The 72089-nt window shown below is 42.2% G+C and overlaps 1 protein-coding gene, 1 long non-coding RNA gene and 1 other non-coding gene across 3 annotated transcripts; all 3 read right to left on the minus strand.

The window, feature by feature from the left end:
* Positions 1 to 13415: 13415 nt before the first annotated feature.
* On the minus strand, positions 13416 to 45528 carry LOC120852986 (aromatase). The gene is made up of 9 exons (XM_040226513.1): positions 45384 to 45528; positions 42060 to 42210; positions 27285 to 27439; positions 24428 to 24604; positions 21881 to 21995; positions 18704 to 18818; positions 17880 to 18042; positions 14830 to 15071; positions 13416 to 13664 (listed from the first exon to the last, which is right to left on the minus strand). The coding sequence occupies exons 1-9, from the start codon at positions 45526 to 45528 to the stop codon at positions 13416 to 13418; spliced, it is 1512 nt and encodes a 503-aa protein (XP_040082447.1).
* Positions 33247 to 38052, minus strand: LOC120852987. Its single transcript, XR_005718694.1, has 3 exons — positions 38040 to 38052; positions 35342 to 35343; positions 33247 to 33375 (listed from the first exon to the last, which is right to left on the minus strand). It is a non-coding gene; the product is annotated as an uncharacterized LOC120852987 (long non-coding RNA).
* A 6161-nt stretch (positions 45529 to 51689) lies between the features above and the next one.
* Positions 51690 to 51761, minus strand: TRNAW-CCA. The gene has a single exon. It is a non-coding gene; the product is annotated as a tRNA-Trp (tRNA).
* Between the last annotated feature and the right edge of the window lie 20328 nt (positions 51762 to 72089).

Below are 72089 nucleotides of genomic sequence, written 5' to 3' on the forward strand. Positions count from 1 at the left end.
TCTGCCTAGCCTTCCCCCACGTCCAGCTGTAACCTCCTCATCTTTCAGGGTCCAGTGTGAATGTCACCTTCTCCTGGAAGACAATGCCCCACCCCCCCGCCCCCCACAGTCCAGCTCTTTCCAGTGCCTAGCAGAACTCCTTATGCCCTCTCTAGGCCCCTAGAGCACCTGTTACCCCTGTCTCAGGCAGCTCCATACTTGTGGGTCTGTTGGTCTTTCTCCTTCTGAATTCCTTAAGGCCAGAGACTGGATTTCACCCCATCTGTATCTCTGAGCACAGAGCGAGAAAGAGTCGGTGGATGAGCTGCCTGGCTGAAGGAGGGAACTTGAAAGCTTTGACTCAAGAATGAAAGAGAGCAGTCAGGCTGAAGAGAAGTTATGGTAGATTGAATTAGAAAGAGTTCGTGTCAAGAAGCCCAGCAGGGAAGCTCCTCATCCTTCTTGATTTGCAAGTTTCACCTGAAACCCTCTGTGATTAAGCCCTCTCCCCAGCCCGCAGGTGGTGCTGCCTCCTGTCCCTACCCCCTGCCCAGTGTGTGGCTGAATATGCCAGCAGTCAGTGCCCGGCCAAAATGTGTTGAATAAATGAGAATCCAGAATTCAGGGATAAAGGCCAGGACTGGGATGTTGCAGTAGGAAGGAAATGTTAATTTAAAAATAGTTTGAATGTAGAAATGATAGCCTTGGATGACAGGCTGTAGCATCTGGAGAACAGAGCAGAAGGCAGTTTTGAAGGTGGAAGAGTCAAGTAAGTCAGGTTTGAACATTGAGTTATGGTCAGCTCACATGGTCCATCCACTGAATATGAATACTTAAGTCAACAAAGCAGGACTCTGGGTAAGAGAAAACGTGAAAATTATATTGTATAGCAGAAGAGAAGCATGGTACATAGGTCAGGTCAGAGCTCCTGTTCTATTTGTGATGCTTCACTTTAAATACTTTGAGCAGTTTTTCAAGATTTTTCCATTCAGAAATGAAAACTATGGGTTTCCTGTCTAGACTTCTCTATCCTCTCAGTGGCTGTCAAATGGAACCTTCCTTTGCTGTTTCCCATTCAGAAATGTTCCCTAAGTCACGAGAGAGACTCACTTGCCTCCCTGCAGTTGTTCTTGAGTCCCTCAGTCACGTCCAGCTCTTTGCAACCCCGTGGACTGCAGCACACCAGGCTTTCCTGTTCTTCACCATCTTCTGGAGTTTGCTCAGATTCACGTCCATTGAGTCAGCGATGCCATCCAGCCATCTCACCCTCTGATGTTCCCTTTTCCCCCTGCCCTCAATCTTCCCCAGCATCAGGGTCTTTTCCAGTGAGTTAGCTCTTCGCATCAGGTGGCCAAAGTATTGGAGCTTCAGCTTCAGCATCAGTCCTTCCAATGAATATTCAGGGTTGATTTCCTTTAGGAGTGATCCTGATCTCCTTGCTGTCCAAGGGACTCCCTGCAGAACACTTGCTTTTTGATAAACTACAAAATTAGCCTCGTTGTATTTCAGCTCCATAAAAACAAATTTCTCTTTGTAAAATACCACTCAAAGCTTCATTATATACAACAGTGGAAAATTTATCAAAGATGTATTTAAGGATTGTAAAACCATTCAGAATAAACCTACAAACAAATGTAATGAACATTTTTCTCTAACCAGGCATTATCCACTATCCTGCCTGACTTTCCTGAGGAACTCATTCATATAGGAGTTCTAGGTGGCTCTTTTCCTGAGTTCTGCCCATCTATCTCAGCCTCTTTTCTAGGATTTTATGAAGTTTATCTCTGCCTCTTCTAAGGCTTGAAAGAAACTACTTTTTTTCCTTTTCTTCCTATATAGGTTTCCACACATAGTAGGGACCAAGCCTTGTGATAGTGGTTACTTGATGAACAAGCTGGAGACAGACAGAGAAAGTTGTTGAAGCTGGCTGAGCAGAAGCATTGACTTTGTAGAGGTCAAGGAAGCCATACAACTGTGCTGATTTTATATTTCTTGAAAAGTTAGAGTTATCATAATATCTCCCTCATGAGGTCGTTTGAAGAATGGATAAGAAGAGGACAAAAAGTGGTCTTCTGCTTTTGTGTGGAGCCCTAGATTCATTTCCTACTTAGTGTGTTGGTGACTGATGTTGAAAGAAATAATATGCTCTTCCATTAAGCGATATAAACTTATGGAATGTATAAACTCTTGAAGTACTTATAAATACTTAACTATATAGAAGCTGCAATTAGAAGATAGGGTGGGAAAAAATAATTCACTTATAAAAGTGAGAAGCAGATAAAATATTCCCCAAATAAATGTTATCACAAAAGTAATATATTTCTGGATTAATTTAGGGAGACTTTACATCTTTTCACACAGATGTATTAGTATCAAAGTCTTTTCAAATCCATAGAAGTTCAAACATATCAGACCTTTCTACTGCTCAAGACTTTTATGGTATCCTCTTGGGTGTGGCTTAACATAGCATTCTAAACATGTTTTTGATGTATATCTGTTTATATGATTAAACTCACATTTTTCTGCATATAACCTGAATCTAAGTTCACATGGAAAAAAAAGCATATTCTTAGAAAAATTATAATGAAAAGATACTGGAGAGACCAAATATTAAAATATTATAAATCTATGATAATTAAAACATGACTATATCACTAATATAGACTAAAAAGTAAGGCAGACATATGCTGGAATTTATTACATTGTAAGTTGTATCAGGTAGGGAAAAGGTAAATTATTCATTTAATGATGTTCAGACAACTATTAAATACATCATTATATGAAAAGAAAAGTTGGATCTCTAAATTACTTTTAACAACAAATTCCAGATAGACCAAAAAAAAATTCATAAAGAATAAATAATAAATGTAATATGTGAAAATATGAGTAATTTGACTAATAATAGCAGAATGTGAAGTAATCTTTTAATAAAGTACATACACATAAATTAGTAAGTTCTACTACATAGAAATAACAAAAACAAGTGTGCATGAGAAAGAATTTTCAAGCAAAATTAAAAGAGAAAGGGCAAACACAAAGCTGAGAAAAATACTTGCCACCTCTGTAACTGATAAAGAGCTATCTTTCATAATATAATTTTATATAATAATTACTTCTGCATATATAAAAGTGAGTGAAAGTCACTCAGTCGTGACTGACTCTTTGCAACCCCATGGACTGTATAGTTCATGGAACTCTCCAGGCCAGAATACTGGAGTGGGTAGGCTTTCCCTTCTCCAGGGGATCTTCGGAACCCAGGGATCAAACCCAGGTCTCCCGCACTGCAGGCAGATTCTTTATTAGCTGAGCCACAACAGAAGCCCAAGAGTACTAGAGCGGGTAGCCTGTCCCTTCTCCGGCAGATCTTCCTGATCCAGCTATCGAACCGGGGTCTCCTGCATTGCAGGTGGCTTCTTTACCAACTGAGCTATCAGGGAAGCCCATATATAAAAACCATCCTGCAAGCTCACATGAAATGAAAAAATGATATGAACAGTTATCAAAAGGGAAATATAAATGGTTCAAATATGAAAAGATGCTCAAATTTAGTGTACAATAGAAGTGTAACTAAATGTATAATGAGATATCATTTTTGGTAGCCTATTGGATGAACAAAGATTGTCAAACTAGAAAAACAAGAGGCTTTATCAATGATGAAGTTTTGTGAACAAGAAGGATTCTATGTCTCCGAGATTTAACCTGTAATCTGATTGGATTTTGAACTTCTTGAAGAAATGTAGTTGTCTGTGAAGTAATCTGGCATTTAAAAATAGAGTTTGCAACAATAGTACATGAATTGCTGTAGGCAAATATCATCAGGAGATGCTAAAAGTAGTGAAAAAGTTATGATTGAGATACAGAGTTTTTGTTCAGTCTCATACTATCTCCCTATAAGCTACTTAGTAATAACAAAGTGAGAAGTAACTGTGTAGTAGTTAACCCAGGCAGCCACCATCCTGTGAGGAAGCCCACTGGCCACACGTATGGGATCTGAGGCTCCCAGGGGCAGATGTATGTGACGTATGTGAGTAAAGGAGCCTTCAGAAGATTCGAGCCTTTGGGTTTCAAGTTTTCCAGCTACCTCCAACAACATCATGGAGCAGAGACAAGCCATTCTTGATGTACCTTGTCTAAATTCCTAAACCCCAGAATCCATGAGCATAATACATGACTGATTAATGGTGGCGAGTTTGGGGATAATTTGCACAATAAAGGACAGAGATGGTATGGACCTACAGAAGTAGAAGAGATTAGGAAGAGATGGCAAGAATACACAGAAAAGCTGTTAAAAAAAAAAGTATTTATGAGCCAGATTACCACAATAATGTGGTTACTCACCTGGAGCCAGACATCCTGGAGTGTGAAGTCAAGTGGGCCATATGGAAGCATTGCTATGAACAAAGTTAATGAAGGTGATAGAATTCCAGCTGACCTATTTAATATCCTAAAAGATAATGCTGTTAAAGTGCTGTGCTCAATATGCTAGCAAATTCAGAAAACTCATCAGTGGCCACAGGACTGGAAAGGGTTAGTTTTCATTCCATTCCCAAAGAAAGACATTGCCAAAGAATGTTCCAACTACCATACAATTGCACTCATTTCACATGGTAGCAAGATTATGCTCAAAATCCTTCAAGCTAGGCTTGCACAGTACACGAACTGAGAACTTCCATATGTACAAGCTGGATTTAGAAAAGTCAGAGGAACCAGAGATCAAACTACCAAAATCCACTGGATCATAGAAAACACAAGAGAATTTCAGAAAAAGATCAACTTCTGTTTCACTGATTTCACTAAAGTCTTTGACTGTGTGGATCACAGCAAACTGTGAGGATCACAGCAAACTGTGAAAAATTCTTAAAGATATAGAAATAACAGACCAATGTCAAGGCTGTATTTTGTCACCCTGCTTATTTAACTTATATGCAGAGTACATAATGAGAAATGCCGGGCTAAATCACATCCTGATTCCAGGATGAATCACAAACTGGAATCAAGGTTGCCAGGACAAATATCAACAAACTCAGGTAATACCACCCTAGTGGCAGGAAGTGAAGAGAAACTAAAGAGCCTCTTCAGGAAGGTGAAAGAGGAGAGTGAAAAAGCTGGCTTAAAACTCAGCATTCAGAAAACTAAGATCATGGCATCTGGTCCCATCATGGCAAATAGATGGGGGAAAATGGAAACCATGAGAGACTTTATTTTCTTGGGCTCCAAAATCACTGTGGATGGTGACCACAGCCAGGTAATTAAAAAATGCTTGCTCCTTGGAAGGAAAGCTATGACAAACCTAGACAGCATGTAAAAAGCAGAGGCATAACTTTGCAACAATGGTCCATATAGTCAAAGCTATGATTTTTTCAGTAGTCATGTATGGATGTGAGAGTTGGACCATAAAGAAAGCTGAGCACTGAAGTATTGGTGGTTTTGAACTGTGGTGTTGGAGAAGACTCTTGAGAGTCCCTTGGACTGTAAGGAGATCAAATGAGTCAATCCTAAAGGAAATCAACCCTGAATATTCATTGGAAGGACTGATACTGATGTTGAAACTCCAATACTTTGGCCACCTGATGCAAAAAGCCAAATCATTGGAAAAGACCATGATGATGGGAAAGATTGAGAGAAGGAAGAGACAGGGACAACAGAGGATGAGATGATTGGGTGGCATCACCGACTCAATGGACATGAATTTGAGCAAACTCCAGGAATAGTGAAGGTCAGGGAAACCTGGTGTGCTACAGTCCATGGAGTTGCAAAGAGTCGGATATATCTTAACTGACTGAACACCAACAACGAGTAGTAAACGCATGCAGCTATGTTTGTGGAAGGTGGTAAACTTGCCTGAGGGAAAGTGTTGATGGTCAGGGAAAGTGTTAATTTCCCATGGGAAGGGAGGTACTAGTGAGCCAGTCCAGCTCATGGATGACTTGGTTTGGTTGACACTGTATTTCAGAATGTTGAACCTGTGTTCAGTTCCTACAGGTGAGACATGCTCCTTTTTCCCCACAAGCTCTACTTACAGATCATAAGTGCCTTGCTCCTCTAGACATTCTGACTGGGGAACCCTTGTAACCTAGACACCACTGTACAGGTAGGACCAGCCTCATCTTTAGGTAAAGGAAATGCTGTTGTTTTAGGGTTATCTGGAAGGCAGACCCTCCTTTCCTTCCACAAGTCCTGCTTGCTGATGCTTATAATTTTCTTAAGCAATTCTTTGGGGAAATAGCTATGTTTGAAGGGAGGAAAAGATTTTGGATTTATGTATGTTTTATAACTGAGGTAGATAAGTTCAGCAGATCAAGAAAAACTGGAGGGGGCAGGTGTTGGTAAGAGAACCTGAGACACTGAGAATGTATGCTGAAGTTTGTATGGGGAGGTTTGAGAAACTCTATGAAGCAAGCATTTCAACTGGTAAAGAATCTGCCTGCAGTGCAAAGACCCCATTTCAATTCCTGGGTCAGGAAGTTCCCCTGGAGAAGAGATAGGCTACCCACTCCAGTATTCTTGGGCTTCCCTCGTGGCACAGACAGTGAAGAATCTGCCTGCAATGCAGGAGACCTGGGTTCGATCCCTGGTTTGGGAAGATGCCCTGTAGAAGGCCAAGGCAATCCATTCCAATATTCTTGCCTGGATAATCCCCATGGACAGAGGAGCCTGGCAGGGTCCTGTCTATGGCATCACAAAGAGTCAGACACAACTGAGTGACTAAGCACAGCGAACAGCTAACAAAGCTAGTAGCAAGATTTTAGTGGCTGAAAGGGCAGAATTAATCTGTAAAATGGGGGAGATATCTGCTTTATAGTATTGTTAGAAGAATTAAATGAAATAATTTTGTAAAGGGCTGAATACAATAAGAAAGTGCCTACAGTTATGATTGCTTTCTTGGTGTGAAAGAATGAACACACTTCACAATAAATTGAAATAAGAAAGGCTGAAGAATGAAGTGTTCTCAGCTCCTAATCTATCCAAGCTGAACTAGGCTCGAAGAGGAAACCCCCATGCCTATGTCTGGCTGGGTTTAATATCTGGATATTTGGAAATAACCAGATGAGGAACTATTTCATTCATATCTGACATCTTTGCCAAAAGAAGAGTTTTCCTAATATCTGTCTCCATCATAATGGGATTCTTCATTTCAGTTCAGTTCAGTTGCTCAGTTGTGTCCAACTCTTTATGACCCCATGAATCACAGCACGCCAGGCCTCCCTGTCCATCACCAAATCCCAGAGTCCACCCAAACTCATGTGCATCAGGTTGGTGATGCCATCTAGCTATCTCATTCTCTGTCGTCCCCTTCTCCTCCTGCCCCCAATCCCTCCCACCATCAGGGTCTTTTCCAATGAGTCAACTCTTCACATGAGGTGGCCAAAGTATTGGAGTTTCAGCCTCAGCATCAGTCCTTCCAATGAACACCCAGGACTGATCTCCTTTAGGACGGACTGGTTGGATCTCCTTGCAGTCCAGGGGACTCTCAAGAGTCTTCTCCAACACCACAGTTCAAAAGCATCAATTCTTCAGCGCTCAGCTTTCTTCACAGTCCAACTCTCACATCCATACATGACCACAGGAAAAACATAGCCTTGACTAGATGGACCTTTGTTGGCAAAGTAATGTCTCTGCTTTTCAATATGCTATCTAGGTTGATCATAACTTTCCTTCCAAGGAGTAAGCATCTTCTAATTTCATGGCTGCAATCACCACCTGCAGTGATTTTGGAGCCCCCCAAAATAAAGTCTGACACTGTTTCCACTGTTTCCCCATCTATTTCTCATGAAGTGATGGGACCAGATGCCATGATATTCGTTTTCTGAATGTTGAGCTTTAAGCCAACTTTTTCACTCTCCTCTTTCACTTTCATCAAGAGGCTTTTGAGTCCCTCTTCACTTTCTGCCATAAGGGTGGTGTCATCTGCATATCTGAGGTTACTGATATTTCTCCCAGCAATCTTGATTCCAGCTTGTGCTTCTTCCAGCCCAGCATTTCTCATGATGTACTCTGCATATAAGTTAAATAAGCAAGGTGACAATATACAGCCTTGACGTACTCTTTTCCTATTTGGAACCAGTCTGTTGTTCCATGTCCAGTTCTAACTGTTGCTTCCTGACCTGCATACAGATTTCTCAAGAGGCAGGTCAGGTGGTTTGGCATTCCCATCTCTTTCAGAATTTTCCACAGTTTCTTGTGATCCACACAGTCAAAGGCTTTGGCATAGTCAATAAAGCAGAAATAGATGTTTTTCTGGAACTCTCTTGGTTTTTCCATGATCCAGTGGATGTTGGCAATTTGATCTCTGGTTCCTCTGCCTTTTCTAAAACCAGCTTGAACATCAGGGAGTTCACGGTTCATGTATTGCTGAAGCCTGGTTTGGAGAATTTTGAGCATTACTTTACTAGCATGTGAGATGAGTGCAATTGTGTGGTAATTTGAGCATTCTTTGGCATTGCCTTCCTTTGGGATTGGAATGAAAACTGACCTTTTCCAGTCCTGTGGCCACTGCTGAGTTTTGCAAATTTGCTGGCATATTGAGTGCAGCACTTTCACAGCATCATCTTTCACAATTTGAAATAGCTCAACTGGAATTCCATCACCTCCACTAGCTTTGTTTGTAGTGATGCTTTCTAAGGCCCACTTGATTTCACATGGGTTTCTTAGCATTTCTCAATTTGGCCAAAATAGAGAGGATTTTATGGCCATCTTGAGGTCTGGTTTGCCCTCTGATAATAGTAAATTACTACTTTTTTCCTCTACTCTCTTTTTCTTGCAATACCACATGAATTGAGATTATGCAAAACTAAGAATGTTCCTGATGGTTAGGTAATAGCTTAATGGAATCTGATAATTTCCAGCTGAGGCAGCTGGTGCAATCCACATGTTAATACCATCACCTTATACTAAGTGAAGTTTTACAGCACTTTCCCATGAAATACCTATCTTGAGCATGAGCCTCCAAGCATTCATGGGAAGTGGGTAAGGCAGGTAGAATCATCCAAATTTTATGGATGAAGAAACCAAGATATTTCCTGACTTATTTTCTTTGGGTAATGAGATGAACATGAGGCGAGATGAGACTTGAAAAGGGTTTACCCAGCACCACATGGGTGAGAGCCCAGAACCTGGGACTAGACTCCTCAGCCTTCCAGCAGTGAGTCCTGCTGCAGAGAGGCAGCATGATGGAGGGGCTAAGGGTTTGGAATGAGAAATGGGCAAGAATCTAACTCCTTTACTGGCTGAGTCCTTATGGGCACGTCTCCCTTGTCTTGTCATCAGTACAATGTGGGCCTGCCCAGGCGATCATACTAACGTGAGAGTTGTCAGGAAATTTAAAGTGAGATCATGAATGCATAAGCACCTGGCACACCTTCTGCCCGCCCCCCCCTGCATGAAAAGGGGTTTCAGAGTGTCATCATCAGCCTAATTACTGAGCATCCCCATTATCAGTTGCAAGGCTTACTGGGAGGTTGCCCTATACCAGACACTGTGCTGAGAGCGGCACCTAAATTATCCCTTGTAATTGCCACATCGGCCTTCTGAGGAATTTATTATTTCTATTGGGTTGATGAGAAAACTGAGCTATGAGAAAGTAAATAAACATTTGACCCATGTATACATTTGTCAAAAGGCTGGGCCCAGAGTCAAGACTTTACTGCCTCCTTATTTGTAGATTTGTAAGTGAAAGAAACATTGAAAAACACTTGGACTGCAGGCTCAGCTTCCAGGTCTTGTGACTTACAATTTTTATTACAAGAAATGCTTTATCAATAAGTTAAAATGCTAAAGTCTGTGAAAAATTTGCTTTAGGCTGTAAGTACAGTGCATTTAAGATTATTCTTGCAGTAATCATTCATAAGAACTTTAATTTAACTTTAATTAACTTTAACATAAAAACTCTCATAAGAATTTTAATTTGTTTTGTAGTCTGTAATGTTTTTTTCTTTTTCTTTTTTATTTAAGAATAATTGCTTTTCAGAATTTTTGTTGTTATTTAAGAATAATTGCTTTACAGAATTTTGTTGTTTTCTGTTGTCTGTCTGCTTTCTTCAACATGAATCAGCCATAGGTATACATATATCCCCTCCCTTTTGAACCTCCCTCCCATCTCCCTCCCCATCCCACCCCTCTGGGTTGATACAGAGCCCCTGTTTAGGTTTCCTGTCATGCTTTATGTTCTTGATGGAACATAAAAGAGGCATGTATGCCTGATGGGCTGGGTTTGATGACCAGACTGCCTTATCCATATGCATTCCTTCTGTCTTGTTGGCCTGGTGGAAATGGTGTGGCAGTGACTCCCTAGACATAGGTCAAAAGCTGCTAAAAACTTCAAGAAGAGAATGAGTAACATCTTGAGATAAGCCACGGAGAGTTTGTCTTTGCCCTTAGCTCTTGACTTTGTTTTTGAGCTGAGTTAAACTTAAAGTACCACAAATTCCATTCAACTCCATACTTTGACAAAGTTTAATTTAGCCAGTCTTTTTGCAAATGCAGATGAGAAATTCAGTTCCAGAGACCAACTAATACAGGAGATCGAGGAGGGCCCAGCTAGCACTCTTTCCAGTGGACCAGTGCCCCACACTTCTGTGGAATATTAGCACCATGAATGGTGAGGGGTGCTGCTTAGAAATAAAAAGAGACAGCTTCCAACTGGCATTTCCCATTATGTGGAGTCTTTCTAAATGAGATGATTTTCCATTTGGGGGAGGGAAAAGTAAGAGGTCAATGAAGGCAGAGGCAAGTGTCTGGAACTTCCAAAGATGTGAAACTACAATTTTCCTCACAGGTTGAAAATGATAGAGCCCTCATGTGTGTGCATTTCACTAATAATTTATACATTCCAGTTCTTTGAGAGTTGGTGAAGACAGAATACACAGCACATTCAGAGTCACAATTAAGTACTTAACAATAAGGCAAAATTCTGAAACAAAAACAGGATTTTCAAATATACATTCATCAACCCAGTGTAAAGTCAATGACATTCCATATCCTTAAGCCAAGTCTGTACATACTTATGAGGTTTGTCAATACTGGGAAAAGAGTGACAAGCTGAACAACTACCCAGATAACTTGTTTCTGGGGGAGTTTGCTTAGATAACGCTAACCAATATTTTCCTTCTCCCCTTGCCCCCACCCCACCCCAGATTTCCCCAAGCATATTTTTGTATCTGCATTATCTATATACAACTATATTCACCTTCCATTTCACTTTGTATAGGCAGAGTATGACCTTGGCTGCATATATGTATATTAAATACAGTAGGTGTTCAAGAGAATTAGATGGATGAAGTACAGGGATCCAAAGTCTGTTTTGCTCTACTATGTAGCTCCAACCAGCCAAAGTAAACCATTAATAATCGCCAAGTGAATTAATGAGGATACATTAAGTCTAAAATTCTTTTCTTTCAGGCTTTTGAAGTGTTTGGATACTCATCTAGACCTGGCTTCTTCCCTTGTGGCTCAGCTGGTAAAGAATTAGCCTGCAATGCGGGAGACCTGGGTTCGATCCCTGGGATCCCTGGGAAGATGCCCTGGAGAAGGGAAAGACTACCCACTCCAGTATTCTGGTCTGGAGAATTCCATGGCCTGTATAGTCCATGGGGTCACAAAGAGTTGGACATGACTGAGCAACTTTCACTTTCTAGACCTGACTACACAGATATATCCAGATACACAGATATATTTCTGCATATGTTTATGTCATATAGATGATCTAGATAATTTCAGTTTCAAATACTTGCTTTATTAATGCCCATCTTTTAATTTTTAGGATACCTGCTTCTCCTTTACTTGATTTCTAGGTCAATTAGAATATCTCTGGGCCAGAGTGTCAATTCAGTATTGATCTTGAAAACAAATATGGGGAGTAAGAATAAGGGACAGGCATGGATTCCAAAAGAAAGAAAAGAGCTTCCACTCTCAGGAGCTTACATTCTCATTTTATACTCAGCTGTTGCCCTACTGCCAAACAGCAGGATGAGAATATTCAGGTTGACTCAAAGGCAAACATTTACATGTTTGTAAATGAATTTAGTTTTTTAGTTTTTGTGTGGCATTCAGCAGATACACTTGTAAGGTCATATCAATAATATACAAGGGAAGTACTATTATTACTTGGAAAATTCACTCATCTGTTTGATTTGGCGCTAATTCCAAGATGTGCATTTTTCCACAGTTACATATAGTGGTGATTCAGTAAACCAGGTTAACTGTTAAATCTCATAGGTAACTGTTAAATTGGAGCTAGGATAAAATGTGATTGTAGGGGTTCTACCCTGGCTGTGTTCTCCCCTGATATGATTGTTGCTCTTGGCTTGGGGTCATGGAAAGAAAGAGGAGGGAAGAAATGGTGAGAGACAAGGATAATGGTACAAGGAGCATTCCTTAGAAGTTTGAACCCACTGGGTTGTAGATTTAGCTATACACTCAGAGTCTTACCCTCACTGAAAATCACAGAAGCTTCAGTAAGAATTAATAGGTGGCATTATCTAAATTTATCTCTTGGTTACTGCACTCCTGGAGCTAAGCAACTATGCAGACATGAAAAGAGGAATTTTATTTAATTTAAAATGCATTGTGTGAATTTTTTAGTATGGCAGATGAATGGTACTAATTATATCTTATTCAGGCTATTAATAAGTTACTTTGTATTCATATACCTGAATCTACACCTGTTGTATCAGAGGTAAGAGAGGAATAAATTGAGAAATTGGGAAAGGATAGTCTTCAATTTAACTTTTTCCACAGACAAGTCACATGTAGATAAACAAGAGTTAATTGAATATAGTTTGTAGGAAAAATCAAATGCTGAATTTGTAAGCATTTCTCCAAGGGTATGGATGTTGTAGTCCCCACTCCACCAAAAAGCAAATGAAAACTGTTTTATTCACACTAGGAGATATGTTTGACCCGAGGTACGCAGATGTTGGCCTGGCCTTTGTAATCAAATTGAGTGCTTCTGCCCCAGATGTTAAAAAGCTCCCAGTTCAGTGCAGGACAGTAAGGAGCTGGAGTGAGTTTTGCTGGTGACTTGTCTTTTCCAACGGAGAAGGCAATGGCAACCCACTCCAGTACTCTTGCCTGGAAAATCCCATGGACAGAGGAGCCTGATAGGCTGCAGTCCATGAGGTCGCTAAGAGTCAGACACGACTGAGCGACTTCACTTTCACTTTTCACTTTCATGCAAAGCATGTTTTGTGGAATTGGGTCTTTAGGGCTGCAGTTTCCTGTAAACTCTTGGCCTCTGTTTTCTCTTGCAGTCTGCTGTCTGGTTTGGATCTGGTCAGATGAACCGTGTCTCCTGGCTAGCTGACAACCCACAGGAGGTAAGCCTATAAAATGGCACAGGCCATGGTTGTTCATGTGAGGAGGACCACCTGGCAAAATGGGTGGTTCCCATGTGGAATTCTGTTGAGCAATGCTCTGGGGCAGGGACTGACCAAACTTCTTTAGCGCTCGAGGCACTTGTCTGAATTTCTCGGGATGAAAATCATTTCCAGCCGGTCACTGGTCTCGTCTGGATGCAAGGATAAGTCATTTTTCTTCTGCATCTTCTCAACGCACCGACCTTGCAAAGTCTGCACGTGGAAGCGTCTCAGAAGGGTGACCAGGATGACCTTCATCATCACCATGGCGATGTACTTTCCCGCACAGGCCCGGGGCCCAAAGCCAAATGGCTGAAAGTACCTGTAAGGAACCTGGGAAAGAGATCAGACATTAGCCAGAGTAGTAAAGCCGAGAGTCATGCATCTCCATTTGATTCACCCTGAAACCACAGTCAGTCAGAATGCTCGGCTTTAGTGATTTAGCCATACTGCTTCTTCACAGACAGGAGTGACTATGACTCAGATAAGACTTTCTCCTTCCAGTTTGATTCACGCTTTGTGATACAGACACAACCTCAACAATCCCCAGTTACGTTTTCATGTAAAGTACTCGGCTAGCTCTGTGGGAAGGCCACATCTTTACTGCTGTTCTGCCAGTCACTGAGGCAAAGACTGTTGTTGTGCCAGGCAGTATAACCTGATGACAAGGACAAATTTAGGCAAAAGTGTAGATTCCTGTCCTTTTAATGCCAAGAATCTAAATATTTTTTGATATACAAATATTTAAAGGGACATACCTCTCTGTCTTGTCCCCATTTGGATTCTGGCACCTAATAGATGCTTAGTTATTTTAGACCAATTGGCAACATGGCATGGGTTGCTTATATAGAAGCAGAACGAATTAGAGAACTGGTTTAACTTAGATCATATCTCTTCCCCATATGGCAATGGAAAAGGGGGCACAGAGGGAACTATATGGATAATTCAGATTTTTTAAAAAATTGCCTAGAATTTGATATAACAGAGGCAGAATCTCTAGTACACCTCAATTAAGAACAAGGTGGGAGTTCTTCTAATTACCAAGTCCTGTTTAGAATAGAGACTAGTACTTGTGGGGCCATTTGAAGAACCAAAGGCAGACTGCAAAAAACAAATCACTTCTTCTCATTTATTTCCATCTAATCATCATTGATGATGCTTCAGCTGAATCTACATGGTGGCAATGTGCTAAGTTTAAATGGAAAAGTGGGTTGGTTAAACAAACTTTATCTCATTTTAGGCAAATTAAGGGCCTGAATTGTTCACACTTTGATCTCTTGTGTGCCCTCCATGAAGACATTTCCAAGAGCTGGAGAGCCAGCCTCCTTGGCTTGAGGACAGAACTGGTGGCCATGTTCCGGTCAGGGGAAATGTATATACCTGGTGAGGCTGGAGGGGATGAGTAAATAAAATGAAATGTACAAACACAAATACAGAGGGGATTTAACAGTTGATGCTTTCAAGGGTGGCACACTCAGTTTTAAGGAAGGACTCTTACATTCTTGGCAAAATTTTCAAGAGTAAATTCATTAGGCTTTGGGAAAAACTCGAGTCTGTGCATTCTTCCAAGATTCAGGATAATGTTAGTCCCCTTTTTCACCAGGTAGCCATCGATGACATCATCCTCTAAGGCTTTGCGCATGACCAGGTCCACAACGGGCTGGTACCGCATGCTCTCATTAATAAAGTTTTCCACCACTTTTAGCTTTTGCATATCATCAATCCTTATGTCTCTTTCACCTGTAGAATAAGATTAAAAAGACACAGCTCATGTTAGTTTCAATATACGGTCAGTGTTTAAAACCATACATTTTCCACAGAACAGTTTGCTCTCCAGTACTCTTGCCTAGAAAATCCCATGGATGGAGGAGCCTGGTAGGCTGCAGTCCAGGCAGCCTATAATGTATATCTATAATTCTAAAAAATGTATATCTATAATTCTAATATAAAATGTATGTATAAAATGTATATCTATAATTCTAATGTAAACCAGTAACTGGAGTAAAATATCCTGTGCTTGTTCCATAGAATGTCTTATGCAAATTTTGATTTGAATTTTATTATCTTAACACCTAGAGGTTTCATGCTGCTGCTGCTGTTGCTAAGTCGCTTCAGTTGTGTCCAACTCTGTGTGACCCCATAGACGGCAGCCCACCGGGCTCCCCTGTCCCCGGGATTCTCCAGGCAAGAACACTGGAGTGGGTTTCCATTTCCTTCTCCAATGCATAAAAGTGAAAAGTGAAAGTGAAGTCGCTCAGTCGAGTCCAACTCTTAGCGACCCCAAGGACTGCAGCCTACCAGGCTCCTCCATCCATGGGATTTTTCAGGCAAGAGTACTGGAGTGGGTTTCATAGTTAAGTCTAAATTTCTAGAAAACAAAAACAAAAAAACATTGGATCCACATCCCACTTGGCCGCATGAGGCTGAGTGTCTGAGGAGCCCTATAGAGAAACTCCTTTCTGCAGCATGATGTAGACATACCCAGTCTACTTCAAACATTTATCTGCCACCTCTGTGGTTCTTGAGTTTGGTTCCCTACTCTAAATTCTAGAAGATGTTAATTTCTTCTTTAGTCAAAGTGAGATAGTAAGTTCAATCATGTTCAAGGAAATGTTCTCTTCTGGTGTCCGGTGCAGTCATCTGTCAGAAAATGTCTTTGATCATCCCTCCTCCCCATCTCATCCAGGACAACCTGGTGTGGTAGGGTGCCAAGAACTCCCTATCCCCTCCACACAAAATAAGCCCTAGGTGAGCTGGGGATTGATGGACACCTCTACAGCCTCAGCATGGCCCAACACTGGTCAGACAGGCTCAGATAACTCTCAGAATTGGCAAAACTTTAAAGCATTCTCAAATGGAGTATCACTTCTGTAGAATGAAAATCAACCCAGAGTCCCAAGGCAGGTCTGTCTCTTGTATAACTATGCTATCCAGGAGAGGTCTTACTTGGTCAGAGAACTCTACTGACCCAGCCTTTCATGTAGTGCTCTTTGTGTTTATCTGGGGTGGGGAAGTAGAGGGCAGATGATGGGGAAGGTAATCCAAGTCATTTCCTAGGAATGACCAGGTGTGTGGGTCTAGAGGGAGCACGTGTACACGCACTAGTGTTTATCCCGGTTTTACCTTTTAAGAGGACTGTTTTGTCAGGGAGGCATCATGGAGCATAAGCCCTTTTCACCTCTCAAGGAAATTGTATTAAAGGCTTATGATCTCAAGAGCAATTTCCTCCTTGTTGCCTGCAGTCTGTCATTCTATGGGTCTCCTTCTCACTCCAGTGAGCCTGCTTGTCGAGTTCTCTTTTTCTCATGATACTGAGAGCCCCAGGACTGCAGAGATGGCGCTGGCTTGTTCACCACAGTGCCCCTGCACCTGGCATAACACCCATAACCTGAAATGGGTGCTCGAGAAAACATTCCAGAACTGAAGCCTGGAGCTTATTGTGGTTCCTCGCTATCTACCTTCCCAGGCAGCTTTCCTCCTACAACAACACGTCTGCAGAAACCTTCTTTCGCATATTTAATACTTGTATGAAATTTCACCTTATTGTCAACTATTTCAAGCAGCACTCAATTGTTTTAAAGGTAATAAGATAAAAAATTTTTTTTAATGTATTGCCTTTCATCAACGAAATAGGTTGTTTCACAGGGACTCTTTAAAGTCAACAAAGAAAAGTCTATCATTACAGATATCTTTTCACATGTGTCTGAAATGTACTCCTAAAGAGATTACTTATGTGAAGCATGTTCCAAATAAAGCATTTCATTTTCTCCCAGAAAGCAATTCTGACTTGAATGTGGCAGTATTTCTAGGGGAAGGTGGGGATATCAGAAGCAGTGCAAGAATGATGTGAAGCAGAGGCAGAACAGGAGGAGATGGAGTTGGGAAGAGCTGAGCAGGGGCCTGGGGGCTCCCCTGCAGAGGAGGAGAGGGTAGGGGGAGGAAAGGCCTGGCAGCCCAGGACTGTGGGGGAGGGAAACTGATTACTCCTCTGCCTTTGCTATCACCCTCTCTTCCTCCCTCTGCTCCCAGCTGGAAGAAAGGACTGCTTGAAACCCGGAAACACTGCCTTAAATGATAGCCATTTCCCTAAGTGGACCTTCAAAAGCCTTTGGTACTGACAAGGTAGCAAATCCTTGTGGATGATCTCATGTGTTTTAAACACAGACATATAAATCCACATGCATGTGCTTATGTGGCCCTTTAAAAAGACCTTGAAGAATACACAAAATAACAACAGTGATTCCCTCTGGGAACTGGGATGTGGCTGAGGAGAAGAGTGGTTGGGTTCAGGTGACATTATTTTCTGCTTTATACATTTCTCCATTATTTGGATTTTTTCAATGAGTACGTGCTATTTTAAAATTAGGAAAACACAGGAAGAACTATCATTTTAACCTGTCTGGCATAATGAAAATACAACCCAATGACTTGCCTTATTGTTCTCTGAGCAGATTTTAACAAAGTTTTTGACATAAAAATTTTAGGACATAGAAGCTAATATCAAGAAATTGTTTTCTGAGCTCTACTGTTTGTTTGATAAATTCTTACCAACAACAGTCTGGATTTCCCTCATTATTGCCTCTTCAACCTGGGGATGCTTTGCAATGAGAAATAGCATGAAGAACACAGAAACAGACATGGTGTCTGGCGCTGCGATCAGCATTTCCAATATGCACTGGTTTACATTCTCTCTTGTAAGTTCACCACGTTTCTGAAGAATAGGAAGGGAGAGAAATATTGGGAAAGTGAGTGAGGTTCAGAACAGGAAGGGAGGTGGCACTCAAGGATCAATCACCTCAACAAAATGAAATCGTAGGAATTACAAGTCTCTGGAATTGACAATGGACATTCTTATTAATAATCTTCAGCTCAAAGCTGAACAATTTAGACATTTATCTATGTATTTAATGTCTTTGCACTCCCTGGTTTTCATGTTTTGTATTGTACAGACACAGAGATGTTTAAATCTTAAGGGTCAGTCCAATCAGATTGTCTAATACTGAGCTATTTAGTTTGGGTATTATATAAACACTAAAGCAAACATTTAAAAGCAGAAACATGCACCAGTTAACAAGGGGGAATTTTTAGACACCTATACACAATCATACATGCCTCCCAGGTGGCCCAGCAGTAAGGAACCTGTCTGTAATGCAGGAGACTTGGGTTCAGTCCCTGAGTCAGGAAGATCCTCTGGAGAAGCAAATGGCAACTCACTCCAGTATTCTTGCCTGGAGAATTCCATGGACAGAGGAACCTGGTAGGCTACAGTCCATAACATTACAAAGAGTAGCACATGACTGAACGACTGAGTACGCTTGCATACAGTCATATACATATGTTGTGTGGGAATTATGGTTAGAGTAGGTCTGTACCTCAGCAAAAATCAACTCAGTGGCGAAATCTATGCAGTCTTCCAGCTTCTCTGCTGTTGAAATCCTGTGTCTTTTTTCTTCTATGAGAATTTCCATGGCATCTTTCAAGTCCTTGCTGGAAATAAAAGTGAAAATATAATCTACCTGTACTCAGCTAAGACACCAAAAAATGGATTTATTTGCCATTTAAATAAAATGAAATGCTGTAGATGAAGCTATTAGTACTCACAAAGAACCAAATTTATACTTAATTATTTGCAAATATCCTTAAATTATGTATAAATTACAATTCATATTAAGGAACCAGAGTTATCCACATATCTAGCTACTGGTAGCAAAATCAAGGCTATAACCTATAGTTAAATGTTGAGAACTGTTACCAAAAGGCTAAATCCAATGTATTTTTTCAAGTATTGGCATGATAGAGAAAATACATCCTGGCTTTCTCACTTGTATGTGGAATCTTTCTACTTTAATTCTATTTATTCATTTTGGCTGTGCTAGATCTTCACTGCTGCCTGGGCTTTTCTCAACCTGCAGTGAGTGGGGTTACTTCCTCATTGCGGTGTGGGCTTCTCATTGTGATGAGCACAGCCTTGCGGCAGAGTACAGCCTCTGGGGCATGCAGGCTCCAGTAGTGGCAGCACTTGGACTCAGTAGCTTTGGCTCCCAGGCTCTAGAGCACAGGCTCAGTGGTTGTGGCCCACTGGCTTAGTTGCTTTGGCTCCTGTGGAATCATTCTGGACCAGAATCGAACCTGTGCTCCTGCATTGGCAGGCAGATTCTTTACGACTGAGCCACCAGGGAAGCCTCATGTGAAATCTTTTTAAAAGTGGGATAGCAAAACCAATAGAATATTGTAAAGTAGAATAAATAAATAAATTAATTAAAAAATAATAATAATAAAAGTGGGAGTTCATAGACACATAGAGCAGACTGTTGTTTACCCAGGCATGAAGTTGAGGGTGGGGACAAACTGGTGGTGGTGATTATCAAAAGATACAAACTTTGGGTTATAATAAGTCACTGAGATGTCATGAACGGTATGTGTTCATATTACTGTGTTGTGTATTTGTGAGTTGCTAACAGGGATATTTTGGAGAAGGCGATGGCATCCCACTCCAATACTCTTGCCTGGAAAATCCCATGGACGGAAAAGCCTGGTAGGCTACAGTCCATGGGGTCGCGAAGAGTCGGACATGACTGAGCAACCTCACTTTCACTTTTCACTTTTATGCATTGGAGAAGGAAATGGCAACCCACTCCAGTATTCTTGTCTGGAGAATCCCAGGGATGGGGGAGCCTGGTGGGCTGTCGTCTATGGGGTCGCACAGAGTCGGACACGACTGAGGCGACTTAGCATCAGCAGCAGCAGCAAGAGGGATCTTTAAAGTTCTCATCACAAGAAAAATTTTCTGTGTGTGGTGACAGACACTAGACTTACTATGATGATAATTTTGCCAAATATACAAATATTGAATCATTATGTTGTATAACTGAAACATAACTGTATATGTTATTGATATCTTAACAAAAAACTAATATTGGCCTATTGCAAGGGCATATGGGGAAGAAGACTAAAAAATTTCTCTAGATCTTTACTGCTCCCAATCATAGTAGATGTTACCTAGTTCGCTATCCATTAGCAAATTTTATACATCGAGAGACTGTTGCTGAGCTAATTTTAAAGAAAACAAAGAGGAACTGTTATACAGTCTCATGTGATAAGTTTCTGTGGGCCTGCTGACAACAGTGAAGATAAAATAATGACCAAATATAGCTGCAGACCAGTATGACTCTTTAGACCACCACAAAATCTGACCAGAGTGAAGAGATGAATAATTGACCTTATTGATTCAAGTCACACTAAGCTCTGGTTGAGACAAAGAGAAGTGTTTAAAGGACCACGTGTCCAAATCATCTACCTGATACTCATCGACCAGTTGAGAATGTAAGAGCAACATGAAGCTGACTTCCTCCTTGGAGACTAATATTATTGAATTTCAAAATGTGCAAATGGATGAAGTTAGCTCTTCAACCAAGTTTGGGAACTTTAAGAGTTGGAGAATTTAAGACAGTCTGGACATCTGAGTAAGGTATGAACAGAGGTATGAAGAGAGCTAACATGTTTATTGTCTCCTATGTGTCATGCGCTATGCTGATTGCCCTACATAGAGGATCTCATTAACTCCTATCCCACCCTGGAAAGTAGGTTATATTTTATTTTAAAGAACTTCCCAAGACCATTTGGTTACTAAGTGGTAGAGATAGGATACAAATCAGGTCTGTCTACCTCTAAATCCCCTGGGTTTTCCATTGGTGGTTAGAGGTGGCATGTTTAGTGGCTGGCAGCTTACACACTGGAGCTTCCCTGGTGGCTCAATGGTAAAGAATCTGCCTGCCAAGCAGGAGACACAGGTTTGATCCCTGGGTCAAGAAGATCCCCTGGAGTAGGAAACGGCAACTCACTCCAGTATTCTTACCTGGGAAATCCCATGGACAGAGGATCCTGGTGGGCTATAATCCATGGGGTTGCAAAAGAGTTTGACATGACTTAGTGACTAAACAACAATAACACTTGCACCCTGAAAACCCAATGATTATCCAGTAGGCCATTGGGCATTTGTCCAGTCTTCTGCTAGACTAGTCTGAGACCAAGGCAAAGCCATTTAATGACAATTTTAGGATTCCCCAAGACATAAGATGTATAATTAAACAAACAAACAAACAAAAAACACAGCTTATAAAAGTTCATCATGAAAAAATTCTTCTGTGACTACTGTCAATTCTTACAAATTGCATTAAATTAAATTGTTTCCATGTAATACAGTAAATGATTTCATGTTTCCATTTTTCTAGACATGCAAAGAAGATTTTGACAAATAGCGCTAGGTTCAGCCAACCCTGTTGTCTTCAACTTAAAACATGCTGAAGTGCCCTAGTTCTAGATTTGGGGTTCGTAGCTTTCTAGATGAAATGCATCCCTGGGCAAAAGGCTGCCTTTCCACTGTGGTCTGGCCACATGTGCCCAAAGCACTGTAAGAAATGCTTCACCAGCATCTTAATCAACAGCTCCCTGTGGTTCTGGGAACGAGAAAGCTTGCCAAAGAGGCCAGAAATATCTGAGACACACACAAATCAATCTCATCAAGAATTATTCCAAAATGTGTTACTTACACAGACTTTTCATACTTTCTGCACAGCCAAGAAATCTTAAAGAAGATGTCTGGTTTGAGAAGGAGAGCTTGCCATGCATCAAAATACCCCTGGATTTTAACCACGATGGCACTTTCTGGAAAAACATCAGAGCAGATGAGCAAAAATATGAGTCCAAGAAGAAGATCCCCTGTGACTCTCCTAGCATCCTGGGCTCTAAGTAGGACGAGGTTCTGTCTTCAGTGGGTGTTACAGCCACATGAATGTCACCAAAGAAATCAACACTAATTCATTCTACCTTAGCACCTAAATGGCCAAGTTAACCAGAGATTTGGCCCTTTTCGTGTTTATGGTAGAGATCCAGCTTAGAATCTCACATGCTTCTCCTTGGCTGAGCATCCAACACCTTCTGTTTTCCTGACCATGGAACATAAAAAGTAATTAATGCTATTATGGCCTCAATTTGGTGCCAAAGGCAAAAAGCCTTACCATTCTTCTGTTTATATTTCAGTTCAGAGTGTAGAATTTATCTTGTAGTCTTCAATGCCTTATCCTAAGTCTCCTGAACAGTCAGTTCTTAAATGATTTTCTTGAATTACATTGAATACTAGAGAAAAGAAAAACACTGCTTTTCTCAAATTATACACAAGGGAAGAGACATGTATTTTCAACTGCTAAACACCAGGCGCAGGGTAAGGTGCTTTACAAAGAAACTTCATTTCATCCTTAGAGTCTTGCGAAGGGAGTAAGAGTGTCCTCATTGTGCAGATGCAGAAGCTGCAGTTCATAGAAATGAAGAAGTTTGCCCAACACCATACAGCCAGTGTGGCTGGCAGCCCCTAGGCTGCAGCCCAGTCCTATCTGACCTCAGAGCCATGTCCTTTCGTCTTTGGTGCACCGTGTCCCCCAGGCCCATTGACAGTTTAACAAGGACCCAGTGAGCAGGTAGAAATACACTAACTGTATGGATTATGCAGGTTCTTAGCAACAAAATCTGCACCCATAAGTTAACAGAGAGTTGTACAATGCACTTTTATTTACCCTTCCTAAGATTCAAGGCTGTTTGCGAATCAAGGAGAAGGGACTTCTAAAATAGGCACCTGTCGATCCTTAGGAGTGTGTGTGGAACAGGCAAATAAGACTTTCACAGTGCCTGTCTGAAAGGAGTGCAGACAAGAGGCTGTGACTAAGGTCCTCAGAGTGAATGAGACACCCATCCTGATGTCAATCAGACTGTAATGTCCTCTTGAAAGAAATAATTAAAGAGTGGGGACAGGAGGTGAGGAGAGTGGAGAAAAGGAAGGGAGGGCTTATCACTAGTTTGCTTGTCCAAATGTGGTCCATCAGGGAGCAGGTGTGACAGTTCAGTTGGTGTGGGCAAGAGTGAAAACCATGCCTTGTTCTTATTCCTGTGATGTTCTTCCCTCAGATCTTCAGGGGTCCAGGGCTAAACTTCATCTGGGGCTTTGTTCAGATGTCCATTCCACATCAAATGATCAAAGACCTTCCCTGACCACCCCTTCTATAGTTTTGGCTTCTCTCCAGCTGCCCCCCTTCACTGTCTAGCCCTTTACCCTACTTTTTTTTTTCAAGGCACTTATTATTGCCTAAAATATTACTAGATAGTAACTTGTTTACTGTTTATATGTCCACTGGGATGTAAACTCTTTGAAGGCAAGGACTTTATCTAGTTCATTGCTGTAACCCCAGAACCTAAACCTGCCATAAAATAGGCAATCGATAAATATTAGTTTAATGAATGTATGAATCAGTGAACACTGTTAGAAATCAAATCGGGAGAAATTTCTTTAAGCTGACAACAGCAGAATGGAATGAATCCATGTAATTAATGTTTGTTGGTTTTTTTTTTGTTGGTGGTAGAGTTAAATGGATGTGGTAGAGTTAAATGGATGTTGTTTCTATAATATAATGAGGAAAGCATCTTCTTGAGTGAGAAATCTTGCCAGGATTGTTATAAATGCTAAATCACAAGCTTTATGTGAAGCAATTTCTTATACTACTTGGCACATTGTAGATACTAAATTTATGGTAGTTATCATCATCATTTTCAGCAACATCAGCTTGAAGTTTTCATACTTAGTGGCTTTGAGGGAGAGGTGTATGCATGTATTTATGTGTGTGTGTTTGTATATATACATAGAAAGTTAAATAGATTAAATGTGGCTATGGGTTTGTATGTGTGTATGCATATATCATGTGCAAAAGAATGGTTGGTAATGGTTGAATACATAGGTTTGGTGGTAGGATATATTTATGACCAAATGAAATGATCACATCTATTAAGTTTCAGCTGTGGATAGAATTATCCTATTTCCTAGAGCAATGAGAAGAGATACAAAAGAAATAGAAGATGGCTCTTGCTATGAATATTTAAGAGCTTATAAGTGAAGAATGCAGACATACTAGTAAAACACTTAAGGAAACTTAGAAAGATTTAAAGAAGAACAGTGTACAAAAGAGTGTATCTTTCCATGAGTTCATTATCCTTCTCATACCCTGTTTAGTAAAGGGCTGAATGTCAAGTGATGAGAATGAAAATTTCAGTACCATCCAAGGGGATCCCCAGGAAGAGCATGTTAGAGGTGTCCAGCATGATGCGCCGCATGAGGGTCAACACGTCCACATAGCCCAAGTCATTGCGGACCTCCTCCAACCTGTCCAGATGCTTGATGATGGAATCAGCACAGATGGTCACCATGCGCACCAGGCCAGGGCCGGACAAAGCTGAAGGGGACAACATCAGAGTGAGCTACCTCCAACTCCAGGGCACACAAGCAATCAGGCAATTTTCACAATTTATGTTCAGAGTTTAACTGACCACAGATTTTTATTCTATAAGTGAGTGGAAATTTTCATTTTCTTCTTTATACTTTTTCTGTATCCTCTTAATTTGCTACAGCAGGTCATCACATTTATGGTTTAAAATGAAAAAATAAATATTTTAAAAACAGACTATTCAAAGTTATACTTTTCTTTATATGATAACAAATCATTTGTGAGATTGCAAATGAACTATGTAATACTTATGGTTATAAATCACAAATCTGTGATTTTCCATGTTTATTATATACCCTTCTAAAGAAGATTTGGATTTGGTAGTGGGATATTTTATGTTTCACTGGATGGCAGAATATTGCTACAGAACTATTCAAATTGGATCTTACTGTTTTGATCTAAGGTGCTTACTATTTAATTATAGGTTGGGGTTCCCTAGTGGCTCAGACAGTAAAGCGTCTGTCTACAATGCAGGAGACCCAGGTTTGATCCCTGAGTTGGGAAGATCCCCTGGAGAAGGAAATGGCAGCCCACTCCAGTATTCTTGCCTGGAAAATCCCATGGACTGTGGAGCCTGGTAGGCTACCATCCATGGGGTCGCAGCTAGTTTTCTAAATTACCAAATGTTTTTGTTGTTGTTTAGTCGCTAGGTCATGTCTGACTCTTTGCAACACCATGGACTATTGCCAACCAGGCTCCTCTGTCCCAGGCAAGAATACTGGAGTGAGTTGCCATTTCCTTCTCCAGGGGATCTTCCTGACCGAGGGGTCGAACCTGCGTCTCCTGCTTGGCAGGTGGATTCTTTACCACTGAGTCAATCGGGAAGCCCTTACCAAATATAACCTTCTCTTAATCTTAGTTTCTCTTCAAACTACCATCATTTATTGTACTCAATCAATGTCATAACAACAAAACAGATCCTTGTTTGAGCAGTCTTTCTCATAGAACTGGGCACTCTTTCAGGGCAATGATAACCTATTAGCTTTGCACTTCAAGTCCATAGTACATGATGGCTCTCCAAATGTATTTGTCAAATAGAGGAATGAATGAAAGCTGGTAGAGTTAACTAGCTCTATTCTCTCCCTTTGCCCTGTTCCTGACTGTCTTAGCAGCTAGTGGGTCATGATGGTAGATGGTCTAACTTGAGAGGTTAACTCTTAAAATTATTTCTCTCCTTGTTCTAAGTTTCTCTGAGTTTTCTTTAGGAGTAATTGCTTTTTTATGTCTTTTATTATTCAGATTTGCTGTTAAATTCAGAGTGCTCAAAGAAAGCAAATCAGCTGTGCTGCAGAGCCCCTGAAGACACACTGGACAAATAGGAAAGAGACCTGTGAGTGGTTCTAGATTCTAAGCATTCCCACCCATGTATAAAAAGGAAGCTTGGGTGGGCAGCATACTTTCTGACTTAAGGAAGGAGTTGGATATACGGAAGGTGAGGAGGCTGTTTTCTGGGTGACTGTCACATCCACAAGCAGGACAACTAATTCCTTCATGAATCAATCCTTTGCATGAAAGGACTGGCCTTGAATATCAGTTCCAGGCTGATGTCTGGTTTTCCTCTAAGTTCAAGAGTTTGAAGTTTCAAATGTATAAACAGAATGTAATATCACTGATAGGGCCATGGGCCAAAGAATGTGGGCAGCCTCTAGAAGCTGGAAGGGGCAAAGAAACATTTTCTCCCTAGATCCTCCAGAAAGGAATAGAGTTTTCCCAGTATCTTGATTGGAGAAGGCAATGGCAACCCACTCCAGTGTTCTTGCCTGGAGAATCCCATGGACGGAGGAGCCTGGTGGGCTGCCGTCTATGGAGTCGCACAGAGTCGGACACAACTGAAGTGACTTAGCAGCAGCAGCAGCAGCAGCAGCAGCAGTATCTTGATTATTGCCCTGTGAGACCCACATCAGACTTTTGACCCATAAAACTATAAGAAAGACTTCAATTCCAGTGACAGATGGTAAATAGGGAAATCACTAGATAAAGATGTTTGGAATCTAGTTTTTCCTATTCTATATCTGGCTATGTTGCCTTGGGAAAAAGTCACAAGCTCTCTAAAAATGTATTTACTTACGTAAAGAACTCAGAGCCTGGAAGAAATGACATATATAGCCACTCACAGTTTTAAAATTCTCTAAGTTATCTGCAAATTGTTTTCTGTTAAAACATGTGGGATGTCAACCAGTGGTTCAGCAAACATGTTGGCTATGCTAAATATGGCTGACACACTAAATTCTTAATTGAAGTGACATTAAGTGTATAGAGAGCCAATTCATTTTTAAATCCATGAGATGGATGTAGAAACAGGAAGAACCAGATCAAAGTGGTTAAATACGTAGCCTCTGGGGTTGTCTTCTGTGCTACCATTTACTAATGGTGGAAATTGGGCAAGATAGTTAACCTCTTTATGCCTCAGTTTTCTCATTTGCAAAATGTAGGTGATATTATTACTTACCACATGGGGTTTCTGTGGAATTAAGAGTTAAGTGTTTAAAATAGTGCCTACTATATAATACATGTGTAATGAATGTTAGCTGTAACCATTTTAAGACTATGAAGCAGAAAAAGTTAAAAATGATCTCAAAACAGACATGTTCATAGACAAAGCAGCAGAATGTACCCGGCACCTGAATACCTTTTGTAAAGAAAGGTCGAACAGCTTTCCAGAGTGCTGGATTATTGTTAAATATGATGCCTTTCTCGTGCATGCCGATGAATTGCAGCCCAAGTTTACTGCCAAATCGGGATATGTAGTGACTGTGCTTCATTACGTGGAACATACTTGAGGATCTGCAGCAAAAGCAAAACTTGGTGTTGATTTTTAAGGGTCAAGAACTCGAAATGATGAGTTTGACTACCTGTTGGCTCTTGTAGCAAATGCATTTGGTCTAGACAAAAACGCATGATTTCTAGTGTTCAGATTAAATAAGTATTTGTGTTAGCACAAAAACCTCCTCCTCCAGTTAAAACATTTCTACCTACTAGCTCTCTGTTTGGGCATCCCTAAAGATCAACAAACAACACATATAGAGTTATTTGTTATTTGCCCTTCTTCTCTAACACCAAGTCTCTAAGATATTACCCACTAATGTGGTCAAAGCTGCAAGGCTGTAAGAAACTGCACCCTCCACACCACCATGTTTCCAAGAGCCTCCAGCCCTGAAGCAGCCTCACTCCAGATGGTGCCCTTCTCTCCCCTCCCCACCACCCGCCACAGAAGTGAATCTCAGAATTGGGAAATGCTGGAATATTTGAAGTCTCATCACTTCAGTCTGGAAGCGGCAGTTCTGCCTTGTGCCACCTATTCCCCAGAGTCTCTAATCAGGCCTGGTCCCTCCAGGGGTATCACTCTGGGACTGAAGGATATACCTGGGTACCTCTACCTTGAGCTTGACTGACTTGGGTGGACCTGGAAGGCTCTCTGTGGTGGTGACAGCAGTTCTCTTGGGGCTCTGCTTCCATCATGAATCACCAGGGTCTAGAGGGTCACAGAGTTCTCCCAAGATGTAGGATATGTTGAGCCATTAGATAGCCCTTGATGTGGCATCCCTGGGACTTTGCCAATAGGCTAGGCTTCCTTCAACTTCTCAGTTCTTCTTCCACTACTCTGCCCTCTACCCTTGCTCCTGGACCAGTTCTTACAGCCTAGTCTCAGCCTTCAGAATAAGTAGGTAGGAAGGAGGTAGCCCCCTCCCCACAGATCTCCTCTAGGGCTTGCTTCCTACCTCCAATCTCAGTAGAATTAGGGCATGATAAGACATTGAGTATTATAGAATTTTTTAAAATTCTAGCTGAACGCATCATGGGGCCTCCACATGTGAGGAGAATATTGTCTTCATAAGACAGCGGTACAGAATTCTTCTGCAGAGAGGCTCACTTTGGTGAGAAGCTCTTTTATTAAGGCTGCTTATAAGTTAGGCTATGGCATTGGAAGTATAAATAAATCATTTAAATAATTTAATAATTGAAGGATAGGGTTTTCTATGTAATATCATGTGATCTTCAAAAGTGACAGTTTTACTTCTTTTCCAATTTGAATTTATTTCTTTTTCTTCTCTGATTGCTGTGGCTAGGACTTCCAAAACTATGGCAAATGAAAATGGCAAGTGTGGGCATCCTTGTCTTTTTCTTGATCTTAGAGAAAAAGCTTTCAGCTTTTCACCATTGAGTATGATGTTTGCTGTGGATTTTTCATACATGGCTTTTATTATGTTGACATAGATTCCCTTTATGCCCACTTTCTGGTGAGCTTTTATTATCAATGTTTTTCTGCATCTATTGAGAGGATCACATGGTTTTTACTCTTCAATGTGTTAATGTGGTGTATCACACTGATTGATTTGTGAATATTGCAAAAATACACAAACAATGAAAGATCAGAAAGGGAAATTGAGAAAACACTACCATTTACAATTACATCAATGAAAATAGAATACCTAGGAATAAACTTACTTAAGGAGGCAAAAGACCTGGACTCTGAAAACTAAAGACACTGATGAACTGAATTGAAGACAACACAGATGGAAAGATATACCCATGTACTTGGATTGGAAGATTGAATATTGTTAAAATGATTATACTACCCAAGGCAATCTACAGATTCAGTGTAATCCCTATCAAATTACCAATGACATTTTTCACAGAACTAGAACTAAAAATTTTTTAATTTGGAAACACAAAATACCTTGAGTAATTAAAGCAATATAGAGGAAGAAAAATGGAGCTGGAGGAAGCAGGCTTCCTGACTTCAGAGTATACTACAAAGCTACAGTAGTCAAAATAGTGTGATACTGGGACAAAAGTCATATGGATCAATGGAGCAGGAGAGAAAGCCCAGAAATAAACCCATACACCTATGGTCAATTAGCTTATGACAAAGGCAAGAATATACAGTGGAGGAACTCATGTACACCCGTGGCGGATTCATGTCAATGTATGGCAAAACCAATACAGTATTGTAAAGTAAAATAAAGTAAAAATAAAAATTAGAAAAAAAAAGAAAAGACAGTCTCTTCAATTAAAGTGATGCTGGGACAAGTGAAGAGCTACATGTAGAGGAATGAATTAAAACATTCTCTATACTATATAAGCAACTTCCCTGGTGGCTCAGATGGTAAAAGCATCTGCCTACAATGTGGGAGACCCAGATTTGATCCCTGGGTTGGGAAGATCCCCTGGAGAAGGAATTGGCAACCCACTCCAATACTCTTGGCTGGAAAATCCCATGGATGGAGAAACCTGGTAGGCTACAGTCCATGGGGTCACAAAGAGCTGGACATGACTGAGCAACTTCACTTTCTTTCTATACTATATAAAAAATAAACTAAAAATGGATTAAACACTTAAATGTATGACCAGATGCTGTTGGTATAAAACTCCTAGAGGGAAACATAGGAAGGTCACTTTTTGCCATAAATCATAGTAATATCTTTTTGGATGTATTTGCTAGAGCAATGGAAATAAAAACAATATAAATAGGGCCTAACTGAATTTAAAACTTTTGCACAGCAGAGGAAACCATAAACAAAACAAAAAGACAAACTACCAATGAGAGAGAATATTTGCAAGTGGTGAGATCAACAAGGGATTGATTTCTAAAATACACAAATAGCTTGTACAATTCAATATTTTTAAAAAATCAAAGAACCCAATTAAAAAATGGGCAGAAGAGGTAAATAAACATTTCTCCAAAGAAGACATACAGATGGTCAACAAGCACATGAAGAGGTGTTCAACATTGCTAATTATTAGAGAAATGCAAATCAGAACTACAATGAGGTATCACCTCACTCCAGTCAGAATGGCCATCATGAAAAAGTCTATAAATAATAAATGCTGGAAAGTATGTGGAGAAAAAGGAAACCTTCTACACTGTTGGTGGGAATGTATTAAATAAGTTGGTACAGCCACTATGGAAAACAGTACGGAGGTTCCTTTAAAAACTAAAACTAGAGCTTCATTATGATCGAATGATCCCATTCCTATGCATATGTCTGGAGAAAAACATAATTCAGAAAGATACATGCACCTCAGTTTTCACAGCAGCATTATTTACAATAGCTAAGACATGGAAGCGACCTAAATGCCCACTGTCAGATGGATGGATAAAGAAGATGCGGTACATATACACAATGGAATATTACTCAGAAATAAAAAATAATGAAATAATGCCATTTGCAGCAACATGGAAGGACCTATACTCCAATAGTCCAAAAGAAGCTCCGATACTTTGGCTACTTGATGCAAAGAACTGACTCATTGGAAAAGACCCTGATGCTGGAAAAGATTGAAGGCGGGAGGAGAAGGGGACGGCAGAGGATGAGATGGTTGGATGCCATCACCAACTCGATGGACATGAGTTTGAGCAAGCTCAGGGAGTTGGTGATGGACAGGGACGCCTGGCGTGCTGCAGTCCATGGCGTCACAAAGAGTCGGACACAACCGAGTGACTGAACTGACCTGGAGGGACCTAGAGATTATCATAGTAAGTAAACCAGACAAAGAAAAATATCATGGTATCACTCATATGTGGAATCTAAAGGAAAAAAAAGGATAAAAATGAACTTGTTTACAAAACAGAAAGAGATTCACAGATCTAGAAAACAAACTTAACGTTCCCAAAGGTGAAAGGGGGTTAAGATGAACATATACACAATACTGTATGTGAAATAGATAATCAACAAGGACCTAATGTATAGCATAGAGAATTATCTTCAATATTTTTTAATAATGTATAAGGAAAACAGGGCTTCCCTGGTGGCTCAGTGCTAAAGAATTTGCCTGCTAATGCAGGGGACCCAGATTCAATCCCTGAGTCAGGAAAATCCCCTGGAAAAGGAAATCGCAACCCACTCCAGTATTCTTGTCTGGGAAATCCTGCAGACAGAGGAGCGTCTGGGCTATAGTCCATGGGGTCATAAAGAGTTGGACACAACTTAGTGACTAAACAACAACAAATAAGAAAACAGAATCTTAAAAAGTATATATGTGTGTATATATATATATATATATATATATAACTGAATCATTGTGCTGTATACCTGATACTAACAAAACATTGTAAATCAACTATACTTCAATAAAAAATTTTAGGAGGACAAGATGGCAGAGGAGTAGGTGCACGTGGAGGACATCTCTCTTCACGGATACATCAGGAATACGCCTTCAGAAATGCATGCAGAATACCAGCTGAGAGCAGACAAGAGTACCTGGCCAGCAAAAAATAATGTATAGAACCATGCAAAACTCGCATCCACAGCTGAACAACAAACAGAGAGGCTGGCCCATCAAACACCTGATGTACTTAACTGCAGAGTAGGACCCCACCCAGTGTGCCCCTTTAAGTGCTTGACATGCCGATCTACAGATAGGACCCCAGCCATGTCTATGTGCCTGACGTGTGGAACAACAGAGGAGGACCCCAGGCAAGGGAGCCCTCTAAGTGCCTGAATGGGCAGAGCTATGGAGAAAGACTGGCCAAAGAGGCCTTCCGATTGCCAGTTACAAGAGGCTCAAAAAAGACTCTGATAGGGCCAGAACTCCTGCGGTGGAGGCAGTCTGTGTCCCTGCACATTTGGTGCTGCCAGGGTCCCCACAAGCCAAGCAGCTGCACCACCTTCACTCCCCACCCTTACTGGGGCAGAGCTGCCACAGGCAAAAAGAAGTCTTGCGTCTAAGCATATAGGGTTGCTTCGGTCGTGTCCAGCTCTTTGTGACCCTGTGGACTGTGGCCTGCCAGACTTCTCTTTCAGGGGGGTTCTCCAGGCAAGAATACTGGAGTATATTGGCCAATACTGGTTGCAATACCCTTCTAGAGTTCTTTATTTCCTGTTGTCCTAGCTGCCAACTCTCCTGAGTACCTGGTGCTGCCAGAACCCCTGCAACCCAAGCAGCTGCACCACCTCCACACCTGGCCCTCACAGAGACAGACCCAAGTCCTCAGGAGCAAACCCTAATGGATGACTCACATGCAGAGGTGGAAATAGAACCACAGTTGAAACCCAGGGGCAGTGTGGCTAAGGAAGAAGACCCAAAACCTTCCCAGCAGCTGTACAAGCTGCAGATTAAATCCACACGATCAACTAGGCAGACTCTGTGTCTATGGAATATATAAAAGGACATTGAGAACTCCCACAAAAGAAAACGCACTAGTTCTGATAGCTGTGGACATTGGAGGAAAGAACACACAGGAATAGGACCAAATTAGAATCTGACCTGCCCCACAGCAGGTTCAGAGAACAGCACAGTTTTGGAGGGCATCCTAGGGAGGTGAGGTGGACTGTGACTCCCAGAGAGGGAAAGGACTCTGATAGCAGTGACTCAAGAAAAACATTTATTATTCTTATGTTTTGACTTGTTCTGTAGATTCTTTGGATTTTTTTTTCTTTTTTTTTTCTGCTTCCCACCCCCCTCTGTTGTAGTTGTTGATTTTATTGACACTATGAAATCTAATTAAGCTTTTGAGCTTTTTTTTTCTCAGTCACATTTTTTATTGTTGTTATAAATCTCTGCCTCCCCATTGGGTTTTTGCTGTTCTATGGAGTTTGCCTTTTTTTCCCTCTTTTATTAATTTTAATTTTTTAAACCTATTATTATTTTTTCTACATTTATCCCTTTATTTGCTTTTCCTACTGTTCTTTTCCCCTTGCAGTTAATCTTTAATGTATATAATTCTTCTTTATCTATCTCTATTTAGCTTTGCATACCTATTCTTTCTTTCCTTTCTTCTCAATGTATTTGTTAGTTTTGTTTCCATTGTTTTATTCCCCACCTGGCACCGTGCTTTAGTTTTGTTTTCCAGCTTGTGCTTTAGTTAGTTTTGTTCTTAACTGGTAGATATAATTATTTCCTTTGTTTACCAGATCAATCTACTGTACTTTATTTTTGTTGGACTGTTTTGATTTTGCTTATGGGTGTGTATGTATATGTATATCCCATTATCATAATTATTATTTGCCTGATTTTGTAACTGCCATTTGTCTGGGATTCATCTTTGGTTTCTCATTTTGGGGTATTTATTTTAATCTCACTTAATGCCATAACAAACCACTTGTGGAGTCTTCGTTCCTCACCGGAGATCAAGCCCTAAGCCTTTGGAGTGAGAGCACTGACTTCCAAGACCCTAGACTAAAGAGAACTAACCCTAGGGAATATCAAATAGTGAGAACTCACACAAAGGAAACCACTTGAATACGAGACTCGGCATCACTCAACCATCAGTAGCACCTTGTGCAGGACACCTCATCTAAACAACAAACAAAGCAAAAATACAAACCCAGTCATCAGCAGACAGGACTACCACCTCACTCAGCCTTACCCATCAGAGGAAAAAAATAAAAACTCAGCATAAATCTCACCCTATACAAAGTTTACACAAACCATTGGACCAACCTTAGGTCTCATGTACCACCTTCCACCTCCCTGTGTTAGCACAGCTGTTCCAAGCTTGTTAGCCAGACAACAGGCTCTTCAGATTACAGAGTTTATGTCACAGTATTCAGTATTTATATGTGGACCACGTGGCCAAGTGTAAATCCTTCTTAGTAACACATAAGCATAGCAGAGTGACTTTCCTCCCTATATGTTTCTGAAACTTCAAAAAATTTCCACTTGAGTATCTTCAAATTGACAGCCATTTTATCACAGAGATAATCAGAAAAAAGAAGCAGAGTTTGGGAATTAAAAAGAGGGACAGAGTGGTGAGCAGAGAAGTAGAGGGTTTTTGCAGTGCAGCTGCTGGAGACATGAAGACAGTCAGTGCAGCGTGAACCAGTATTAGTCTCAGCAGTATTTACAAGACAGGAGCCAGAATGTGTATAAAAGATGCCCACTTTGTGTGCTCCAGTGAGGAGCTGCCGTAGGCAGAGCTAAAATGATATAACCCTTAAATTTGGGGCTCAAGAGCCAACCTGCTCAAGTCTGCTGCTGCTGCTGCTAAGTCACTTCAGTCGTGTCCAACTCTGTGCGACCCCATAAATGGAAGCCCACCAGGCTCCCCCGTCCCTGGGATTCTCCAAGCAAGAACACTGGAGTGGGTTGCCATTTCCTTCTCCAGTGCATGAAAGTGAAAAGTGAAAGGGAAGTCGCTCAGTCGTGTCCGACTCTTAGTGCTAGGGAAGTTAAAATAGACCTTCCAAAGCTTTCCTGCTATTCCATGTGTCCAAGGCCAGAGTAGAGTTCAGAAGAGACACAGATCATGACATCAGAAAGGGATCAAACATTTGAGCAGAGGAATAAAGGAAAAAATATGCACATTATAACAGGAAAGTAAATATATTTTTAAACAAAAAAATTTTTTTTGATGTGGACCATTTTTAAAGTCCTTATTGAATTTATTACAATACTGTATCTGTTTTATGTCGTGATTCTTTTGGCTGCAAGGCATGTGGGATCTTAGCTCCCCCGTCAAGGATGGAACCCACACCACAGGCATTGGAAGGTGAAGTCTTAACCACTGGACTGCCAGGGAAATCCCCAGGATATATTTATAAACATCCTTTTGACATTGCAAAAGAGGGAGAATCTGGACTTTTCCTGGTGTGCAGGGGATAGGAGTTGGAAAGAATCACACAGTGCTCAATTGTGCAAATTCTAGATGCATAATGTATTTCTGATGTTAGCTTTACTTTAGATGTTATTTTCTCCCTTATTTTGGTGTGCTTAATATTGTACAGATTTTCATGTATTCACTACTACTTTGGCTCTTCCTTCCTTCTATACTAAAATTCTGTTTCTCAACTGCAAATTCTCCTACTATGGCTATTTTCTGAACAGACAATACTCAAAGATTGGGAGTGGCTACTATACCCTATGCATTTATTCTTCCAGTGGGCTAGGGTGGTCATCTCATTAGCTCCTCTCTCTCCAAGTTGCAATTGGTTCCTAAAAGGATGATTTAGCTCTAATGAGGCTGTTCAGTAAATGCCTGTGAGAACACATTGCCGTAGAAGACCCTGGGCCAAAGGAGCTCAGCTCCAGCTGAGTATATTAGGTGGTGGGCTAAGTACTAGCCAAACCCACACATCTGTGATGGATTTCAAGTTCCCATTTAACTTTAAAAGAAAACCCCTGAAATAATGGCAGTGCTATGAAATGAAAACAGAATTATCACATGAATGAATTTACTTGATATATATTTTAGGAACAAAATCTTATTTTCAAACCAAAATACTCTCTAAGTCACATATATTCTTGATTTAATCCCAGATAATATTAACCAAATTATCCTAAGTTTTGGGTAATTTTTTCTTTTCCTAGAAACTATAAAAGCAAAATACCAAATATCCAGATGTTTCTATTTGTGTTTCAGGGAATTAGTTTGACCAACTAGCCAAACTTTGTCCTGTGTGGAAATATCATGCTATAGAAAGGACTGAAACTCTTATTAATTAAAAGATTTTAGGCCTCTAGCTTTCTCACCTTACCCCTCCTCATTCTATAATTAAAGCAAGTAATTTATTTCCTCATTATTCACAAACTAGTATTCACATTTTAATTAGGAAACAGGCAGAACAGTATTTTTCTACTCTGACTCCTAGAGCTTTGGCATATTTCATAAAAGATATTGGCCTTTCCATATGTTTTGAGAAACTACCTCATCAGTTTAAAAAAAGAGAATAAGAAATCCCAAATTAATCCAACTAAATGCTGGTTAATAAAGAGCTACCATTTAAAGGCAATGTGTTCTTTAAGGGGAACCAATATCTTACTTATGCTGAGACAGAGGCTCTAACTAGGCAAAGAATGCTTCCCAGGTAGTGTTAGTGGTAAATAACCCACCTGTCAATGCAGGAGGTACAAGCGATCCCTGGGTTGGGAAGATCCCCTCAGGGAGGGCATGGCAACCCACTCCAGTATCCTTGCCTGGAGAAACCCATGGACCGAGGAACATGGCGGGCTACAGTCTATAAGGGTCGCAAAGAGTCAGACACGACTGAGCAACTTAGCACACACACACAGGCAAGACAGAGGTGATACACACAGCAAGGAAAGTGTGGCTAAAGACAAGCAGTTTAAAATAAGATCACTTTTCAGAAGTAGGCTGGTTTTATCTAACCAGAGTAAATCAGGAGAGCGAAGAAGGGAAGGTTGGTGAGGCGCTAAGGACATCAGCCCAGAGCTCTCCTGACATTTGGAGGACAGAGGAGACCTCCTTCCCATAATTGTACCGGCTATAACACTAGGTAAGGGGGATGTTACATTGATTGACTGACTGAGAGAGTGAGGGTCTCTCACCACTGAGAAGAGACCAGAGTCTCCAGGCTCAGAAAGGATACTGGGTAGTTTAAGGTGCCTGGTCCCTGGAGTTATCATTCTTCTCAAAACATGACTGAAGTCAAAAGCTATCTCCAAAGAAGGCAAATCTTTTGTCTCTTCAGAATGAAAAGTAGCCAGGAAGTCAGTTTAGGTGGTAAAAAAGTTTAGGTGGTAAAAAAAAAAAACAAAAAACTCTTCTGAGTTTAAAGAACTCACAGACCCATGGTGAGGTTCAAGACTGAAGAGTATGAGAAATATGAGGAGATAATCAATGGAATAACTGGTACCAAACATTCAAAAATACTTGCTTCCTGTAGACCTGTTCTGTGCCTGTCACTCACACTCCATCAATCCTATCACATTTTTTCTGTCTTTTGCCCTCTAATATTCTTGTGCAGCTCTAATACTGAGGTCACTGCAAGAGAAAATGAATATAACAGAGACCTGACGGCAACCACCCTAAGCTGATCAGATTTAGTATTCATAATATGGGACTACCTTCCCTGGGCTCTTGATTATGATGTAATATGAAGTATCTAAGACTAAACAGGAAAATATTCTTACAAAACAGTTAATCTGAATTGAATTGAGCTTATAAACCTGGTGTTCAGTTTATAAGCAATACCGGAATAGAAGAGTATGTTCAATGGCACCATAATGAGACAATGAAAGAAACATGGGATGGGGGGCATCCTATAAGACAACTGACATGGTCTCTTCAGAAGGTCAAGGTCAGGGGGCAAAAAGTAGGGAGATTGTTCTTCTTTTTTGTTCATTTGAACTTTTCTTACTAGAAAGTTGGAAAAATATTTCTTCTTTATCATTAAAGTCTCTCCCTGTCATGCATCCTCACCTCCTTGAACCTCTACTTACTTTGTCCTAGTTCCCTGGTAAAATCTTAGCCCTGCTAAAGCCAACTCTTAGATTACTCTGCTTGCATCTGGCAGCTGAATGGGGCCAGGGAAAAACCATACATGCACAAAGACACACACACACACAAGTCTCAGTTAAATTCCAATGGGCCCATGCTGCAGTTGCCCATTCTGGTACATTTTCTGAAGTCCAGTACTGCTCTTGTCTCCTCTATGACCGTTATATCCTGCCTCCTCTCTTCTCCACTGTTCTACTTCCTCACCTTTAATCTCAACTACAGGCTTGATTGGGTCAGGAAGATTCCCTGGAGAAGGGAATGGCTGCACATTCCAGTATTCTTGCCTGAAGAATCCCATGGACAGAGGAGCCTAGCAGGCTATAGTCTATGGGGTCACAAAGAGTTGGACACAACTAACACAGAGAGACTTGATTTCCTATTTTAATGAGAAAACAGAAGCGACTAAAACCTCTGCAAGTCCAACCATCAGGATCAGTGCCCATATGTTCAACCTTCACTTCTGTTACTGGGGATGAACTTCCATGTCCCTATTCAAGGCCAGTTCCACCTGTCACCTGAACCGCTTTGTCATCTCACCTGGCATACTCCTCCTTTCTGCTGCATCGATGGTTTTCCTCTGTGACTCATCTTACCATCAAAGCATATATGTTCATAGTATCTTGTATCTTAGCAAACAAAAAGACTTGGGCCAAATACCCCTTTCAGCCTTATTCTATTCCTCTGCCTCCTTTAAGGCAAACTCCTTGAAGAGTTTGTACCTGCCACCTCCAATTTTTCTCTCCCCATTTTCCACAGTGGCCACATTTTGCCCCCAGAACGCCATTGAAACTCCCCTTGTCAAGGTCACCCTTAACCTCCCTGGTGCTAAAGGCAATGCTCACATCTCTGTCTAGCCTTGTGACGCTATCTGGATACTTGACAGTTCCATCCTCCCTGACGCGCATTCCTCACCTTGCTTCAGACCACCACACCCTCCTGGTTTTCCCTTTTCTGTTTGGCTCTCCTCCTCAGCTCCTGTGCTAGTTTGTGAGTACAGTGGAAGGTCTGAATGGTCAGAACCTCCTTCTTAATATCCCATTCAGTGGTACTAGGCAAGTCAAGTCAACATATCTGAAATGGAATCCTGATTTTTCCCCATCTGAAAGATGTTCCACCCACCTCGTCTTCTATACAGCACATATCTACCTGATAATAGTGCGGGCTACCATCCTGCTTTGCCTGGAACTATCTGAGTTTTACTATAAAAATCCCACAACATGGGGATAAATTTATGCACTATTAAAACAGCTAAGTAAACACTATAACGATAGATAGTATTCAGACTGGTAGCAGATGGGCCAGTTTGACCCCAGGTAGTGTATTCAGTGCCACTCCCTTAGTGATGCTACCCACATTGTTCTTTCTGATCTTCTTGCAAACACCAATGTATACTTACGGCCCGAAGTGTCTGGGGCCCCTCATTACTTACACACCCCTGCCTGGGGAACCGTGCACACTTTCCCTACAGATGGTCAGACGCCCGCCCCTGCCGCCCCACGCTGCTCAGGCAGAAGCCCAGCAGCCCTGGTGCCTGACTCCCCGCCCAAAGTTCTGCAGCCCCCACCACTTCAGAACTAAGCTGAATTGAAAAGCTGGGCCATAGTCTCGGCACAGTTGTAATGATGACAGATATCAAACTTTCAGAAGAGAAAAGACCTGGCATATTATTCAAAGAAAAAGCTCTCTGGGGTCCAGTGGGGTCTCTTCAAGAGGTACAGGAAGTTCTGGGAGGATCTGAAGAGCAGCGAGGGAAGGAGATGGGGACAAACACGTCCTATTCCTGTGGGGAGCTCAGCCCTTAACAACAAAATCGAGCGGCTCAGAGGCAATTACAGAGAACACAGAGACTCCAGCCAGAGAAAAGCCTGTGAGGGCAGGACAGGGCAAGAACTGGGAGAGCAGGGATGGAGCTGGGCGCAGGCAGATGGCTGTTGTCTGTGTCCTCAGCGTGAAGTGAGCACCTGACAGTTTTGGGGACGGTAAGGTCACTTTCCTGTAAGGTGCAGACTGGTCAGATGCCACGTGCTGTGATGAGGATCCTATTTCAGGAATTGCCTGTGAGGTTCCTGGGCATTTATCTGGGGATCTGAGTATCTACTGACTGTGAGCTATCTCTGTCCTGGTCACCTGGTCATTTCTCAGGTGCTTCATTCTTCCCTCCAGGTCTAGTCTTGCACCTCCACCACCTGATCTAGACTTTGGGGGAAAAATTAGACAAATCCACTCCAACCTGCTTCAGTATTTCCCCATCCTGAAGGGAAAAGCCCTCTGTCCTGGAAGCCTCTTACCTCCTCTCCTCCCTCCAGCTCTGCAGCATATTGGAATTTAGAGCCCTGGAGGGCTCTATATACCATCAATGCCTGGGTCTCCCCATCAAGACATTACAAAAGTTGGGATGTGACCTCTGCATTGGGATGTTGAACAGCCCCCTGGGCGACTTTGATGTGAAGCCAGGGCGAGAAGCACTGCTCTAGATCCCGAGCTGCAGGTGTCATGCTTCTGGATAACTATCCTGTGGGTCCCTTCACCTGTATCTGAGGGACAGGCAGGTGCTGACTTGAGAAGGGCTGGAAGGCAGCTTGCTGCCCTGGGAGATCAAAGAGCAGGCAGTGTCCCAGTCCCCCAAGCTCAATCGTCATCTGTTCCAGGACAATTTTGAGACTCAAAATTGGCTGCAAAAATGAGTGAAGTACTGATTCTGAAAATGAGAACATGTCAAATTCACTTAAGTTTGGCTGAGCAGAGCTCAATACACCAAGAGGAGTAAAACCCAAGGGCACCTATATTCTCACTATTAGAGCAGTGAGTCTCAAACTGGAGTGTGCCTCAGAATGACCTGGAGTGCTCATGGTCGAAGATCCCTGGGCCCCGACCCCATATTTTCTTATTTAGGGTGTCAGGGAGAGACCAAGGATGGAAAGCCAGATGTGGCTACTGCCGGTCAGGGGACCACAGTCTGAGAACCACTGTACTGGAGTGTTTGATTTTAACCCAGTGAAATGACATTTCCACCCAAAATGGCGTTTCCGCTGAAGCTGTATAAACATGTTTAGTTATATAAACATGGTCTGTCTTAGTTACTGTTAAGACTCTTACAATACCAAACTGAATGAAATGGGAAAACACTCAGGCAACAATTGAGGAATTAGTTTGGTTCAAAATAACATTCTTGCATAGGTAGAAATATTTGAAAGGATAACATCTTTTTCTCCCTTCCTCCCTTCTTTCAAGTATTTGGTTCAGAGTATTCAGGCTTTGTGTTTACCATGGTATTTTCAGAAATGATGTACAATATCATGGCATGAAAAAAGCCAATGTAGTTTCCAGAAATGCTTCACTTATTTCTGGGCAGTAGTCTATGTATCTGAAGAAACAATTCTAATAAATAAGTAAACACCCTGGTCAGTCTTAGTTTCTGAGTGAATCTTTGTCAGGGATTATAAATATAAAATCTCATTAATGAGACATTCTGGCAGTTAGCTTTGCTAAAATTGTAGCAAAGTAGCTGAACATCTATGATATGCGCTTTATTTTAAACTCTTCATTTTCTATGATCAGTCAGTAAGAAAACTAATATTTCACAAAGCCAGTTCTTTAGTTGATCCATATTTTGTTAACACTGGAGTGAACTCAATCTACCAAAGTTATCTGGAAAATGTAATGGAGCAGGAGAATACCATTGCTTTTACTGGGACACTGACAGTCACCTTAGGATAGCAGCATTCTGTAAAAAGAAGAATACTTTCTTCATCTGCTGTCTACCTTTCTGTTGGCATTAGAAACACATCAGCAAGTTGATGCAATCAGAATTCCGCTCCCCTCAGATATTTGTTTTTTATTACTATTGCTTGTTCATTTGTTTTCATGCTTACTTCTACAGTTAAGACCAAAATCTTAGGGAAGTATAAAAGATAACACCTCTCCTTCAAGTGTTTTGTTAAAACCAAATCATCTGTATTCTAAGTTTCCACATTCCCTGCTCAGAGATATTTTGAATAATTTCCAGTCTTTCCAGAATTCATTATATACAGCTCAGGTTTCAAGCAAAACCCAATTATTCTGTTTGTCTCAAGTGTTAGATTTTTACTTGGAAATCACTCACCTTTTTAAAGTAGTAAAAACATTGGAAACAAAAAATGGCAAAATATCAAAATAAGTTTGCTTTTTAATAGGAAATATCCCAACCTTGATTTTTAAGGTATTTCTCCAATTATTGAGACTTACTTGCTAATAATGAGGGTTTCTTCTCCACATACCCAGACTCTCATGAATTCTCCATACATCTTGTTGTAGTAATTGCAGGCACTGCCGATCCCCATCCAGAGGAACCTGCAGTGGGAAATGAGGGGCCCAATTCCCAGAAAGTAGCTGGGACCTAGGAAAGTCATCAGATTAAAATCAGTATTTCAGTACCACTCAAAAGAGCAATTGCTTAAGATACTGCTGTTCTTGTTCCTATAAATCCAAATGTCCCTTTATATTTCTGATGTATACGGGTGAGTCACACACACAAAATAATTAAAACAACAACACAAGTTAACATGAGGCTTTTCACAGCTCTACAAGTAAAAAGTAGTCCACACCACACCAATTCCTTTCGGTCTCAATCATTTCAGTCTGAATGGACTGGTTTAAGAAGAGAATCTTAAGCTAAATCTCATTAGACAAAACAAACCTGTGCACATGAATGTTCATAGCAGACTTGTTCACAATAGCCCCAAAATGAAGAGACCCCAAATGTCCATTAACAGTAGAATAGGTGACTAAACACTGAGATGTTCATGTAACTGCATACTATATGAACTGCAGCTGCATGCCACAGCAGGAATGAAATCAACAGGCAAAAATGTAAGGCAAGAACCGAGACAGAAGAGGAAGCAATATAGGATTCCTATTGCCAAAACATGCAAGAGCAGGTAATGCTGAAGGATATTGTTTAGAATAGGAAATTAGGTGCAAAGTCTATCAGAAAGCAGGGGAGTGATCATTATAGAATAGAAGGCTATTTACTTCTGAGGGTGACAGAGGGTATAACTGGAAAGGCACAAGAGGAATTTCTGGGATCCTGCTAGCATCCTCCTTCTTGTTCTGATCTGTGGTTGCATGTTTATTCGTACATTTTATGTAGAACAGATTTTTAACAGGCAAAAGGAGACTGTATCACCATGCCTTTTTTTCCAGTGCTCCTATAAAGAATGTGGTGCACAGGGCAGAGAGAGGGTCTGGGGAAGAGGGCCCATGTGCAAGGTTAGACATCACCCTGTAACCTGGGGGAAGGGAGAGCTGCCAGGCGCCACGTAACTGTAGTCTTGTCAGAGATCAGTGAACTGGCGCAGTTTCCCCAATCTGAAGCTTGCAAATCACCAAGTAGGAATGATTCTTTCCTCTCCAACCCTCACGGCCCTCCCTGGCACTGTGTCCTCTGCCTCTGTGTGTCACCTCTGCACACTCCTGGACTCCCTGTCCCCGTGACCTGATAACAGAGGGCCTCTCAGTAAATGTGGGTTTAGGAAGCTTAGATTTGAGTCCCAGCTTCATCATCTACTAGTTGTGGACAGCTGGCCTCTTTATGTCTCAGTTTCTTCATCTGCAAAGTAGGGATCAACACACTTACCTCACCAGAGTGCCCAGAGGTTCACAAGAGAAAGTGGGTGTGAAACTGCTTTGAAAATTGTTAAGCTGAGGAATTTGGCTCACTGTATCTTCTCAACTCTTTGGCTCCACTGACCCTGAGATTCCCCATATACATAAAACTCAGAGTCCAGAGAGCTGGTGATTGGAGGGATCTGGCCTAGAGGGTTCTAGAACTAGAACGTTCTAACCAGACCTCACCTTTCCCCAGGGAAAGCATGGAACTATTCAATAGAAGCTCCCTAGTAGCAAAATGAACATCCATCTGGGATTTAGGACTTCCTGGTGGTTCCCCTGCTCCCCCTATTTGCACTTTCCTTCCAGCTGAGATGCTGGCAAGCCTTTTCTCTTCTGGGGCTTTAACCCCTCACCTATGAACAGAAGAGATTGGCTCCACAGTTACTCATACCACCTGGACCAGGCAGAGGCCCTCTCCTGTGCTCAATTTCCCTTTCTATCAAATGAAGGGGTTGGGCTCCATCCTGACTGCTCAGGAAAACCACCTGGGAAAATGAGAAGTCCACATGAGGATCCACGTCAGGCAGGGCTGAGAATGATAGCACTACGTGATAGTGTCATAGACTGTCAGTGTGTGACAGCCTCATGTCCCCAGCCCAGAGGTGGTAGACAGAGGAGCTGCCACTTTTGGGCTCCTGGTCCAGAGCTTCAGGGATGCTCATTCTGTGCTTGCCTCCCCCCACCTCCCCAAAGGTCCAAGGGAGTTCTACCATCACCTGCAACGCAAACCTCTGGGGCGACTTGTTAAAAATAGCCCCTCCCTCACCTCTACCATTCATGGACCCTGACTTGGGTGCCCACTGGGGGCAGACAGTCCAGTGAGAAAGGAGCAGTGATGGAGAAGGGGTTCAGTGAGCTAAAGACCGTGGAACAGTCTTCCTTCAGACTCCTATCAGGGAGTAGAGAAGAAAACCAACTAAGCATTCCATTACATTGGGCATTTAAAGTAACCTAAAACACCAGGCTGAATCAAACAGAGAGACAGGCCGTTCTCTCAAAAATGATAAAGAAACCAGACCCAGGGCGTTTTGCAGCAGCCCTACACTCCCACTCTCCATCACTGTGCAAAGAGGCCCACACTTGAAGGTGTGTAATGAGTGTGCTCTTGAAATAAAGCCTTATCAAGTATCTTATGGGACTGGAGACAGATGCTTGCTATGAGGAATTTTCCCTGAAAATTAAAAAGTAGTCTGATATTTCTGAGAATTCTGAGCTAGTATGACAGTGTAGAGTGATGGTGTTTCTACTGGAATTATCTGGATAACTATATTATACTCTACTTTTGATTGGTCCACAGAGCTTGTTGAAGATGTTTTTAGGTTTTCAAGACAATGATAGTGGTCCCCCATTTTTCTTCCACTATCCAGGACCCATCCAGCTCTTATGTTGGCATCAACATCACCACCTTATCCAAGAATAAAAGAAAATAAAGAATAGGATAAAGAGAAGGAATAAGTTTGAGAAGGGAGGGGGCAGGGGACATGGCTGAGGCAAAGTGGGAGTGAGACAGAAAGGGGGACAGAAGGCATTCAGAAACATTTTCACCTTCAGAGCAAAGTTGGAACATTTGAATCAAAAGAAAAATAAGTTCCTGGAATTTTACTTTGCTGTCCCCATCTTAAACTTATTTTAAAAGATACTTGTACCAAGTATATTTTACCAAAGCAAAGTGTAGCCTGGAAGAGATTATCTGAGGTATTGTTTTAATGTTTTCATTAAACATGTGCAGATAATTGGCTAAACATTTTTTCACCTGAGTCCTCATTTGCTTACATGCTGTGGACTTCAGCCAGCTCCCCAGGTTTACTCTTTGTCGTTTTGTAGAATTTCCTTTACCCTCATGTGTCAAAAGCCCAAGGAAACAATCTCCTTAGATGCAGAAATAGATGACTGCCTTACCTGGTATTGAGGACGTGTCCTCATAATTCCAAACCAAGAGAAGAAATCCAGTGAGCAGCAGGATTGCAATGCTGGCAATAGGCACAACTTCGGACACCATGCTGGTGACATTGTAATGCCTTGGGTTCAGCACTTCCAAAAGCATTTTGTGTTACTTGATCTCAGGGGAAGTAATTTAAAGTCCTTTGGAGATCAGAAGAGTGGAAAAATTAGAAAATCCCCAAAATGTACATTTAGGACTCCTGTTTCTTCGGAGGATGCTGTACCGTAGAGATTGGCGCTTTGTTTTATAATATGATTGGACACTTAGACAAGACAAATTTATAGTTACAAGTCAAAACAAGCAAGCCCAAGAGAGATCTTTTGGCTTGAAGTGCAGCATTTCTGACCTTGGTAGAGTCTCAGGTTCGTTTAGACGCTTGGTCTGATAGAACCTTATCACCTTGCCCTTGAGTGGGTAGAGTGACTGAGTTCTCAATTAAGAGCCAAATTTCTTACCAAAATACATGAAAATGAAGCTCATTCTAGAGGTGGAGTCATTCTGTGATTTCATCAGCAGTTTCCATTTAGGCAATATTTTTCCCCCTGAAGCCAAATACATTTTTTAAAGTGCAATCCCCAACTACCTTTCATGCTTGGGATTACTTCCCCCAAAGGGTAGGCTTCTCCAGTCGGAAGGTATTTCACAGGCATCACTGAGGCATTCTCAGAGCCTCCCATAGTCTATTGAATTCAACATGACTCACTCAGGACAATCTTTTCCTATTGGCTTTAATGAAGCTTAAAAACCTCTTGCACCATGTGCTGGTTGAAGCAGTACACATTGGACAGAGGTAGTAGGAAAGAAGAAAAGGAGAGAAAGAATAAAAAGAGAGGAGGAAAAAGAGAAGTGGGGAAGCAGGAAGAAAAGAGATGACTTGGTTGATACCACCAGCAGAAGGCTCAGGTCTCACCCAGCCACCAAGCTCTCCACAGCAGCTAATCTCCTGAACAGGATAATTTTCAGTTTGATTTTCTGGTTCTGATGTGGTTTTCTCTTTCCTTTTTCCTCTTGGAGAGCATTTTTTTTTCTGCTTTATTGAGTTGTAATTGACATATAGCAGTATATAATTTTAAGGTGTACAGTATAATGATTTGACTTACATGCATCCTGGAATGATAAAATGAGTTTAGTGCTGATCTATCATCTTATACAGATACAACATTGAAGAAATAGAAAAATAACAGTTTTCCTTGTGATGAGAACACTTTGGATTTAGTCTCTTGATAAACTGTATATAAGAGGCAGCCGTATTGATTATCTTTATCATATTGTACTTTATCTTACCTAGTACTTATTACTGCAAAGTGAAAGTGGCTCAGTCATGTTCGACTCATTGCAACCCCATGGACTATAGAGTCCATGGAATTCTCCAGGTCAGAATACTGGAGTGGGTAGCCTTTCCCTTCTCCAGGGGATCTTCCCAACCCAGGGATTGAACCCAGGTCTTCCACATTGCAGGAGGATTTTTTTACCAGCTGAGCCACAAGGGAAGCACTTATTTATCTTATTACTGGAAGTTTGTACCTTTTGACCACCTTCATTTAATCCCCGCCCCCACTTCCACCCCCTGCCTCTGGCAACCACATATTTGATTTCCTTTTCTATGAGTTTGTTTTTGAGATTTAATTGAAGTATACCACCATTTTGGCTTCTGGTACATATGGCATAGTGATTTGGTATTTCTATACATTTCAAAATAATCACCATGATAAGTCTAGTTGTTATCTGTCACCACAGAAAGATATTATGTAATTATTACTGTGTTCCAACACTGTAAAGTTCATACCCATGACTAGCTTATTTTGTGACTAAAAGTTTGTATCTCTTAATCTCCTTCAACTATTTCCCTCCCCCAAACCCCTCCCCTCTGGCAACCACCTATTTGTTCTCTGTATTTATGAGTTTGTTTACTTATGGTTGTTCATTTGTTTTGGTTTTTAGGTTCCACATATAAGTGAAATCATATAGTATTTGCCTTTCTCTGTCAGGCTTAGTTCATTTAACGTAATACCCTTTAGGTTCATCTATGTTGATACAAATCGTAATATGTCACTCTTTATGTCTGAGTAATATTTCATTTTATACACACACCCCACATCATCGTTATCCATTCATCTGTTTATGAGCTCTTAGATTGCTTCCATATCTTGGTTATTGTGAATAATTCAGCAAAAAACATAGGAGTTCATGTATCTTTTTGAATTAGTGTTTTCATCATTTCCCATAAATACCCAGAAGTGGAATTGCCGGATCATAGGTAGTTCTATTTTTAATTTTTTGAGGGAACTTTGTACTTTTTTCCAGAGTGGCTACAGCAATCAACATTCCGCACAAGTGTTCCCTTTTCCCCACATCCCCACCAAAACTTATTTGTTCTCTCTTTGATAATAGCCATTCTGACTGGTATAAAGTGATATCGCATTGTGATTTTGATTTGCATTTCCCTGGATAATTAGTGATGTTGAACATGTTTTTATGTGACTGTTGGCCATCTGTGTATCTTTGGAAAAATGTTTATTCAAGTCCTCTGCCCATTTTTAAATTGGGTTGTTTTATTGATATTGAATTATATGAGTTCATTATATATTTTGGACATTAACACTTTGTTGTACATATCATCCTCTCCCATTTCGTAGATGATCATTTTGTTTTGTTGGTAGTTTCCTTAGCTGTACAAAAGAATTTTTTTTCCCACTGTATTCCCATTTATTCTATTTTTGTTTTCCTTGCCTGAGGAGACATATCTCCCAAAATATTGCTAAAACTGGTGTCAAAATCTGTATTTTCTTCTAAAATTTTCAGGTCTTACATTGAAGTTTTTAATCTAGTTTTAATTTTCTTTCGTATATGGTCTAAGTGGTCTAGTTTGATTCTTTTGTGTGGAGCTGTCCAGTTTTCTCAGTACCATTTATTGAAGAGGTTGTCTTTTCCTCATTGTTGTAGATTAATTGCCCATATCAGTGTGAGTCATTTCTGCACTTCCCACTCTGTTCCTTTGATCTGTGTGTCTGATTTTGTGCCAGAAGTATGCTATTTGGATGATTATAGCTTTGTTTCAAATCATGGAGTGTGATACCTCCTGTTCTTCTTTCTTATGATAGTCTTGGCTAATGGGGGTCTTTTTTGTTTCCATACAAATTTTAGAATTACTTGTTTAGTTCTTTGAAGAGTATTATATTTTGATAGGTATTTTATTGAATCTGTAGATTGCCTTGGGTAGTATGATCATTTAACAATATTAGTTCTTCCAATCCATGAGCACAGTATATCATTCCATCTGTTTGTGTCATCTTCAATTTCTTTCATCAATGTCTTTATAGTTTTCCAAGTATAGGTCTTTTACCTCATTGGTTAGATTTATTCCAAGGTATTTTATTCTTTTTGATGTTATTGTAAATGGGATTATTTTTAAAATTTTCTCTAGCAGTGCGCCTTTTATTGTATATAAATGCAATATTATTAAATATTAATATTAATAAATATTAATGTATAGAAAGATTTCTGCATGTTACTTTTGTCTCCTGCAACTTCACTGAATTCACTGATGAGTTCTAGTAAATTTTTTTTGGTGGGGTCTTTAGGATTTTCTATGTGTATTATCAAGTCATTAGCAAACAGTGACAGTCTTACTTCTTCCATTCTAATGTAGACTCCTTTTATATCTTTTCCTTCTCTGTTGGCTGTGGCTAGGACTTCCAAAACTATGTTGAGTAGAAGTGTTAAGAGTAGGCATCCTTGCTCCTGAACTTAAAGAATATTTCAGCTTTTCAACATTGAGTATGATGTTAACTGTGGGCTTGTCGTATATGGCTTTAGTGTGTTATGTTCCCTTTATTCTCACTTTGTTGAGAGTTGTTTTTTTTTTAAATCATAGATGGATATTGTATTTTGTCAAAAGATTTTCTGCATCTATTGAGATGATCTTATGATTTTTATTCTTCAGTTTGGTAATGTGAATCACGTGGACTGATTTGCAGATATGAACCCATCTTTGCATCCCTGGTATAAATCCCACTTATTTATGATGCATGATCCTTTTAATGTATTGTCAAGTTTGGCTTTCCAATATTTTGTTGAAGATTTTTGCATCTATGTTCATCAGTGATATTGGTTTGTAATATTCTTTTTGTGTGTTATCTTAATCTAGTTTTGGTATCAGGGTGATGCTGGCCTTGTAGAATTAAGTTTGGAAGTATTTCTTCCTCTGAAAAGTTTTGGAATGGTTTGAAAAGACGGTTAGATATCTTCTGTTTGGTAGAATTCACCTATGAAGCCATCTGGTCCTGGACTTTTGTTGGGAGGTTTTTGTTTTTGTATTACTGATTCAATTTCATAGCTAGTAATTGGTTTATATTTTCCATTTCTTATTGATTCAGTCTTGAGAGGTTGTACGCTTCTAAGAATTTGTCATTTTCTTCTAGATCGTCTACCTTATAGGCATATTTGTGTGAAGTCACTCAGTCGTGTCCGACTCTTTGCGACCCCATGGACTGTAGCCTACCAGGCTCCTCTGTCCATGGGATTTTCAGGCAATAGTACTGGAGTGGGTTGCCATTTCCTTCTCCAGGGGATCTTCCCGACCCAGGGATCGAATCCAGGTCTCCCGCATTGTAGACAGACGCTTTACCATCTAAGCCACCAGGGAAGTCATATAACTGGTAGTAATCTTTTACGATCCTGTGCATTTCTGTGGTGTCAGTTGTAACTTTTTATGATTTTATTGATTTGGGTCCTCTTTTTTTTCTTGATGTATGGCTAAATGTTTTCCAATCTTATCTTTTCAAAGAACCAGCTCTTAGTTTCATAGATCTTTTCTTTTTAAGTCTCCCTTTAGAATCCCAGGGATGGGGGAGCCTGGTGGGCTGCCGTCTATGGGGTCACACAGAGTCGGACACAACTGAAGTGACTTAGCAGCAGCAGCAGTTCATTTCTGCTCTTACCTTTATGATTTGCTTTCATTTTCATTTGTCTCCAGATATTTCAGTTACCTCTTTGATTTCTGTAGTGATCCATTTGTTGTTTAGTATATTGTTTAGCCTCTGTGTGTTTTTGTAGTTGGGTTCTATTCTCATAACTTTGTAGCTGGAAAAGATGCATGACTTTATTTCAACCTTCTTAAACTTACTGAGGTTTGTTTTGTGGCATAGGATGTGATCTACCCTGGGGAATGGTTTACATGCACTTGCACCACTTTTTGATGGACTGCTCTATACATCTATTAATTCATTCTGGTGTAATATGTCATTTAAAGCCAGTATTTCCTTATCCATTTTCTGTCTAGATGATCTGTCCTTTGATGTAAGAGGGGTGTTAAAGTCCACTACTATTTTTGTATTACTGTCAATTTCTCCCTTTATGTCTGTTAATATTTCCATTTATGTATTTAGGTACTCCCGTGATGGGTGCATATATGACTATAGTTGTTAAACTTCTTGCTGGATTGAGCCCTTGATCATTATGTAGCATTTTTTTTTTTTTGTCTCTTGTAACAGTATTTAAAGTCTATTCTGTCAGATATAAGCACTGGCATCCTGGCTTTATTCTTTCCTATTTACATGGAATATACTTTTCTATCCCCTCACTTTGTGTGTCTTCAGATCTGAAATGAATTTCTTGTAGGCAGCATGTATATGGGTCTTGTTTTCATATCTATTCAGCCATTCTATGCCTTTTGATTGGAGCAGTTACTCCACTTACATTTAAAGTAATTATTCCCTGGTGATCCAGTTGTGGACTCCATGTTTCCAATGCAAGGGCCACAGGTTCAGTCCCTGATCAGGGAACTACATGGGATCAAATCCTGCATATCATGTAGCACAGCCCCCCAAAAAACAGATTAAAAAAATAATTCATTGTTATATACTTATTGCTATTTTGTTAATTCTCTTTTGTTTGGTGAGGCTTTTTATTCCTTTTTCTCTCTTCCTTTGTAATTTGATGGCTATTTTTAGTGTTATGTGTGGACGGACTCCTCTTTTTTTCTGTGTATATCTACTACAGAGTTTTTAGTTCTGGTTACCAAAATGTTTATATATAGTAATACATATATGAGCATATATGTATGTGTGTGTATATATATCTATATATAGTCATTTTGAGTTGATTTTTTAAGTTTGAATGAATTTTGAGTGAGTGAAGTTGCTCAGTCATGTCCGACTCTCTGCGACCTCGTGGACTGTACCCTACCAGGCTCCTCCATCCATGGGATTCTCCAGGGAAGAATACTGGAGTGGGTGGGTTACAGTTTCCTTCTCCAGGGGATTTTCCCGACCCAGGGATTGAACCCGGGTCTCCTGCATTGGAGGCAGACACTTTAACCTCTGAGCCAACCGGGAATTTTAACAACTCTGAATTTTCTCCCTTTCCTCAACATTTCTTCTTGACATATCTCATAGTCAAATCCTGACTTGGCTGGCTGAGAGGTGTCCTCCCAGGGGCTCCCGGAGCTGCTGTAGGCCTGCTGTTAGCCAGGGCCAGAGCCCAGGGCATTCCTGGGTGGTGCCAGTCTCCTGGTGGGTAGACTGGGTCTTGACATGGCTGGCTCTGGGGCTACTGTGATCCTGGGGTGGTGGTTTTGCCTGCTGGTGGGTGGGCTCTGGGCTGGTGCCCAACCACCAATAAGGGCAGGTCCTGGCACTACTGCCAGTCCACTAATGGGCAGAGTCAGGTCATGGGTTCTCTGGCTGTAGGCCTAGGGGTTCCCATATCTGGTGCCAGCACACTGGTGAGTTCACTGGATTGTGACACAGCTAGCTGCAGGTCCTTGGTGGTCCCAGAGCTGTGACCATTTGCCTGTGGGTAAAACCATGGCCCAGGGGGTCCTAGGGCTGTTGTCCACCCATTGGAGGGTGAAGTCAGGTCTCGAGGTTACTTCCAGCTCAGTGGTGGGCAGATCTGGTCTTTGGGGTCTTTGGCTGTAGGGCCTCAGGGGTCCCAGAGTTGATGCTGGCCTGTAGGTGGGCAGGGCTGGGGCCCAGGGGATCCCAGGGCTGGTTCCTCCCTGAGGAGTGAAACTGGGTCCAGGGCTAATGTTGGCCCCCTGGTGGGTGGGGCCATGTTCCAGCATGTCTAGAGGCTCAGGTAGGTTGGGATGTGTCCCCATCTAGCCTAGTCACCTGACCTGGGAGTTTCCAGGACTGGTATCAATGGGCTGGTGGGGATGGGTCAGGGCCTGACACTAACCAGCTAGATGGAGGATTCCAGAATGGCTGCTGCTAGTGGCTTCCTCCCCACATTGAGGCTCAGTTGTCTCCTGATTCTGCAGGAGCATCTCTGAGATCCACCAGTGGGCCTGCTAGCTTTTGAATGACTGCTTCTGCCCTTGACCCTAGAGCATGTGAGGTTTTGTGTACACTTTTTTAAGAGTAGAGTCTGTATTTCCCACATCCCTCTGGGGCTCCTGAAAGCAAGCCCTGCTTCTGCTGCTGCTTCAGTCATTTCCAACTCTTTGTGACCCTATGGACTGTAGTCCACCAGGCTCCTCTGTCCATGGGATTCTCCAGGCAAGAATACTGGAGTGGGTTTCCATTCCCTCCTCCAAGGGATCTTCCTAACCCAGGGATCAAACCCACATCTCTTAAGTTTCCTGCATTGTCAGGCAGGTTCTTTACCACTAGTATCACCTGGGAAGCCCGAAAGCAAGCCCTACTAGCCTTCAGAGCCAAATGTTCTGGAGGCTCATCTTCCCAGGGTAGAACTCCCAGACTGGGAAGTCCTATGTGAGGCCTGGACCCCTCGTTTATTGGAGGCCATCTCTGCAATTTTAATTATACTCCTGTTGGTGGATTCACCTACCTGGTGGTATGGGTCTTGACTGTATTATATATATGCTCTCCTCCTACCCATATTATAGTTCCTTCTTTAAATCTTGAGCTATAGATCTTTTCTACTAGACTTCAAATTACTTTCATGGATAGTTGCTCTGTAAATAATCAAAATTTTGGAGTGCCTATGGAAGGAGGTGAGCACAAGGTCTTCCTACTCTGCCATCTTGGCCACTCCGCTCTGCAGTGTTTTTCAACAATGTAGTGTTGAGTCTTTCTTTTCAATAAGGATTTCTAATACCTATACTCTCAGAAGAGAGTTTCAGGGATTGTAGTTTGTTGAAGAGACTTATATTGAATAATCTTATGTAATGAAGAACGAGCAAGCATTCCATTCAGTTCCTAGTGCCAGGTGACTACTCCAAGGATTATCATCCCTTGGAAAGTGTTCTAAGTTTCCAAGACTTGCAGTGTTCTTCAGACTTTGGCTGGGTTTTTGTTGTTAAGTTGTTAAGTCATGTCTGACTCTGTGACCTCATGAACTGCAGCATGCCATCTTCTCTGTTCTTCACTATCTCCCAGAGTTTGCTCAGACTCATGTCCATCAAGTCAGTGATGCCATCCAACCATCTCATCCTCTGTTGTCCCCTGCTCCTCCTGCCTTCAGTCTTTTCTACATCAGGGTCTTTTCCAATGAGTCACCTCTTCACAACAGGTGGCCAAAATTTTGGAGCTTCAGCTTCAGCATCAGTCCTTCTAATGAATATTCAGGATTGATTTCCTTTAGGATTGATTGGTTTGATCTTCTTGCTGTCCAAGAGACTTTCAAGAGTCTTCTCCAGCACCACAGTTCAAAAACGTCTGTTCTTTGGCACTCAGCCCTGGTGTCTCAGAGGTTAAAGCGTCTACCTGCATTGCAGGAGACCTGGGTTCGATCCCTGGGTCGGGAAGATTCCCTGGAGAAGGAAATGGCAACCCACTCCAGTATTCTTGCCTGGAGAATCCCATGGATGGAGGAGCCTGGTGGGCTACAGTCCATGGGGTCGCAAAGAGTCGGACATGACTGAGCAACTTCACTTCACTTCACTTCACTTCTTCTTTATGGTCCAACTAGGTGGGTTTTACCTAGCAATAAAGTTCTAGATTCTTAATGAAGTCTTGTAAGTGGATATCAGGGGTTATGTGAACTCCTTGAAATACTGAATAAAATGTTATATCTGCTCTTTTATGGGGGAAAGAACCCATAATTTTCATCAGATTCCTGAAGTATATATAATTGCTTTTCTCCCTTTATCTGTATGAGATCTTAGATATGCAATCAAGGACACATTTCTGGCAAGAACAGAAATTTCATGACATAGTTGAATTCATTCAGTTGCCTAATTCACTCTATTGATTCTTCCTATTATTCTACCATTTAAGTAATCATTAACAGCTAAGTGCAAGGCACTAAAACTTCTTGCACATATGTTGGACAGTTTTTTTGCTTTTAAAAAATATATGTAAATTGAGACTGAAAAGTTAGCCTTGTGTCTATTATCATTTGGTTCCTTTGTTAGTGAGCAGTTCCTTTGAACAGATTGAGTTTTTAGGTATTCAGTTTCCAGACTGAAATTTTACTAAGTGAAGCTCATTCTGAGTAAACTCCTTGTGACTTCCTGACAGTCAAGACCCTCAGCGTTTCTGTCTACATTGATGAAACCTGAAACCAGTGTTAAAAGCATAAGTGAAGAGAGTGAAGGGGAATGATGTCCCAGAGGAAGTACTGAGAGCAAAAATTTCTCATTTAAGAAACTCTCAGAGATATATTACAATATTAGGAGCACAAAGTATAAGATATTGGAAGCTGATGCAAATTTATAAAGGAGTATGACAGTTCAGCAAGGCATAGAAAAAAATGTTCCAGTTCTACAAAAAGAAGACAGCAGGGACTACTGAAATACTCTTGCTAAATATTTTTTACAAAGAAAAAAACACTTTAAGAATTGCAATGTTTCTAATGTTTAAATTATAATGTATTAAAATATTGGTTTTATTTTTTTATACTTCCATATACACTTAAAAACTATAGTAAGAGAGTATTTCATGTTTCAACAAAATTTTTATAGGTTACAGTACAATTTTTAGGATTATCTTGTGTAGTTTCAGCTTGCATGGTCATTTTACTGTCCTGCACTACTGCACAAAGTTAGCACTGCCTATAAGTCTAAATGTTTGCAGGGGCAAAGAAGCCTGATTCCTCATCTTCCTCAAAAATATGTCATAAAGATGCCTCAAAGAGCACTAAAGACCCAAAGGATGAGAATTTTTTTAACGCTTACAAAGCATTTGCTGTGTGTTAACACAACTTTCCCAGCACTTTACAAATATTAAGTCATTCATCCTCACAATAAGTAGGCTAAGTATGATGGTACCCATTTTATAAATGAGAAAACCGAAATGTGGGTAAATATTTTGCCCTTGGGCACCCAGCTAGTTATTGTAGAGGTGGGACTGGAACCTGTGGAGTCTGTTTCCAGAGCCCATGCTCTGAACCATGCCATTAGCTGCCTGTTATGGGATTCATTTGGTCTCTACATTCAAGGACCTTTCAGTTATGTATATTCATTCCCAGGCTATACAGAACGACTCCCTTTTTAAAAGTTAGCTTTTCTGACCTCTGAATGGAAAGGTCCTTAAAGATTCTCCCTGCCTTGCATATTGGCTTTCCTGTCCAGTAGAACATTCCAATGGGCCACACAGGTTGAACATAGGCCTTTGAGTTATGGTACAGGAATGGAGTAAGGTCCTAGAACTTCAGAGAGATTACTTGTATGTCCCTGTGCCAGGAATAGTTTCCCCTCACCCACAAACATACATATACACACATGTGGCCACATACCTTCAAAAGCCATCTCACATACCTGGCTCTCCAGGCATTTATTTGCAGAGTGGTCTCCTTCATTGAAGCATCCCACATTGTACCAAGCAGAGACTTTGGCCTCCTGTTGAACTAGGCCTGTGCTCCCATGCTGCGTGGACCACAGGTATCCTACCACCTTAATGCCCTACAACCTCGAGATAAAGAAATACCAGCACAGAGTCCCCAGTGTGAGCAAGGGCAAAGTCGGCTGGGGGCACAGCAGAGGCTGGGTGTACCAGTGTCTTGGGGTCAGGATGTACTGTGGGCCCCACAGTGCTGGAAGGGCCTCCCAGATCCCTGATACAGCCCTGACCCTCTGCAAGGTGGGAAGGCAGGCTCTTACCTTGCAAAAGTGCTGACCAACTTGGCCAGACCCTATCAAATCCTACCTTGCAGCATGGCAGTGACCTGTCCAGCAGGGAGAAGACACAGCTACCTAGGGTCTGAGTGCTGGGTGCTAAGCCTGCCCTCCTCACTCTCTCTAGTACACCTGGCCCATCTCTCTTTCATGCCCCCACAACCCAGTCAGCTTGGTTCTCCCTGCTACACCTTCTGATCTCGGTCCCCACAGATAGAAGGCTGACTACTGGGGTTCTTGCACGGAGCAAGACAGATGTGACTTCAGCCCCCAGGGACTGAGAAGCTACAGATGTTTATTGAATGGTTCCCCCAAGTGAGTGAGAACATCCAGTTGGGGACAGGAAGACCTGTGGCTGGAGAGGGTTCTATCTCAAGGAGGGGCTCTGGAATGAGACTGGTGGCCTGGGACCAATGGGAGCAGAGCAAGGGTGAGCATGATGTAAAGCAGAAAGAAGGATCAGCAAGGAACGGGAAGAAGGCTGGGGACCTGGGGCCCAGAGAGCAGGAGGAGTGTGGGGTGTCCTGGGGTTAAGCTGAAGTGATAACATACACCTGTGCAAAGTTTTGTAGGAATATTAAAAAGGTTAGAATTTGTCTTAAGAGAAATAAGGAGCCACCGAAGGGCTTTAAGCAAGGAATCAACAAAGTCATACCTGCATTCTAAAAATATAAATCTCTGACTTGAGTGGGACGAATACAGTGTGGGGAGGGGTGCTGGAGAGAGTGGAGGAGACTTCCATAGTTTTTCAGGCAATAGAAGGCGGTATCATGGTCTTGGGAAATAGAGACAAGTGGACAGGTTTGTGAGATATTTGGTGGTTAAGTTGGCATGGTAGTCATGATATAAATACAATGATTTGAGGAAAAAGGAAAATGTTAAGTATGCCTTCTAAGTCCCCACACTTTGTATCTAGAGGGGTGTGTGCCATTTTCTGAGCCTGGACCAGTTTTGAGGTTGGGAATATCCAAGAGGTAATATACAGTCTATAATTCTGGAAAGAGGTCTAAGCTGACTTATGGGCTATGGAAACTGTATAGACTGAGAAGGGTGTCTTAAGGGACACCAAAACTTGATGACAGAATATAGAGGATAAAGCTTATAAAAAGAAGGTGGGGGAGGACTGTCCCAAAGCTAACCAGAAACCAGGAGAGGCTGCTCATGGCTAAGTGCCAGCATTTTTGATGAGCAAGGAGGCATGGCTAGGATGCTATGGCAATTGAGAAAGAGGAAGATGGAAGCTGGAGAATGTTCAAATGGCATGAATCTCCAAAAAATAATTTTTTCTATTTTTAGAAAAAGTTGTAACAGCTGTTATTGCTGTTTTACAAGAGAAACAAACAGCCTGGATGTGGGTGTCAAGAGTCCCTTGAAGAGTGTGGACAAGACCAGATACCTGTAGCATCAGTTTCACTTTCACCTGGAATGTTTCACCCAGTGCTCTACGTGCATTAGGGGCTCAGGCACCACAACAACTTTCTAGGATGAGTTCATTATACCTCCATTTGACAGATGAGGAAACTGAGCCTCAGCATGTCAAAGCAAGTGGTAAAGTGGGAGGTGAGCAGCAATCTGAGAGCTGAAAGCCCATCCTCTTAACCCAAACACGCTTCCTGTGTCCTCTCACTACATGCCTGGTTGCTTCTTGGCTGCCTCTCCTTTTCCTTTTACATCTCTGGCCTCCTATCTTCTTTGCAGGTTAACTTCTTTTTCTTCCAAATAACCCATGTTACCATTTCCCTTAAACCCATTTCCACATAACTTCTGGCTTCTGCTTTACCTGTACTCCCATCAGTCCCTCAGAAATGTTAATGCCCTTCCTACCTCCTAGACTGTACCTTTTCCCCTTCCATCTTTGTTCATTTGATTTCACTCCCATGGCTTTGGACCCATTTGGCTATCTCTTCTCCTTCTATCTGTTTGCCAATGACTGTTTTGATAGGCTTTTCCTTGGGCTTCCCTGGTGGCTCAGATGGTAAAGCGTCTGCCTGCAATGTGGGAGACCCGGGTTCAATCCCTGGGTTGGGAAGATCCCCTGGAGAAGGAAATGGCAACCCACTCCAGTACTCTTGCCTGGAAAATTTCATGGACTGAGGAGCCTGGTAGACTACAGTCCATGGGATCGCAAAGAGTCAGACACGACTGAGCGACTTCACTTTCACTTTCTCCCACTGCTCCTCTGTAATAAATTCCTCTGTCCTAGCTCCCTGAGCATTTCCCAGCCTAAGAGCTTAGCCCTTGGCTTCATATTCCTTTTGAGAACTCATTTATTTTCCTGACTTTAGCTCTTGCTGCTGTGTGGGTACCCACCCTCAGTTCCCTTCTTGGCCCTGTCCTCTTTCTTTACCCCCATATCTGAAGCATCGAGTGCCTAGTGAACACCAGCACTTAGATGTCTCACCATCACTCCACACTTACGGCTAAAACCAAATCCACTAACTTCCTCCTAAACTTCTCCTCCCACCCCAACTTTCTTATATATCATTTCTCCAGTCATTCTCAAAATCTTTACTTACCCCTTACCCTTACTTTCCTACCCCCTAGGAATATTTGCTCCATATCCCAGTCTAAACGCATTATCAGAAGGTTCTAAAGATATTCCCTAAAAATGTCTTGTCTCTAACACAAGATTTCCCTTTACCTCTGGACCCATATCTTAATTTTTGAAATAGACCTTAATCCTACCCTCTGCTCCATTAATGATCAAAATGTATTCTCAGTGGTCAGTTAAATGCAAATTAATGTCTTCCTTGTAGACTTTTGCAAAAAATTACCTTAAAATCTAATGTCCAGTGGTTTTCAAAAGCCTCTGTTGGGAAAAATCTCCCCAAATTGAAGTTTTCTGGTGGACCCTTCATTCCACTCTTGGCATTCCCAAGATCTACACGGATGACACAGTTGTGGAGATGGGTAGCTGTTATAGAGCCCAGGACTCCTCTCAGATTTTCAGATGTGATGGCAAACAGAACATCTCCCCATGGGTGCAATCCATACTCCAGCCCATCTGCAGCCTTTGCTGAGTGTTAAGCACCACAGCCTTTGAGGCGTTGTACACTTGGACCTGGTGTGCAAATCCCTTCTGCGGCTGCCTTTGCCTAGTCGTGCTGTGGTGCCAGGCTTTCAACTACGAGTGACTTTATAAGGTCAGTCACACACAAATCATTGTTTCATCTAAAGGAATGTTCAGGACAACAGTTAAAATCATTTATATTTATCCTTCTGAATTGGATGTGTATGTTTCCTCAAATCCTTTGCTGAATAAAATGAGGTCTTCATTCTTAAGGGTGGTCTCCCTCCTGTTTCGCTCCTGGAAGATGAGGTTCCCCAAGGCTGGGGGTCTGGATCTACATCCTTTACAACTATGTCCCACGGGGGGAACAGTGTCCAGGGCTATGCATATGCTCACTACAAATCTGTCCCCTGGGTTTGAACCATTTCCACCTCTCCACAGATTTTTATTCCCCATTGTCACCTGACGTCCTGCTCTTTAGACCATCCCTTCAGTTCATCCTGCACACTGCTGCCAGATTGTTTTCCAACTCAGTTTTCATTATATCAATCCCATTAAAAACTTTTGCTTCCAGATAACTACAAGGCTTCCAGTATTATCCTTAGTCAGCCTTATTTCTTGGCTCTCTCTACCCACACTCTTGACACCTCACTGAACCGCAGATAACCTACCTCATGTCTCCCCCATGTCACCCGAGTTCAACTGGTTCTGCCCTGCGAGCCTCCCAGGAGCTGTCTGTGTCTTCCTCTCCTGCCTTGAGCCTTTTCTCACCTAGTAGAAACATCCCTCCTCCTTTCTCTTTGATGTGGGTCCTGAGAGACTCTGCTTTTGACTGCCAAGTCATTAGAGTTGTGGAGGCTTTCGTTAAACATTAAGGGCCCTGTCTGAACAAGGCACTACATTCAGACACAGGAGGTATGTGGAAAGTTTTCTGAGGAAGGTGCTGTAAACCAGGACATCATGTGAGGACCACAAGTCTGTAAGATGGGAGGCAAAATGGCCCATGAACTTCTACATCGAGGAAACACAGAGTATCAGATCTGGGATGGCAGGCGGGGTTGTGGTGGGGGGCGCAAAGCTCCAAGCTTTTACAATAGCACAGTTCTCTCCTTTGAAAACGGAGCCAACCCCCTGAGATCCAGGGAGCAAGGCCACTTGTCAGTGGTCACTTAAAAGTGGGAGAAGTTTCCATGTGCACATTCTGTGATCTGATCTCCATGTCCTGTCACTGGGGCCATGACACTGGTGAGTAGGTCATTTTCCCTAGCAGGCATCCAAGTGAGTCCCTGGGAGTTTCTTTTTCGGAAGGAGAGATAATAGAAACCAACAAGGGAGATCTGGTGGGATAAAGATTGGGTGGGTGGCTTGGACTTCCCTGTAGGGCACCATAGGGAGACCTCAGCCACCAGCTTTCCTTACACATAGGAAAGACAGTTGATGGTGCCTGAAAGGCAAGCTTCTCTCTCTAGTAAATACCAAAATCTACATTTCACATGAGCACACAGATCCAAAGCTCTTGGGTGTCAGGCAGGCCTGGGGCTTTCCTACTCATCTTTGAGGTCCCATGACTCCAATTCACGCTTGTGACACTGTTCCTTTCTCCACAGCTGCTTACTGACTGCCCCTTTACCTCAGCTTTCACCTTCACCCGTCCGAGGCTGCCCCCTTGTCCTTCAGATACCCAGTCCATTGTCTTCCCAGTAGGCTGCATCTGATATCCTGCCCCAGGTGAGTTTGTTTTAAAGTATCAGCATTGACCGCCTGAAGAGCCTTTTAGATGATGGCCTTTTCAGGCCATGAGACAAGTTGGGTTGGGAGTGGGGTGGGGTTTGATGTCGAGAGACTGGAGACCCATGGCATCCTCAGAGCCTTTTGTAAGGAGTCACTTGACATCCAAACCATACTTTTTTCTCACCAGCAGGCTGAGTCTGTCTCATGGAGAGGCAGAACAGGCCAGGCTGGGCATCATTCCCACAGCAGCATTTCAAGAGGTTTCCCACCACTTCACTTTTCAACTCAATTTTAAAAGAATCTAACATGTTATCTTGAGAAGGAAATGGCAACCCACTCCGGGATTCTTGCCTGGAGAATCCCACGGACGGAGGAACCTTGTGGGCTACAGTCCATAGCGTCCCCAAGAGTCAGACGTGACTGAACGGCTTCACAACATGTTATCTGGCCTCAAAGGATTATTGGTAGTGGGATTTTTTTCAGCCCAGTTTTGCCTTTTTACCTGAGGTGAGGAAATGCAGAAGTGCCAGTATCACAGTCGTGGGATTTGGGGTCGTGGGCCCAAGTTCCAGTCTAGGCTCTGTGGCTAACTAGCCCTGTGGCCTTGTTCCCTCCCCAAGGCTCCCTGGGACCCAGTCAAGGATGTGGATCCTCTCTGCCTCAGGATACACTGAGCCCACGGTCAAAGTGAAACCTCTGGGACCGGGCACCAGCAGTTTCGGCTGTTGCTCCTCAAGCTTCAGAGTCTCCCTGGCACACAGAGCTGTGTGACTCCATGACTCCAAAAGCAACCTGAAAGGTTCCTAAACTGGGGGGGCAGCCCCGGGGCCACCAGCCAGAGGCCACTGAACCTCTTTCTTGTGGCAAGATTCATAGCCACATCTGAGCCTTTGTGTCCAAGATTTACCGCACCGAGGTCCCCAGAGGCCTTGCGTTGGCTCACCTACCTGGTTGTGATAAGTCCTTTGAAGGGCAGCAACAAAGCTGCCTCTGCAGTGGGATGTCCTTCATCATCACCACAGCGCAAGTTCCTCCAAGGCAAATCCTCACTAGTCACTCCTCTCTGGGGCCTCCGAGGGGGACACTGTGGGTGCCTGTACCTAGTATGTGCTCAGTAAATGTTGGTGAAGGGAATGAATGAACAGTTGACAGGCTAAGCTTCTTAGGCCTGGGGTCATGATGCATTCACATGTGCCCACAGGGATATTTTCTTTATCCTATCTCTGATTCCAAATACCAAATTCCAGCAATGAGTTGGCCCGAAGCCACCACCCAAATAGTCAGATAAATGCCGCAATACCGGCCTTTACTTGTGAGCTTATCTGTTGTTTAATGAACAAACTGTGAGGCCACAGAAATGGCCTAGAGCAGGGCCAATCTCTGGTGAGGGAGCCACTGACTGACCTCAAACAGTGGGGTTACCTAACCTCTCTGGACCTCCTTTACTTATCTATTAAAACAAGGGGATTGGGCCACATGACCTCTTTGAGCTGTGGATCCGATACCCAGGGTTCTCACCCTTTCTCTCAGCTTCCCTTCACAGCTTTCCCCAGCGTTCCCCCTCTTCACCTTTCTCGGCTCTTTTGCACGATGACCCTCAGGCCAGCCAGTGCCACCTATAGGCTCAGGCACCTGCCACTGCCCTGGGATGCCAGGGAATGTGAGTTTCAAGTGGCCAGGTTTGGCCATCTCCTCTGGCTCTCCTTATTCTCTTTAGAGCCCCAGATGCATTCTCAGAATCTAAGGAAAGCTGTGGAGAAACACACAGTAATCAATATACTTTGAATACAGTGCTGGGTTCTGGACTCCCTGCAGGATTTACAACTCCTGAGATCCTTTATCCACCTACTACTTCAGGTCTCCAGTGTTCTGCAGGCTCTTTCCAGATCAGAACCACCTTTGTTGACCAGTAGAGTGTGATTCCCAGGTTGTAAAGTGAGTGAATTCTCCTTTAACTTTGATGTCATTTAACTTTTCACCTGGGCCCCAACATCTTTCAGATGAGGAAGGCTTGATACAGTGGTAAATTATGAAGCCAGTGGAACCAGTGAGAAATATTTACAGGGAGAATGAGGGACATGTCTGGGACCCACTTCATACTGACACTGTCCACAGCTGCCCTAAGCCTCAGTGGGCATCCAGGCTGATGGGATCTCTGGGTTTCGGCCATGGGGGAGCCTATCTCATGGAGAGCAAGTGCAAATGCAGACTACTGTATTCACTCCAAAATTTTAATATCTACAATGACCCAGCCAGTGTTCTAGTCCCTGGGAATGTAGCAATGAACCAAATGAGGCCCTTGCTCTCAAGAAGTTAATTTGGACAAGACAGAGTCACCCATATTACCATTAAGTGTTAGTGTTAGTCGCTCAGTCGTGCCTGACTCTTTGCGACCCCATGGACTGCAGCCCACCAGGCTCCTCCGCCCATGAGATTTTCCAGGCAAGGATACTGGAGTGGGTTGCCATTTCCTTCTCCAGGGGATCTTCCCAATCCCTGGGATAGAACCCAGGTCTCCTGCACTGCAGGCAGATTCTCTACTGACTGAGCTACAAGGGAAGCCCTATTACTGTTAATATAAGCTCAAATTACAATTGTTCAACCAGAAGCATGATCAACAATAGGGTAGAGGAGAAAGAGATTATCTTGGGAAGTCGGACTTGAAGGAGGAGTATTGTTTTCAAGACGTCAAGTTGAGGGAAAGGCATTGCAGGTTCAGAGAATGAGAAAACAATTGACAGGGGGAATTCAAAGTTCCTCCTGCACCCCTGCCAGCGCCATTGGATGTCCAGGGTTCAGAAGGACTCCCTATCACTGTGTGAGTATGTTTACTGCTACAGCTCTGCCTCAGTTTCCTTATCAGAAAAATTGGGAAAATAACAGTGTTTCTTGATATGGGGTCACAAAGAGTCGGACACGACTGAGCGACTGAACGGAACTGAACTTGATATGGTAACTGTGAGGAGGAAAAGAGATAAAGCATGTTGAAGCCTTACCAGAGTATCTGGATGAAACACATAGAGTTCAGTAAACGCTGTTGCTGCCGGTAGTCCTCAGTCTCCCACAAGAGTGTGGGTAACAGGGGATAGTATGGGAATAGTTGGTAAGAGCGGAGTCTCCAGATTGGAGTTGTGTCCTTGGGGGTGATCACTGAAGAAACGCGTCCTGGCGGGCAGATAACCACAGCTTCTTGGATACTCTGAGAGTCCTGGGAATGAGATGATCTCTAAGCTCCCTTGGTGGTCCACGTGTCAGCAGTACCATGTGTCAGCAGTTGTGACCCTGGTGCCATGGAGTAATTGGCGGTCGTGGGACACTGATGTGGCATGAATGCAACTCTAGAGCCACTCTCCGCCACGTTTCCTTGGCTGTGCTATCTCTCTTCATTTGCTATCCACCCACTTCCTTCTCCTTGACCAGTCAGAGGAAATCATCTCACCAAAACAATTAGTCTCCAGGGGCTAATCCTTCAGCTTTTTGTCTCTCCTGAGGGTATTCTCATTTTAACAGGCACCTGAAGCAGTTCACATGTGGCACTCTTTCCACTCTGTGGGATCCTGCAGGCTAGGAGGAGGAAATACTAATAAGCGTGATGCCGTCACAAGCATGAAGAGATACTAGCACAGAGGGGGGTCCAAGAAGCCTTTATGTGAAAGGTGGGACTTGTGCCGAGCCTTGGAATGGCTAGGATTTTGATGGTGAGCAGAAAAGAGGGCTTTGGCAATGCTTGGAGGTAGGACCCGAGCAGTGTGGTTGGGATAATGAGACCAAAGGAGCTAGAGTCGCATTGGGAAGCATTAATAATTTCCACTGGTGGAACCAGAAGTAGGGGTGAGGATGCTGAGGGAGGATGCAGGAGAGGCATTGCTCTCTTGACTCCTTGGCTTCTAATTTGTGTACATACTCTTATGCTAGGAAGCTAGCATATGTATACATATACAAGGAAACTAGAGGAAGTTTTTAAGAAAATAGGAAATCCTACTAGCTAAACTGTATGTGTGGGTGCTAAGGCAGCAGGCATCTTCAGAACTAATTTATGAGTCTTGCAAAAAGGTCTTAAATTTCCATCTAATCTAGCTTATATCTCATTGTCAACAAGAATGGAGTTTGATGATCTCTTCCACTACATTGGGCTTAAAAGGGCTTTCTACTGCTTCCCAAATCAAGGCTGTCTACAGTGGATGAAAAACTGGCCCCACTGAGATATCTGTGACTTATTTATAGTGCTGAGTATTTAGGAGGTCCTCTTCAATTCTGGGATATTTTTAGCTAATATTTCTTTGCATATTTCCTAGATTGCCAGTTAGACAAACACTGGGTCTGACAGATTCATCCTTCACGTTTCTTACCTGCTCTTTTATATTTCTCATCTCTTTTATCTCTTTGTGCCACATTCTAAGGTACTTCCTTGACTGAATTTCCCAGCCATCACTTCTACTGTTATGTATTTGGCTTTTCAGTCCATTCATTCAGATTTATATCTCAAAAGCCAAAGTACTAATGTCCATTGTCTGTTCATCCTTTTATGGATGCAATGTCTGCTGGTGTCTTTGAGGCCATTGATGCAACATATTCTAGAGCCCTATTTCGTCGATTATAAACTCTTCTGTTTACAGTTCGTGAAATAAACTCCCTTCCAACAGCATTGGCTGCTGCTACTGCTGCTGCTAAGTCGCTTCAGTCATGTCCGACTCTGTGCGACCCCATAGACGGCAGCCCACCAGGCTCCCCCGTCCCTGGGATTCTCCAGGCAAGAACACTGGAGTAGGTTGCCATTTCCTTCTCCAATGCATGCAAGTGAAAAGTGAAAGTGAAGTCACTGAGTCGTGTCCAACTCTCAGCGACCCCATGGACTGCAGCCTACCAGGCTCCTCCATCCATGGGATTTTCCAGGCAAGAGTACTGGAGTGGGGTGCCATGGCATTAGCAGTCACCAAATATTTGGTGAGTCTTAATTATATGCTTGTTTTTGTGGCTGAATTTCTTTGTCAGCTGGGCTGCTTCTGTTCCCCACCTTTTGGGGAAGGACTGGAAGAAGCCAGATATTCTGCTGTAGATTGTACTCTCTTTTCAAGAAGAGGAAGGCGTTCTACTAATCAGAATACCTTAGTACCGAGGCTGCAGGGCTTGGGTATATTCTGTGTCTCCAGACCCACTCCTCCCTAACCATAGCTTCTTTGGGCAGAGCCCCACTTCAGCTGCCACTTGGTAGGAGGAGAGAAGATACATAAGAGCTCCTGGGGCCAGCTCTTCAATCTGCTGGTTGCCCCTGCTTTCTCTCCAGCTTCCTTTATCCATGGCCTTTAGTGTGGAGCCCTGCTGGGTTTTGTCCTGCTTATGGAGGGTACTCTTCTCTCCCATATGTATTTTGATTTGTTTCCTTCGTTAGGTTGATCCCAACATTTTTTACACTACCAGAATTTCTGGCCCAAGGAGGGCTACACTTCTTTTCTTATAATTCACTCATGAAGGTAAAAACTATCTTTTCTATCACTTTCAGAGACTGGGGGTGACAAGGAAAGGCTATAGCATGTGCTTCATCCATCATCTTGAACCAGAAGCTTACTGAGGATATTAAAAATAAGGTGTCACTGATTTCTGAAAGCAGTTCCAACAAAGGTGCTCCAGTGATGTTTTGGCGATATTAGACTGAGCAGTTAGGCTTACAGGAGAATCACCTGTTTGGGCATGAATTGACTGACGTAGTAGTTAACTTAGCAGTCATGTGGCTCTGAGGCCAGACCCTGTGGCACTGAAGAAGCATCATTGATGTCGTAGGTACTCTAGACCTCACCTAAGGAAGGGTCCAGAGTTAGATAGGGTAACATAGAAGTATCAAGGGATGAATAGCGAAAAAAGATACACTTGGAGACCCAGAAGAATAAACATAGGCTAGACATGGAAGTTAGTGTCCTGGCTGAAGGAAAGAGCAGCAAGCAGAAATGCGAACATGTAAAAATGGCTTATCAAAGAGTGGATGAAATGCAAAACATGGGAGATTTTGGTCAGGCATAAGAATTCCAATAATAAAAATTTCCTCAAGGCAGGGTAAACTTGCAAAAAGGCAATGATTGAATCCTTGATAAGCGGTAGAGACAGTTTGAAAAAGGCTCCAAATGATCTGTGACTGGCTGGAATGTGGAAGTAAGACATAATCAGCATTGTTATAGTTTTTAATGACGCTGTATTGTTAATGTAGTTGTGTCACAGCAGGAAATAATTCACTTTCCAGTTCTGCCCCATACTGTGTGTGACTGGGGACAAGTTACTATACCACTCTGAGACTTCCGTGTCCTTGCCAGTAAGATGGAAATAAGAGAACCTTCCTTGCCTTGAGATAGCATAGGTGAAATATCTATATAAACCATAAAGTGATATAATCAAATGGAAGACATGATTTTTCTGGAGCCTCCTTCTAACTCTCTAGGACTTTAGGAGCAAAGCAGAAACTAACCATCTAGTGATCCCTGAAAAGGAGACAGAAAGCATTTCCAGCTTCAGGTAAGCGTTCCACAGGTCCCTACAAGGTTCTGATATGCTACCACCACTGCACCAGACACATTCTCCCAAATATTCCACTCCTTCAGTGAGAGCCTTCTCTGCTTCTGCCAGGTGGTGGCCATGTGAGGAACACGGCTGACAGGTCCAGGTTGAGCTAGAGCTCGTGACCCAAGAATGAAGGCAGGCCTTCAACTAGTAAGTATAAAAATGAGATGAGGTTTGTCAAAGGGAGCATGTTGGGCCCTAGGTAACTTCCAGATCTTCCAAGTCCTCCAGGTGAAGTCAGGTGCCCTCCTTAAGCTGAGTCTTAAAGATAGCAGGTGTTTACCAAAAGAAAGAACCACCAAGTAGTGACCTATTTCAGGGAGATAGAACAGTGTGTACAGACACCCCTGAGGGTTAAGAAGACAGTACTTGTACCAAAAGCAGGGAATCTCCCTCTTTCCAAATTATGCAGGCATTATTCTGGTAATCAGGAGCAGGCATTATTTGTGCTGAAGGTCTCTGGAAGAGGAAGGCTGTAATTTCTTGCATGGTTTCTTGACCTGTCAGGGGAGTGAAGTGGGGGCCTAGACCCAGGTGCATGTGGGCTCCCCTGAATTGACTTCTGCCATTTCTCATTAAAGTCACTCATGACATGGGACACAAAAATGAATCCCTGTCTCCATAAAAACCCAGTTAAAATAACACAAAGGAATCTTTACTCAACAGAATATTTGAGAATAGATTTTTCAGTTTGCATGCTTCCAAGTGGGTAGGGAGGGAGGAATTTTGATCTTCCCACTCCTCAGGACTGGCATCAATGCCACTGTTTAGTTGAGACAAAAGTTGTGACTTGCCTGCTAGTGATGCCAAGTTCTAAATGGAAGCTCTTATCAGTGGTCCTGAGAAACCAGGTCCAGAGGGTATGGAGGAAAACTTGCGCTTGCTATGACAGGATGTAGGTAGAGATTACTTCTGGATGAGCACTCTGGACATGACAGGCTCTGTGATGATGACAGTGGATGAATAATGTGTTTGCCAAAGAGCATTTTCATACTTATGCTGCTGCTATAGGAGGCAGTCATTATCTTACACCATGGGAGCTATCATCCTGAAAATTAGGGCCCCAGAAATGATAAAGTTGTCCCCAAAGTTCGGCTGAGTTCTGAGTATCCTTCCCCAGTTTTATGGGAGCCACAGCTTTGCTTCCATGGAACTAAGTTTTCAAAGGTTAATGTTTTCCACAATAGCTACTTATTAGGTAAGGCAGTGCATCTGTATCACCAGGGCAGAGTTCAAAGTGGGCATTCCCGAAACAAGGGTTTCTGTATAGCTCATCTATGAAGAGCATCAGGACTAGGGATATTGCTGCCCGCCCCCCACCCTACCCAGGGAATATCAAAATAGAAAAAATAGAGATATAATCTACTGCCAGCTTAGCTATTACTCTTCAGGTCTTATGAAAACTACACAAAATTCCATATACAAACAAACCAGGAGCAGGTTTAATAACTGTATTTATGAAGCTCCCATTTCTATGAAAATCAGATTGCAGGCAATGGTTATTCAGAGCTGACGATTTGGGAATTGGTAAGCACATGGGAGGAAGATATGCACCTCAACCCACCCTTTAGGTCCAGCAGGTGAGAGGTGGGAGTGAAGGCCCCCAAAGATCATCCTCAAATCACCTCTAAACATTCTGATCCAGTAGAAGTCATAGGCTTTGGCTGATTTCTTAATTCCCCAAGACACTGTTTAGTGGACCTGTAACCTTGGTTGGGCAAGTTATGTAACCTCCCTGAGCCTCAGGTTCCATAGCTGTGCAGTAGAGGTCACACCTACCTCCTATAGTGATCAGAAGGGTGTTAGAGTTCATTTCCTTAGAGTGCTGGGTAGAAGAGCTAGCACATATTCATTCCCTCGTCAATGAGAGCTAAGCAATATAAACAATAAAATAAATGCCTTTCAAAAGACAGAAATGTCAAGAAGGAGAAAGCATTTCCTAATGGGTAGAAAATCATGAACTGGTTGGTTTACCCAAAACAGTTCCAATTTATGCCTATTGTCCCAGTGCCATCACTAATCACACTCCCTTTACTCAAAAACTCCTCTGTTTGGTCAATACATTTTCTGGTCACCATAATTATGAATTTCAGGTGTGCTTTCAGATGTGCTACCTGAAGCATCAAAACAACAGGGGTAGAAGCTATTCACAACGATAATGGCTACCTTTTATAGAATGCTAAACTTTACCGTGCTGTATCTAAACCTCACAACTGGTCCCGTAATGATTTTTTATTATTACGTCCATTTTAGAGATGTAGTTTGAAGAGATTAAGTAACTTGCCCAAGAGTATAGATTTCGCCAAGTGTAGAGGGTAGGGTGATGGCCCCAACTTCCTGCACTTTGGGGCAGGCCTCTGTGTGCCCTTCAGTCTGGAGCAAGGCAGAGCAGGCAGTGACTCTGTCAGTGACGAGAGCAGCCCCGGAAATTCCCCTTAGCAATGAGGCTGGTCTCCGTGACCTCCAGGGCCTGGACCACAAAAACCCCTGGGGAGGGCACAACTCAGATCTGTTGCCTCTGACAGAGCAACAGAGCCAATAGCAGCTTTGCCTCCAGGTTGTGGTGTGGGGAATCCAAACAGGGCTTGAATGTTTGAACCCTCCAGTGCCTGAGCCCAGGACATAAGATCAGTCCCAAACATCACCATCTTTGTTACTGTCCTTTCCTCTGAGTTGTTATCTCAAGGTGTTAACTCATATAAAAACAGCAGCAGCACATGATGGTCAAGTCCTCTTTCTCTGACCTTCCCTGGTGTCTTTTAGAGTAAATCTGTCTATGGATCCTAGCACTACTTGTGGGTCACACTGAAGTGACTTAGCAGCAGCAGCATGTGTGCTATCAGTAAATGTGCACACATGTATGCGTGTGTGATCATAATAATAACTAGCACTTACTGAGCACTTACTGTGTGCCAGACACTGTTCTGTGCACTTTGTGGGTAATATTCTCATTTAATCTATGTACTAGCTCTAGGAGGTAGGCACTACCAGTACTGAAGTCCAGAATCTACCAGTAGCTTGCCCAAGTTCACGTAGCTGCTGAGTGGCAAACCAGAACACAGATCCAGGAAGTGTGGCTCAGAAGCATGCCCTTGCCCACTCTGTGGCCCCTGCTTTCTTCTCTCTCCTCTCTTTTGTAGCGGACAGTAGCATTTCATATCCTACTTGCTTCCACAGGCCTGGAGTCTCCTTAAGCAAGCACTAGGTAGGCCAGGGGATGGGACAGCATTGTCCTCCTTCAGCTAGGATTGTGCGCTTTCCAAATCACTGTCTCTTCTCTACAAAGCTTCCCAGATTTTCTCACCCTACAGTCACCTCTCCTTTATTTTCCTTTATTGCTTATGGCTGCAGCCAGCTTTTGGTGTACATTTTTGGTGACATTTCTAGCATGTTTTTTATCCCAGTGCAACACAGGTGGGGGCCTCTGTGTGCGTGTGACTTGTGGCATGTGGCTTGACTCTCAGATTAGATTGTAAACTATCCTGCGTCTCGCCCGCTTCCCCTTCTAGCAAGTCTATGCAGCACATTTCTGTGATTTAGGAAAAAACCACCTTAGGAAGGATAAACTTTGGAAAAGGTACTCCTTCAGGGGAACGTGGACCTCATTCCAGGCCCTCGAGCTCCCTGTGTTTCTTCCCCATCCTATCCCATGCCATTTCCCACCCTGCACCAGCCTCTCTGTGCCTAGCAGTAGGGCTAACAAGGAGGTGCTCCATGTATATCTTCTGGCTGCTTGTAATTCTAACACAGGGACCTGTTAAAATTGTTACAAAGATTTATAAAAACTAAGAGGACTATAAGGGTGATTTTCCCTTTAAAATGTGAATCTGGTTTATTCAATTAGAAGATATTAAATCAAAAAATAAACAAAGAAGCCAGCATTTAAATGGATGACTACATTTCCAAGGAACCAAAGCTGGCTGCAGAAAATGCTGCTCACGACAAATTTGACAAAAGCTTGAGAAAGTAGGAAAGTCTCAGTACCACCACCGCCATTTACAAACCATGGCAATTTAGGAAAATCACAAAACCGCTCTCCCAGCCCCAGACTGTGCATCTGTAAAATGGGATTATTGATGCAGCGCCTCCTACCCCCCACCCAATGAGAGGGCGATGTGATCGTTAGAGGAGAGAGTGGTTAGTGAAAACATCTATGGAGTAATGGTAGGCAGAGTTAGAATTTAGGGTCACTATAGCCAGGAACATCTGTTAAGTAATCACTAAAGCAAAAAAAAAAAATTTTTTTTTTTTTTCATGAACAGTAAGAGTTCATGCATCAGTTTCTGGCAAACACTTAAGCTTAGGAATAATTGGAGATAGTTGCAGCATTTTGGCAATGTTCAAGAAAAGATG

Source organism: Oryx dammah, unplaced genomic scaffold, assembly GCF_014754425.2.
Source record: "Oryx dammah isolate SB20612 unplaced genomic scaffold, SCBI_Odam_1.1 HiC_scaffold_26, whole genome shotgun sequence".
Lineage (NCBI taxonomy): Eukaryota > Metazoa > Chordata > Mammalia > Artiodactyla > Bovidae > Oryx > Oryx dammah.

What these genes read in the sequence shown, in the direction of transcription:
- LOC120852986 (XM_040226513.1), bottom strand. Translation starts at nt 45,528, where the DNA reads ATGCTTTTGGAAGTGCTGAACCCAAGGCATTACAATGTCACCAGCATG. An exon ending in GGAAATCCAGACTGTTGTTG is followed by an intron (nt 15,072 to 17,879) that starts GTAAGAATTTAT and finishes CTTATTCTACAG; the next exon opens with GTGAAAGAGACATAAGGATT. An exon ending in TTGAAAATTTTGCCAAGAAT is followed by an intron (nt 13,665 to 14,829) that starts GTAAGAGTCCTT and finishes TCTCTTTCCCAG; the next exon opens with GTTCCTTACAGGTACTTTCA.